Source organism: Tachyglossus aculeatus, unplaced genomic scaffold (genome assembly GCF_015852505.1).
Source record: "Tachyglossus aculeatus isolate mTacAcu1 unplaced genomic scaffold, mTacAcu1.pri scaffold_155_arrow_ctg1, whole genome shotgun sequence".
Lineage (NCBI taxonomy): Eukaryota > Metazoa > Chordata > Mammalia > Monotremata > Tachyglossidae > Tachyglossus > Tachyglossus aculeatus.
In genome coordinates this window covers 276,318-348,406 of record NW_024044878.1, presented here as the reverse complement: position 1 = coordinate 348,406, position 72,089 = coordinate 276,318, and the positions used below count along the sequence as shown (strand labels likewise).

At 48.8% G+C, this 72,089-nt stretch overlaps 1 pseudogene; it reads left to right on the top strand.

The window, feature by feature from the left end:
* The first annotated feature begins 36,707 nt into the window (after positions 1-36,707).
* LOC119923204 lies at positions 36,708-42,352 on the top strand (annotated as a pseudogene).
* The last annotated feature ends 29,737 nt before the right edge of the window (positions 42,353-72,089 follow it).

The window sequence follows — 72,089 nt, the reverse complement described above, 5'->3', positions numbered from 1 at the left end:
TGTGGGACAAGGACCGTGTTCAACCTAATTCACTTGTATCTACCCCAGCACTTAGAAGAGTGTTCGACACCCTGTAAGTGCTTAACAAATACCATTTCTGATCTCTGAGCAGGGAGGGGAGCCCTGGATCACAGAGCTTGTAACAGCCATCCAGACCCGACCTGTTGCCATTCCTCCTGTCAGGATCGTCCTCCTCGTTCAATCCACTCCCTTCTGTGTCACCCTTGAGCTTGGATTTGCTACTTTCATTCACCTCACTATCAGTCCCACAGCACTTATGTCAATAGCCATCATTTATTTATTTATATTAACGTCTGTCTCCCCTGTAGACTGTACGCTCATCATGGTCATAGATTGGGCCTACCAACACTGTCATATTTACTCTCCCAAGTGTGTACCTAGTAAGCACTCAATAAATGCAATTTATTGTTTGATGATCGATAAACCTACCAGACATCTGCTCTCCCCATATTCAAAATCCTTCTGAAATCTCATCCCGTTCCATGCTGAGAAGCAGCATGCCTTAGGGAAAAGAGCACGGGCCTGTGGGTCAAAGGACATGGGTTCTAATCCCGGCTTCACCAGTTGTTTGCCCTGTTACCTTGGGCAAGCCATTTAACCTTTCTGTGCCCCAGTGACCTCATCTGTCAAATGGGGATGAAAACCGTGAGCCCCACGTGGGACAACCTGATGACCTTGTTTCTGCCCCAGTGCTTAGAACAGTGCTTGGTTTATAGCAAACACTTAAATACCGTTATCATCATCATCATCATCACCCAGAATGCTTCCCCATTCATTTCTCTTCTCTCCAGATAACACCCACCAACTCCCTTTGCTTTTGTATAGATTTCTTAGGCTCGTTATTATCAGGGAATGTGTCCGCTAATTCTGTCGTATTGTACTCGCTACCCAAACCCTTGTACATTGCTTTACTCATAGTAAGCACTCAATTAATACCACCCATTGATTTTTTACATGCACTATTACTTAAGCACTTACTTTTCCTTCTTCCTTCTGTCAATAATTCTAATGTCTGTTTCCCCCCTCTAGATTGAAGAGAGGGTTTATGTCTTGATATTCCATTGTAGTCTCTTAAACATCTTAGCATACGACTCTGCATACCTTAGGAGCTCAATAAATACTACAGATTGAATGATTGATTAAATTACCTCTTCATCAGTTTTGGACAAACTCTGCGGTTATTCATGTTTTTGTAGACGCAGCTAGGAGGTGGTTGAATTCTTCCAGAGGCCAGTGAGGACTTTTTCTTAGGTATTGGTTATGTGCTTACTTTGTGTCCATCACTGAGCTATATGCTGAGGTGGATTCAAGTTAATCCCAGACTAAACCCGCCATTTTCTTCTGCTCTCCATCCCTTCCCCATTGACCCAACTCTCTCCCTTTGCTCTATGCCCCTCCCCTCATTACAGCACTTGTGTATATTTGTACATATTTATAATTATCTTTATTTATATTAATGATGTGTATATATCTATACTTCTATTCATTTATATTGGTGCTATTGATGCCTGTTTACCTGTTTTAACGCCCATCTCCCCGCTTCTAGACCGTAGGCCCATTGTGGGCAGACATTTTCTCTATTTGTTGATGAATTGTACTTCCCAAGCACTTAATATAGTGTTCTGCACATAGTAAATGCTCAATGAATATGATTGAATGAATGAAAAAAGGAAGGAATAATGAGGTTGGATAGAGCCCTTGTCCACATGTGGCTCAAAGCCTAAGTAAGGAGGGCATAGGATTTAATCCCCATTTTACAGATAAGGAGACTGACACACAGGAGACGTGAAGTGACTTGTCCAAGGTCACCCAGCTAACATGTGGCTAAACGCTGGGGTAAATACAAGATAATTATGTTGGACACAGTCCCTGTCTGACATGGGACTCTCAGCCTCTCAGAGGAGGTAACTGAGGCACTGGGAAATTAGGTGACCTGCCCAGGGTCACACGGAAGATGAGAGATTAAGTCGGAATTAGAACCCAGTTTCTCTGACTCCCAGGCCTGGGCTCTTTCCACAAGGCCAAGCTGCTTGTAGTCTCCAGACACTAACTGATCTTGCCAATCTGTCACTCCCTACCTCTGTGTTGAGGGCTTTGATTCTCCACTGGTTACTCGGAGTAACCAATCGTACTTCCCCAATGAGGATATGAAGATATATTCTGTTTTTGATATGGTATTTGTTAAGCATTTACTTCGTGTCAAACACTGTTCTAAGCGTTGGGATAGTTATAAATTATTCAGGTTACACATAACCCCTGTCCCACATGAGGTTCACAGTCTACATACGAGGGAGAAATGGTATTGCATCTCCATTTTACAGCTGAGGGAAATGAGACCCAAAGAAGTGAAGTGACTAGCCCAAAGTCACCCAGAAAGCATTCTGGAGAGCTGGGACTCTCATGCCCAGGTTCTTTCCACTAAATCATGCTGCTTCTCCTATTCAGAAGCATATCGCTCTCTCCCTCTCTCTGGATATGTGTACACATATGAAGAAGAAGATGCTGTTGTTGCCATGGGAACATCGCAGGCCAGGACCATTGCTGCAGCTGGGAGTGCCAGTCCTTATCTCCAGAGGGTTCTCGCGTTGCCTGGCTAACGTGGTCCCGCCACAGAGGTCCAGGCCGGTCCTCCAGTTTTCCCCCTAGGAGCAGCGACTGCTTTACCTACGGGGACGGGGCCCACCTGGATAGCAGGTCGGCATCCATGTGAGAGTAGAGAGTTGTTGAGGGCTCCTGGATGCCCATTGGTGGCTCACCGAGGAATCCGAGGTGGAAGAGGAGACCAGCCCATTCCATAGGACGTCAGTACCCCCCGCCAGCCCCAGCTGCCCTGGTGAGAGTGAGCAGGGGTGGAGAGAGGCCGGATGGAACCAGAAGGATGAAGCCAGAGATGGGGCCATTCTGGAGAGATTTTCGCACTCGGGGAACGGGTTAGAGTTCATTCATTCATTCAATTATATTATTGAGCGCTTACTGTGTGCAGAGCCTTGTACTGAGAGCTTGGAAAGTAAATTCAGTACCAAATAGAGACAATCTTTGCAAAAACAGGCTCACAGTCTAGAATGGGGGAGAGAACAGTTCAGACCAAGACCGGACCCCAAACAGGGCAGGATTGTAGGAGGGGAATGTCGTGCTAGCATTAATAAATAATAAACTATTTTGTAAATTTCAAGAGCTTACTGTGTACCAAGAACTGTTCTAAGCTCTGGTAGATGCAGGATAATCGAGTTGGACAAAGTCCCTGTCCATCATGAGGCTCACACTCTTATCCCCATTTTACAGATGAGGTAACCGAGGCACAGGGAAGTGAAGTGACAAAACAGACTTGTGAGAGAGCAGGGATTAGAACCCACATCTTTCTGACTCTCAGGCCCGTGCTCTATCCACCAATGGCCCCATCACTACAGCTCTCCCCCCTCCAGCATCCCCATACTGGCTACTATGGCAATAGCCTGCCAGGCTCTGATGCTACAACTCAGCATCGGCACAATGCTATCGTCACTTCGGCTGTCAGTGGTTCCTGTATGTCAAAAACGTTTTTAGCGGGAACATGATTGTCAGGGATGAGACAGTGTGATTGATTCTGGGTAAAGAAAACGGTGCCATCATCAATTCTTCTGAACGGAAGTTCTCCTACGAATCAATGCCTTTCCATGGCAGAAGAGGTTGCGTACGTCATTGTAGCCTAGAGCTATGCCAACGATCTGGCCACCTACTTCATTAGGAAAATTAACTCCATCAGTTCTGAGTTCCCCAGAGTTACCCCTCTCTCTTCTACACCCCGCCCCCCCAACCCTCTCCTCTACTTTCCCAGCCTTCCCAGCAGTATCTTCAGAGAAAATCGCCTCCCTCCTCTCAAGTGCCACCCAATCCACCTGTGCTTCGGGCTACATTCCCTCCCATCTTATCAAAATTTTCACCCCTTCCCTCCTCTCTTCCTTATCTTCCATCTTCAACCGCTCACTCTCCAATGGCTTCTTCCCCTCAGCCTTCAAACATGATCACGCCTCCCCCATGCTATAAAAACCTTCCCTTGACCCCACTGCCCCTTTCGGTTATCGCTCTTTCTCCTTCCAACCCTTCCTTTCCAAACTCCTAGAACGAGCCATCTACACTCGCTGCCTCAAATTCCTCAGCTCCAACTCTCCCCTGTAACCCCTCCAATATGGCTTCCGTCCTCTACACTGCACCGAGACTGCCCTCTCGAAGGTCGCCAATGACCTCCTTCTGGCCAACGCCAATGGCTCCTACTCTATCCTAATCCTCTTCGAAGTATTAGCTGCCTCTGGCACTGTGGACCATCCCCTTCTCCTCAACACATCCTCCAACCTTGGCTGCACGGACTCCGTTCCTGGGTCCCCTCTTATCTCTCTGGCTGTACATTTTCAGTGTCCTACGCGGGCTCCTCCTCCACCTTCCATTCTCTTATTATAGGGGTTCCTCAAGGGTCAGTTCTTGGTGTCCGTCTGTTCTCCATCTATACTCACTCCCTTGGTGAACTCATTCGCTCCCACGGCTATCATCTCTAAGCAGATGACACTCAAATCGACATCTCCTCTCCTGTTCTGTTTCCCTCCTTCCAGGCTCGTATCTCCTCCTGCCTTCAGGACAGCTCCACCTGGATGTCCGCCCACCACCTAAAATTCAACATGTCCAAGACTGAGCTCCTTATCTTACCTCCCAAACCCTGACCTCTCCCTGATTTTCCTGTCACTGTGGATGGAACTGCCATGCTTCCCATCTCAGAAGCCTGTAACCTTGGTGTCATCCTTGACTCCGCTCTTATTCACCCCACATATCCAATCCATCACCAAAACCTGTCAATCTCACCTCCACAATATCGCCAAGATCCGTCCTTTCCGATCCATCCAAACCACCACCTTGATGGTTCAATATCTCATACTATCCTGACTGGAACACTGCATCAGCCTCCTCTCTGATCTCCCGTCCTCCTGTCTCTCCCCACTTCAGTCTATACTTCACTCTGCTGCCCGGATTATCTTTCTACAGAAGCGCCCTGGGCATGTCACCCCCCTCCTCAAAATTCGCCAGTGGTTGCTTATTAACCTTTACATGAAACGAAAACTCCTCACTATTGGCTTCAAAGCTCTCCATCATCTTGCCTCTTCCTACCTTACCTCCCTTCTCTCCTTCTACAGCCCAGCCCGCACACTCCGCTCCTTTGTGCCTAAATTTCCCACTATGGCTCGTTCTCGCCTGTCCCACTTTCGACCCCTTGCCCACGTCCTACCTCTGGCCTGGAATGCCCTCCTTCCATACCTCCGCTAAACTAGCTCTCTTCCCCTTTTCAAGGCTCTACTGAGAGGTCACCTCCTCCAGGAGACCTTCCCAGAGTGAGTCTCCCCTTTTTCCTCTGTTCCTCTTCCCCTCCCCATCGCCCCCTCGCTCCCTCTGCCCTACTCCCTTCCCCTCCCGACAGCCTCTGTATATATTTGTTCACATTTATTACTATATTTATTTTGTTTGCACATATTTATTGCTCTATGTATTTTATCAATGATGTGTATATAGCTATAATTCTATTTATTCTGATGGTATTGACACCTGTCCACATGTTTTGTTTTGTTTTCGTTCTCCCCATTCTAGACTGTGAGCCTGTTGTTGGGTTGGGACTGTATATGTTGCCGTCTTGTACTTCCCAAGCGCTTAGTACAGTGCTCTGCACACAGTAAGCACTCAATAAATATGATTGTTATGGAAAGGGAACGTGCTGGCTGATTTTGTTATATTGTACTCTCCCAAGATTTTAGTAGAGTGCTCTGCACATAGTAAGCGCTCAATAAATACTTGTGACTGAGGATGGTGATGATTAATAAAAATAATTTAGGAGTCAGTAGATCGTATTTACTGAGTGCTTACGGTCTGCAGTGCACTGTACTAAGTACTTGGGAGAGTATAGTATAACAAAATAACAGACACATTCTCTGTCCACAGTGAGCTTACAGTCTGGAGTGGAAGCAGGCATTAATATAAATAAATATATTACGGATATGAGCATAAATAATGTGGAGCTGGAAGGGGGATGAATAAAGACAGCAAGTCAGGGGGGTGCAGAAGTGAGTGGAAGAAAAGGAAAAGAAGGGTTAGTCAGGGAAGGCCTCTTAGAGGAGATGTCCTTCAGTAAAGCTTTGCAGTGGTGGAGAATAAAGCGCACTTTTAGGGTAGGTACGACCATTGGAAGAAGGGAGCAAAATATGGACACAGATCCCATCCAACTGCTCAGATCCATCTCCTCTCATCTAATCATCTATCCATTCATACATTTATTCATCCATGATGACAATTTATTGAGCACATCTTATGTGCCAAGTGCGGTAGTCAGCTTTTTGGAGACTTCATGACCTGCTCCACCCAGTAGACCAAAGGTCAGGGCCCCTCAGACCCACTCTGCCCCAGTGAAAGTGACTTTGGTGGAGGAGAGTGGAGGAAAAGGGAGAGACAAGGAGGCGAATGGAAGAGTCGGAGCCAGTCTGGGGAAATGCTCACACTCAGAAACTACGTTGGGGTTCAGACCAAGGCCGTGTCCCCTGACTGAGCAGGGGGCTTGCAGAAGAGGGGCATTGTCCATTGCAGTGACCCCAAGCATCACAAGTCCCTCCATCCTGATTGGCTTGTGTCCAGCCCAGTGCTTAGTACAGTTCCGAGCACATAGAAAGAGCTTAACAAATGCCATTATAATTATAATTATTATTATTATTACCCACTGCCCAGCCATAGCTACCAGGCAGCCGCCTGCTGGGTTTTGGCACTGTGGGACAGCCTTGTCAGTTTGGATGAGCTTACAGTCTACCCAGGCACTCTGACAGCACTCTGCACACAGTAAGCGCTCAATAAAACGATTGAATTAATGAATGACTATTAGGCCCATGCTGTTTACACTAGATCGCACTACTTCACTTCCCAAGTCACAGCACTGATAACACGTTCATTTTCAGAAAGGAAAAGGAGCAAGTTGGATAAACCTTATTCAGAAGAAGACGTCGATACTAAGGAATACAACGCAAGGAGGGAACTTTTCCACATCACGTGAGACTGATAGGTTTTGGAGTGCTTCGGTGGTCTGAGAAGGAACAATACTTTTATTAATTATGAAGGTTAAATGACTCACCCAAGAGAAGCAGCATGGACAAGTGGATAGAGCTCAGGCCTGGGAGTCAGAAGGACCTAGGTGATAATCCCGGCTCTGCCACTTGTCTACTATGAGACGTTGGGCAAGTTACTCCACTTCTCTGTGGTTTCAGTTAACTCTTTTGCAAAACGGGGATGAAGATTGAGGCCCTTGTGGGATATAAACAGGGTCCAACCCGTTAGCTTGTATCAACCCCAGTGCCCTCTGAGGCGGGATTATCCATCACACACTGATTTTACCAGACATCCCTCCGGAACCTGAGAAAGCCTCCTTCCAGCCAGATAACTGTTTACATGTGCCCCTCTGTAGGGTGTCCTAGTGAGGTGAGTGATGACAGTATCAACGCAAAGAGACTGTTTCTTTCAGAGAAAAGGGTGGGAAAATCTCCCCTTTATCACTCTCCCGTTGGAGACCTTCATGCCTCGATTCCTCGGGCTGTAGATGAGGTGGTTCAGGGTGGGGGACACCACGGTGTAAAACACGGACTCCAGCAGGTCCAGCGACAAGGGGGAACCTGACGGGGGCTTCACGTAAGTACAGAAGCAAGTCACGACAAAGAGAGTGACGACGACTAGATGAGGCAGGGAGGTGGAGAAGGCTTTGGCCCAACCCTCAGCCCCCGGCATCATCAGCACGGCCCGGAATATGCGTATGTACGAGATGACGATAGAGACAAAGCAGACGATGAGTAACGTTACCCCGACGGTCACTCTCACGTCGATGGCGAAATGATCCTCGGGGCAGGTGATCTTCAGCGGGGGCGGGGACGTCACAGAAGAACTGCTAAATGATGTTGGAACCTCAGAAAGATAGGGAGACGATCGAAGCTGAATATAGGGCCCCTAACGACCCTCCTCTCAGCCAGGATGCGGCGGTCATCTTATCACAGGCCCCTTGGCCCCGATGGCCTCGTAGTACAGTGGGCGGCAAATGACGTCGTAGCGGTCGTAGGACATGGTCATGAGGAAAAAATACTCCTAGACGGCAAACAAGATCACCAGTAAAATCTGAGCCACACAGCCCCGGAAGGAAATGGAGCTGTTATTAGTCAAGGAGATGGTGACAGATTTGGGGACGGTGACGGAGATGAGACAGAGGTCGAGGACAGACAGGTTCCTGAGGAAGAAGTACATGGGGGTGTGGAGGCACCGGTCGAGAGTGGTGTCGGCGACAATGAGGAGATTCCCCGTCAGAGCTGCCAGGTAGACCAGGAGGAACAGCGCGGCATGGACCAGCTGCACCTTCCAGACCTCCAAGAAACACAGCAGGAGGCATTCCGTCACAGTGGAGATTTTTTGGACATTTTTGGGAAGCAGCATTGACTTTCTTCAGTGGATGAGGGAAGAGCCAAAGTTAGAGTTCATTGATGGGATGAGGGAAGAAATTGACAAAACATTTGCTAGTGATTCTCTATGGAGAGGAAACAGTTAGTTAATTCAAAATGATCTTTGAGTTCCTTATCCGGCAGGGATAAGGAAAGATCCAGATTTTCGCATTATTTTGGTCGATTTAAAGGGAATTCCTGAGATTGTCTCCCCTCCGCCACCACAACAGAGTTAGTAGACACATTTCCTGCCCACATCTAGTTTACAGTCTGGAGGGAGATCTTTTTCTATCTTCGTCTTCAACCCTCCTCACTGCCTGAACTAGTTCACTACTTCCACTACACAATAATTTGTGTGTGTGTGTGCGCGCACATACACCCACACACCCACACACATATATATAGAAACATTCACACATATAGAAACAAACACACACAACTTCTAGCACAGGGAACCTGATTGCAGCAGCTCCTGTAAAGTGGAAAATGAATTCCTTCAGTCATAGTTGTTGAGCACTTACTGTGCGCAGAGCACTGTACTAAATAAATAATAATTATATTTGTTATGCTCTTATTATGTGCCAAACACTGTTCTAAACGCTGGATGCTGGGGAGAGTACAATAGAATAATAAACAGACACAGTCCCTGCCCACAACGTGCTTACAGTCTAGAGGAATAACGGATTGTAGCTGGGTTGACTTCAGTGAATACTTGATCATTGGCTTCAGTGCCATCCACCTGTTCTAACTCCCCTTCTCACTATCCGCTTTCTTCAACAAACCCTCCAAAAAGAACCTTCTTACCGTGACTCGCTTTCAACGCTTCCTCCTCCCACCTCTGGCTCCCACCCTTCCTTTAGCCTGGAAATCCACCCTTTTCAATTCCCCAGCCGGAATATACCCCATCCTCAAAGACCCTCTGGAATTCCACCTTCTCAAAGAGGATTTCACTTCTTTCCACCGTCTATCAGTGACCATATCCAGACTTAATGCATCCTGAGACCCTCAGGATATGATGCTGAAGGTAAGGTACATTACTCTAGACTGTACTCTCCTTAAGGAAACATGTCTACGAACTCTTTTATATTCTATTCCTCCAATCATTTAGTACAGTGCTCTGCACACAGCAAGCACTCAATAAATGTCTCTGATTGGATGACTGATTAATGTCTGCTTCCCCCCAGACGGTGAGCTCCTTGTGTTCAGGGAACATGTCTACTAACTCTTTCATATGGTACTGTACTCAGAACTCAGTTTAGTGCTCTGCACACATTATGCACTCACATATGGTTATCAAGCACTAATAATTATAATGATAGCATTTTTAAGTGCTTACTATGTGCCAAGCACTGTTCTATGCACTAGGAAGACAGACATTAATCGGGTTGTCCCACCTGGGGTTCACAGACTTAATCCCCATTTTATAGATGAGATAGTCTTTTAGACTGTGAGCCCACTGTTGGGTAGGGACTGTCCCTATATGTTGCCAATTTGTACTTCCCAAGTGCTTAGTACAGTGCTCTGCACATAGTAAGCGCTCAATAAATACGATTGATGATGATGATGATGATGATAACAGAGGCCCGGAGAAGTTAAATGACTTTCCTGAAGTCACACAGATGACAAGTGGCAAAGCCGGGGTTAGACCCCACAAACTCAGACTCCCACGCCTGTGCTGCTTCCACTAAGCCAGCCTGCTTCTCATCCATATATCTATTGTTCCATTCTTTTCTCCTCCCAGTTGTAAAGGACATTTTGCTTACCTAGCCTAATATATTGGAAGTCTTTGAGGGTAGGGAGCATGCCTTTTACCTCTCTTATTATGGAATTTCTTAAGCTCTCATTCGGTGCCAGGCAGTGTACTAAGCTCGGGGGAGAATCCACGAAAATTGGGTGAGTCACAGTCCCCGTGCCACACAGGGCTCACACTCTCAGTCCCCATCTTACAGATGAAAGAACTGAGGCACAGAGAAGTGCAGTTTCTTGCCCCAAATCACCGAGAAGAGAAGCAGCCTGGCCCAGTGGAAAGATCATGGGCCTGGGCTCTATTTCCAGCTTTGCCAAATTCTTGCTGTGTGACCTTGGGCAAGTCACTTATCTTCTCTGTGCCTCAGTTCTCCTGTTCTCTCTACTGCTCATACTGTGAGCCCCATGAGGTACAGGGATTGTGTCCATCCTAGTTAAATTGCCCAGTGCTTAGAATAATGTTTGATATATAGTAAGCGCATAACAAATACCATTAAAAATTAAAAAGTGGTGGAGCCATTATTAGAACTCAAGGCTTCCGAGTCCCAGCCCATGCTTTCTCCACTAGACACAGTGCTTTTCTCCTGTATCCGCCCAAATTTTGGTAGGGGGAGTTCTGTGAGGAGGAATTGGTGATGAAGCACCTGCCTAGTGCAGTCTCATTCATACCCTCTTGTCCCTACACAGAGAGTTGAGCTGATAGTTGAAATCACCACGGCACGGGGCTGACGCCATACCATAATGTCCTAGATCGGCAGCCATAGTAGCCGGAGTTTGGGAGGTGGATGGAGTGGGCCAGGAGCTACCATAGGGGCAAATGTTTTCTCTCTGTTCGTGTACGGAGCCCTGGTTCCAACTGCACCCTGGACCCCGGGCATGAACGTCTTCCCATAATGACCCTCACACTCATATCGATTAGCCTGATGATCCCTCCCTGCTCCTCCCCTCCCCTGGTCACTCTTACCGGGGCAGCGTGAGCTGGGGAACCCCTAACCCGCTCTGGGCTGCGTTGGTCCCCCCTTTTTCCTCGGATTCCTGGATACAGCAGCCACGGAGGGACAGCGAGGCTGTCTGCCTGTCAGCCCCTCTCTGCTCTCCCGCGGATACTGAGATGTGCTTTCCAGACGGGGCACCCATCCCCTTAGATAAAGTCACCAATGCTCCTAGTGGGGTCCCTGGAGGATCTAATCACGTCGGCTCGTCCCCACAGTCTTTGAGTCCACACAGAGACGAGGATCAGGTAATGGCACATGTCTGCAGGGTTCCAATGGCAACAGCATCCTAACGGTTCCTGCTGTTAGTGACCATCTGGGTCAAAGAGTGGGCACTTCAGCTTCTTTCTTTGTTCTTCAATGGTACCTGTTAAGCACGTACTATGTTTCAGGCACTGTAGTAAGTCCTGGAATTCGATACAAGCTAATCAGGTTGGACATAGTCCCTGCCCAACTTGGGCTCACAGTTGCAATCCCCGTTTTTCAGATGAGGGAATTGAAGCCCAGAGAAGTGAAGAGACTTGCCCAAGTTCACACAACAGAAAGAGAACGAAGCTGAGATTAGAATTCAGGTCATTCCGACTCCCAGGTCCATGCTCTATCGACTAGACCACGCTGCTTCTCTGAGTTTCATCTTGTTCATGACCTCAAACAATCAATAGGTCATTTAATCAGTTGTATTTTCTGACGTCTTCTGATTGCAAATCTAGAGAGAACGAGAAATGACTCTAAATCCATCCTAAGACCCTCCCCCGGGCTGGCTTCGGGGATCAACCCAGAGTAGCAACATGAGAAGCAGCGTCGCTTAATGTCAAAAGCACAGACTTGGGAGTCAGAGGAGGTGGGTTCTAATCCCGACTGTGCCACTTGTCTGCTGTGTGACCTTGGGAAAGCCACTTAACTTCTCTGGGTCTCAGTTACCTCATCTGGAAAATGGGGATTAAGACTGTGAACCCTACGTGGGACAACCTGATTACTTTGTATCTACCCCAACGCTTAGAACAGTAATGAACACGTAGTAAGCGCTTAACAAATGCGATTATTATTATTATTGTTATTATTATTTTTATTAGTTTGGGAGGGGCTGAGGGGTTCTGAGAACGGGGTGATGGGAAAGCATCACTGATACTGGCTTGGTGGATACGACGGGAAAATCCGTGGTTTCAGAAGGCACAGGAATTAGCCTAGGGTTCTTCCTGTTCTATAGCAGAGCTGAGACACTGTACGAAACTGAGGTGAGGAGGTCATTGCATTCTCTCCTCTGAATGGCCCTGTCTCTTTCAAAATATTTCAGTGATGAAAAATGGATAAATAATCTGTCAGCCCACATTTCTTCCTCCCCACTTCCAGTCCATCAGATCACAGCTTTCCCCATTTTCAAAACCCCTCCGTCATCCCACTACTTCCAGGATGCCTCGCACTCTTCACTTTTCTTCTCCCTATGTCATCTTCTCCCAACTACCAATCAGCATCTTAGACCACTTCTCCATTTTGCCACTCACACCCACCATTATAGTTTTGTTCATAGTGGCTATTATAAAATGTACTCTTTAAGCACATAGTCATCGATTTACCATTTTTCCATTCTCTTCTTCGTTCTCTGATAATTTAGTTCTGTGTCTATCTCCTCTGTTAGATTTTAATCCCTTAGAAAGCAGGGATAGTGTTCAATTTATTTTCATCTCTCTGAAGGATTCACTTCAGTACTTTACAACCAGGATGCATTCAAAAAATACCATTGATTGATGGATGGATGGATTGATAGATGTATACATGGATGCGTTGTTCAATGGATGGATGGATGGAAGGATGGATAGATGGATGGGTGGATTAATAGATAGATGTATGGATGCGTTGTTGGATGGATGGAAGGATGGATGGAAGGATGCATGGATGCATGGATGTGTTGGATGGATGGATGGATGGATGGATGGATAGATGTTTGGATGGATGGATGGGTAGATTGTCTGCTGTGTGACCTTGGGCAAGACAATTCACTTCTCTGTGCCTCAGTTATCTGTAAAATGGGGATTAATACTGTGAGCACCTTGTGGGATAGGGACTGTGTAAAAGATGATTAGCTTGTATCTGCCCGAGCACTTAGTACAATGCCTGGAACATAGTAAGCGCTAAACATATGCCACTATTATTATGACTATAGATAGATGGATGGGTGTATGGATGGATGGATGGATAGACAAACGGATGGGTGAACAGACAGACAGATGGACGGATGGATGGACGCATGGATTGGAGGCAAGTATTTGATCAGTCAAATTCATTCATTCGTTCATTCAATCGTATTTCTTGAGTGCTTAATGTGTGCAGAGCAGTGTACTTAGCGCTTGGAAAGTACTATTGAGCAACAAATAGACTTAATCCCTACCCACAACGGGCTCACAGTCTGGAAGCGGGGAGATAGGCATCAAAACAAACAGGCTGTCAAATGTGGGCGACAGTTTCCATGATTGCGTCCCTTCTCCCTTGTCACCCTCTCTTTTTTTGATTTTCATAACCGCCATGAGTGATCTTAAAATTCATAGAATTACTGTTACTATCAACAGTAGTATCAAGATTATAATTATTAAATTTATTAAGGATTTACTTGCAAAAGACTGCCAAGTGCTGGAGTAGAAACAAACTAATCAGATCAGACACGTTTCTTGACCCACAGGGGCTCAGGCTGTAAGAGAAAGAGAGCACATGTTGAATCCCGATTTTACAGAGACCCAAAGAGGGTATGTGGTTGGACCAAGGTCATACACCAAGCCGGTGGCAGAACAAGGCAGACCTTACAAATCTCATGACTCCCAGCCACAAGCTGATTCCACTAAGCCTTTATGCCCCCCAAGCAATCACTTGTCATTCATTCATTCAATCATATTTATTGAGTGCTTACCGTGTGCAGATCACTGTACTAAGCGCTTGGAAAGTACAATTCAGAATTAAAAGAGACAATCCCTGCCCACACCGAGCTTACAGTCACACACAGCTTATCAGCCTCTGTCCCAGCCACTGACAAATCTTCAGACGCTGGACTTCCTCTTTGGACATCTCTTTATATCGCTACCCCCACGGTCAGAACCCTGATGAGGAATTAGATAGCAAAAGGAAACAGACATTTTTGTCTCTTAGAGGAGGAAGGAGGAATCTCCCCTTTAGGACTCTCTGTGGTGTATGAAGGCACAGACTCCGGCTAGGGTAATCACGAAATCGTTTATTGGGTTAAGCAGCAAGACTTTTATATCTTTCAGTCACATTCTGCATTTTTCCATGTTCCTGTGTTTATAGCTAGCACAGCAATTCTGTAACCTTCAAGGCCAGTAACAAGTAACACACGTCTATGCAAGGTCGTAAGGCCGATAACAAGTAACTCCTGACAGTACAAGGCTGTGATAACAGGGACCAGCCTTTTGGCCACAGCTCTCCTCTCGGTTCCTTGTTTATTTGGCCCTGCTGTTCCCCATATCTTCCCCTCCTTTGTTTATGACTATACCATTAATAAGCAACGCAAGGGAAATATAAAGGTAAGATTGTTACGTAGTGAATCTAATGAAGAGAAACAATTCCCATACCATACGTTGGTCAGGTTAATAGAGTAAGTGTGGTTACAGTGGCTTATGCTAGCCACTTGTACCATCAACAGACGTAGGGATGCGAAGTGCAAATCATAATTGGATCAGTTCGTAACTGTGTAGCGTTAGCAGTATGAGTAGGCAGGGTGAGATTCCATAAGGCAGGATTAATAAACGTGAAGCCTAAACGCCAAATTCCCATATGTAATGGGGAGGCGGTGTTGTAGGTGGGCATATAAAACTGTAAAAGGGGCCCATCCAGCCCACCGCCATGCCAGGATACACTGCGGTTAAGGATGCCGAACCCAACAGAGTGGTTGCTCCCCGGGTCCCACAAAACCCCATGAGGGCCCCAGTCCAAAATATTTCCCGTAGTTCCATTGACGCTAACAGGATCAGGACCGAGCCCGAGACATAGCTGCCAGTTTATCCGTGCGTTGTTTGCGAGTGGGTCCTCCGTACAACGGGGCAAGTCGGAGGTATATACCCCACGTCCGTCAAGTTGTGGAGAGACGATGCTCCAGACACATCCGGGATGCTTATTAAAGTGTAATTATTTGTTCCACGTTTGTCCCTCACTATCAGGTGTTGCTGAGGCGACACCGGAATACAGCCGATGTCGCTGTCATTACTAGTTGTCAGACAAAGGGGTGGAAGGTCAGTTACAAACTCAGTATTGCTGAGAACAAAAAAACTTGTATTGTTAGGCCCTCCGTCTATCGCCGGGGGCATCCATACCCCACCTATCCATTCAGTGTCATTATTCCCGATAGGTGGTGTAGGATCCCACCAGGCTATAGGTTTGAAGATAGGTGGATCAAGAATATGTCCCCAGTAAGGACCATTCCCCGTGCCAGGCAGGCAAAGATTCCCCATTAGGCTTCAGATCATAAGCATTCTGACCGTGTTGAGCCCCGCATCAGGGGGCGCCGCCTGGGCTACCGTACGTTGTTGCGCCAGGGCAAAGGCTAACATTTCAGCCTTAAACTGCTCAGAGCCAACATTCTGGCATGCCTTAATTAGGTCCGATAGCGTTTTTGCCTTGTTCCGCAGGGGATCTAAGGCCTTCCTGCAATCGACATTGGCATTTTCAATTGCCAATTGAAACAATAACAACCGCTGAGCCTCCTCCGAGTCAATCTGACGCTGTATGGCAGTTTGGAGCTTATCCGGAGACGTAACATAAGGCTCCTGAGCACCCTGATGGACGGCAGCAAAAGAGGTCTCTCTCGCCGACCCGCATGAGGGACTTATTTCAGCGCCTTCATGGTTAAGGAGGCAGCCTGGGTAAAGGCCACCCGGTTTAATTGAACCTGTGCTTGGGGCGTGGCAAACCGCCCTTGCCCTACTAACTCATCCACTACAAGGTTAATATTGTTAGCAAGATTATCCATAACTTGCAGGGTAACAGCTTCCCGATACTCAGAGCCCCACACAGAGTACTGTGTCGGGCTAAGCAACAAACGCAGCAAAGTGGCCCAGTCATGGGGTGTCATAATATACGATTCAGAGACAACCACTATTAGATTCATTGTGTAGGAGGACTGTAACCCATAATCGCGAACACTTTTCCGCAACTCCTTAATCAACTCATAAGGGAGAGAGTCATACTGAGCCGGCCGCCCGGGATGATACACCACCGGCATCGCTTTCAGTAGCTGTACATACCCTCGGCGCAGTGCCTCCTTCCGGCAGCCCGAAAGGGCCCCGGCATAGGCGGGCTGCGCCGTAGCAGGCGCAGCATATACATACGGCGGCGCAGCAGACAAAGGGCGAGCAAGGGGGGAGGGTGAACGATCGACGAACGGGATACTGCCTGCAGGCGCTGGGTCTGCAAAAGGTCCTTTGCTGTGGGTGCGGCAGCAGCCTTCGTTGTAAGAGGGGGCAAAGGCGGGTATAGATCAGATCCCTTCTTCGAGTCTGCAGTCCCAGAGTCAGAAGGATCGCCAGAGTCATTATGATCCTGGTCCCGATACAGGTCCTCGGGATCCGGAACAGTAGCGTACACCGGCTCCAATTCTTTTGTTGGTGACAAAACTTCAAAGGACAGGGGGTCCTCCTGATCACTCCCTGCCCCCAAGTCGTGTGCCGCCAGCGCCCCTTGCAACACCCGTTCAGCGGGATGCAGCACCCGCAGCGCCGTAAAAACAGTTCTCCATGTAATCAGTACCCCTTTGGGTAGGGGCTGGGACAAGCTTTCACGAGTCTGTAGCTCCTGGCCCACCTTTTGCCATAAGGTTAGATCATAAGAACCACCTTCAAGGAACCATGTACAATGATCCCGAATCCATACTAATAACTGGACCAGTGGTATGGGTTGCACCTTAAACCCTTGCTCCTTTAAAATACGTGGCAAAATCTCAAGCTGCAACTTCTGCTCTCTCGTGGCTGATTACCCCATGCTGTCATTTCTTCCGCGGCTGCTCACCTGTCCGTCCTGCGAACGGTGATGTCCTAACGTCTCCGGCCGGAGCTTTTACGAACTCATATCCTCCGTCCAGTCACGGGCACACCACCGGATCGTAAATTCAGACTTCGAGTCCCGATTCGGGCGCCATTTGTGGTGTATGAAGGCACGGACTCCGGCTAGGGTAAGCACGAAATCGTTTATTGGGTTAAGCAGCAAGACTTTTTTATCTTTCAGTCACATTCTGTATTTTTCCATGTTCCTGTGTTAATAGCTAACACAGCAATTCTGTAACCTTCAAGGCCAGTAACAAGTAACACCCGTCTATGCAAGGTCGTAGGGCCGATAACAAGTAACTCTTGACTGTACAAGGCTGTGATAACAGAGACCAGGCTTTTGGCCACAGCTCTCCCCTCGGTTCCTTGTTTACTTGGCCCTGCTGTTCCCCACAACTCTCCCCAGGGCGGCCTTCATTACCCAGTTCCTCAGGCTGTACATGACCCCGGGGGCTCAGGGCCAGGGACACCATGGTGTAGAACACAGACAGCAGCAGGCCCAGGGTCGAGGTGGAGTCTGACACGGGCTTGAGGTAGCCAACGGCTCCAGTAGAGAGGAAGACAATGATTAAGGCGAGGTGAGGAAGAGAGGTGGAGAAGGTTTTGGCCCGGCTTTCGGAGGCCGGCCTCAGCACGAACTGGAAGATCTGCACATAGGAGATGATGATGAAGATGAAGCAGACGACACCTAAAGCTACCCCACCGGTGACGGTCACATCGGTGGCACCGTGGTCTTTGGAGCAGGAGGTATTCAGGAGGGAGGTGAGGTCACAGAAGAACTTCTGGACAATGTTGGACCCACAGAAACTCAGGGAGAATGTCGAAGCTGAATAGAAGATCCCAAACAGCATCCCGCTGAGCCAGGAGGCAGCTGCCATCTTTTCACAGGCCGTGTTGGTCATGATGAGCTCATAGCGCAGGGGGTGGCAGATGGCTTTGTACAGCGCTCTGCACATAGTAAGCGTTCAATAACTACGATTGAATGAATGGCAGCGTAGCGGTCATAGGACAAGGCCATGAGGATGACCACCTCTGAAAAAGCAAACAAAACTACCAAAAAGACCTGGGCCACATAGCCCAGGAGGGAGATGTTTCTACGATTGGTCAGGGACATGACGATAGAGTTGGGGTTGGTGACAGAGATGTAGCAGAGGTCGATGACGAACAGGTTCCTGAGGAACAAGTACATGGGTGTGTGGAGACGCTGGTCGAGGATGGTAATGGCGAGGATGAGGAGATTCCCCGACAGGGCCGCCAGGTAGACCAGGAGGAACAGCGTGGCGTGGACCAGCAGCAGCTCCCGGATCTCCGAGAAACTCAAAAGGAGGAATTCCCTCATCGTGGAGACATTGGGCATTTTTGGAAGGCAGCAGTAACTTTCTGCATGTGATGAGGGAAGAGTCAAAGTTGGAGTCAATTGGTGGAATGAGTAAAGGAACTGACAAGACACTTGCTAATGATTCTCTATGGAGAGAAGACAATTATTGAATTCAAAATGATTTTTGAGTTCACCGTGGAGACATTGAACATTTCTGGGGAATGATGTCGACTCCGGCACAGGACGAGGAAGGGAAGATTGAATTTAGAGACATTGATGTTGGGGGTGAAGGAATAAGACTAAGTCAATCAATTCTTTTTATTGAATACCTACAGAGGGCACAGCATTAGTACATATGATCACTGCCCCCAAGAAGATTCCATTCTATTGGAAGCACCAAGCTACAAACCGTGTAGAAGCAGGGTGCACTACTGGGATGAACACAGTCCTGGGAGTCAGAGGACCTGGGTTCTAATCCCAACTCTACTAGTTTTCTGCTGCATAGCCATGAGAAGTTCTCTTTGCCTCCGTTTTCTGAATAGTAAAATTCATTCATTCAATCGTATTTATTGAGCGCTTACTGTATGCAGAACACTGTACTAAGTGCTTGGGAAGTACAAGTTGGCAACATATAGAGACGGTCCCTACCCAACAGCGGGCTCACAGTCGAAAATGTGGATTCGATACCTGTTTTCCCTCCTACTTAGACTGTGAGCCCACCTTTTAGACTGTGAGCCCACTGTTGGGTAGGGACTGTCTCTATATGTTGCCAACTTGTACTTCCCAAGCGCTTAGTACAGTGCTCTGCACACAGTAAGCGCTCAATAAATACGATTGATTGATTGATTGATTGATTACTTAGTCTGTGAATCCCCTATGAGACATAGACTGTGTTCTTCTAGATTGTCCTGAATCTCCCCCAGCATTTAATACTTTTCTTGGAATATAGTAAGCACTTAATACATATCAAGAGTATAATTTTTGGTTGGAAGACTGAAACTAAAATGAATAGTGGGTAGGAGAGGTCAGAGAACATAAAGATATGAACATGAATGTAATGAAATTTTTCAGTGGTTTTAGAGTCAAACAGGAAGTGCATTTATACATAGATTCATCCATTTAATGGAAAGAGGATGAGCCTGGTAGACAGAAAGACCTGGATTCTAATCCTCTCTCCACCCTTTGTCTGTTGTATAACCCGGAGAAAGTCACTAACCTTTTCTGTGCCTCAGTTACCTCACCTGTAAATTGGGGATTATGACTGAAAGCACCATGTGGGGCATGGACTGTGTCCAACCTGATGAGCTTGCATCCACCCTAGTGCTTAGTACAGTATCTGGCATATAGTAAATACTTAACGATACCATAAAACAAACAACAAAAATAAAACCCACATATACACCAAGCTGATTCCATTTGCCGACATATCTGCATTCACACTTGTCCACACACAAACACAAGCATAACTCGTCATTCCTTCCCTAAAGCATCGCTCAGCCTACAGCTCTCCTCTTCTCAAACTCCTCTCATGACAAGTTCATGAGACAAGTTCATCATTCATCACGTCTTCTAATGTCTCAAAGCAACTTTCCAGTTGTTACTTGCGATCGACTCTTCCGTTTCCATCCTAGCCTGGAACTCCCTCTCTTATCGACTCAAAATTGGAGAGAGCACAGTTCTTTCCGAATTCTGAGCACTACTAAAATCCCCTCCTCCTCCAACCATCTTCCACGATTCATTTCCCACTTCACCTAATTCAAGAGCGAATCAACTCATTTCCATCCTTACTTCCTGGAGAAATCATGAACTCAGGAGTTCTCTTCTTGAGTGTGAGCTCCTTGAGGGAATCATACACATCTACTGGCTCTGTTCTATTGTACTCTCCCAAGCATATCTTAGTGGGGGTCAGAAGACTTTTGTTCTAATCCTGCCTCTGTTCCTTTGCTGCTGTGGGACCTTGGACAAGTCGCTTCACTTCTCTGGACCTCAGTTTCCTCATCAGTAAAATGGAAAGCAATAATTGCATATCATCTTACATTCTTTTTTTCCTTCTAGACGGGGAAAGGAATGTGTCTGTTTCCGTGTTCGCAAGTGGATAGAGCAATCAATCAATCAATCAATCAATCATATTTATTGAGCGCTTACTGTGTGCAGAGCAGTGTACTAAGCGCTTGGGAAGTACAAGTTGGCAACATATAGAGACAGCCCCTACCCAACAGTGGGCTCATAGTCTAAAAAGGGGGAGACAGAGAACAAAACGAAAACATACTAACAAAATAAAATAAATAGAATAAATATGTCCAAGTAAAATAAATAAATAAATAAATAAATAGAGTTATAAATATGTACAAACATATATGCATATATACAGGTGTTGTGGGGAAGGGAATGAGGTAAGATGGGGGGATGGAGAGGAGGACAAGGGGGAGAGGAAGGAAGGGGCTCAGTCTGGGAAGGCCTCCTGGAGGAGGTGAGCTCTCAGTAGGGCCTTGAAGGGAGGAAGAGAGCTAGCTTGGCGGATGGGCAGAGGGAGGGCATTCCAGGCCCGGGGGATGACGTGGGCCGGGGGTCGATGGCGGGACAGGCGAGAACGAGGTACGGTGAGGCGATTAGCGGCAGAGGAGTGGAGGGTGCGGGGTGGGTTGTAGAAGGAGAGAAGGGAGGTGACGTAGTAGGGGGCGAGGTGATGGAGAGCCTTGTAGCCCAAGGTGAGGAGTTTCTGCCTGATGCGCAGATTGATTGGTAGCCACTGGAGAATTTTGAGGAGGGGAGTAACATGCCCAGAGCGTTTAGGAGCACGAGTTTAGAGCACGGGTTTAGGAGTCAGAAGGAGTCAGAAGGAGTCAGAAGGACCTCTGCCTCATGTCTGCTGTTGTGACCATGGGCAAGTCATTTAACTTTTCTGAAGCCTCAGTTACCTCATTTGTAAAATTGGGTAAGGGCTGTGAGCCCCATGTGGAACAAGGACTGTATCCAATTTGTTTAACTTGAATCTACCCCTGTGTTTTAATAGTGATTGGGACATAGTAAGACCTTAAGTAGTACTACTATGATTATTATTACTCTCCCAAGGGCTTAGTGCACATAGTAAGCGCTCAATAAATATTATTCATGATTGATTGCCTGATAGTAAATTATATTGTGTCAACATAGCTCTGTAGACGGGAAAATTCTTGAGGGCAGGGATTCCAACCTTTCCCACTATTTTTCTTCTCCCAACATTTGGGAAGAACTCTTACAGGGAGGAATTGCTGATAGTGCCAGTGGCTGTCCAAACCTGGTCACGCATTCTCAGCCCTGCCTGTCATTTACCCTCTGCAAGGGATTCTGGGAGGCACTGAATGCCAAAGTGACTGTTCACGTTGCTGACACTGTGCCGGAGCACCGTAGCCTAGCGGCTAGTTGGCATGATAGTGAGATCTGAGGAGAAAGGAGGAGAGGTTTGTGATGTTTGGGGATTACTGAACTGGAACACAACCCCCCTATTGCTAGCACCCCTTCCCTGATGGGGGCCGCCACCGTGGTCTGAACCCCTACTTAGACCCCAGACTGATTCCATCTCTTCCATCCTCATCCTCTTCTCCCCGCTCCTCCCCAGTTACCTGGTCACTCTCACCGGGGCATCGTGAGGCTGGGGATCCCTTACCTCTGCAGGGCTGGGCTGGTCCCCTCTTTTCCCTCAGACTCATGGGTTCAGTCAGCCAGGAAGGAACACAGAGGAGCCCACAGTGCCTCTCCTCTCTCCCTCAGACCTTGAGAAGCTCTCCAGACGGGGTCCCGTCCCTGTTGATAAAGCAGGAGCAATTCTGAGGGAGATCCCTGGAGGATGGCTCGGGCCCTGCCGAGGGACCTCGTGGCCTAGACAAGCCAAGCACCCTCTGGTCACGTGGTTCCTGAGAATCCTAGGTGACAAGGGGGCGTCCCTGCAGCATCAGCGATGGTGCTGGCCCTCGGGGCTCCCATGAAAACAGTGGCATCTGCATCTCAGTGTCCCAACGGTTTCTGTTTTCAACGACAGTCTTGAGCCACTGTGAATGGTTTCACATTTGCCTAATTCAGAACCTGAGGCACTCAATCTGTCAGTCAATCAGCCATCTGTAACTTTTTCTTATGGCCTTTGTGAAGTGCTTACTTTATATCAGGAATGATACTAAGTGCTGGAGGTGTTACAAGCTAATCAGATTGGACAGAATCCATATCCCCCGTGGGGTTCACATATCAATCCCCATTTTACAGATGAGGGAACTGAGCACGGGGAAGTTAAGCGACCCCTACGAAGGTCACACAGCAGACGAGTGGTGGAACCGAGATCAGAACCCATGTTTATTTGAATCCCAGGCCCTTGCCTTACCCACTAGGCAACACTGATTCTTCTGACTTGTCCTGACTGCGAATCCGTTGAAGCTCTGTTCATACTGACTATATAAACTGTACACTTGAATCAAGTGTTCATCCACTTTCTCTTCTTTTGCTTCTCTCCTTCCTCCTCTATATAATTTATTCTATGTCTATCTCCTCATTAGATCATAATCTCCTGGAGAGAAGGAACAATGAAATTTTATCTCTTGTCAACTCTCCTGAGAGCTTACTACAGTGCTTTGCATCCAGGCTGTCATCACTAAATACCATTTAATAACAACAATAATAATAGTAATAATTATGGTCTTTGTTAAACGCTTACTATGTGCCAAACATTCATTCATTCAATCGTATTTATTGAGCGCTTACTGTGTGCAGAGCACTGTACTAAGCGCTTAGGAAGTACAAATCGGCAATATATAGAGACGGTCCCTACCCAACAACGGGCTCACAGTCTAGAAGACGGACTCACAGTCGAGAAGAGTACAGAGCCCTTCATCAGATGTTGGGGACAGCTAGGAGAAGAAGAACTCATGGCCCCTGTACAAGAGGAGTAAACAATCTAAAGAAATGAGGTTTTCAACTTTATGCAACATTTTCTGAGCCCTGGGCTCTTGTCAATCAAGAGCTTTTACTGAAGGAATATTGTGCACAGAACACTGTACTAATCAATCAATCCGTGGTATTTATTGAGCATTCACTGTACTCAAAGAGCCCTGTCCTAAGCTCTTACAGCTGGTAGACATATTCCCTGCCCACATAGAGCTCACAGCCCATACGGGGAATCTCTGCCCTCAAAGGATGCACAGGCAGGTATGTGCCTGTCTCAATCAATGAACTGGAGCGAGACATAAAAGACACCCTCCCCCATCCACTTTTCCAAGGCACCGAAGCCGGCAAGGGGAGTCAAAGACATTATCTCTTCACAGTAAAAATTCTACATGTGATTCTCTATGGTTTAACTCTGGAAACCTCTCTTCATAATCACAATTAATAATATTAATGATGATGGTAATAATATTCACGATGATGGTAATAATAATAGTGTTTGTTAAGCGCTTATTATGTGTTATTCATTCATTCAATCATATTTATTGAGAGCTTTACTACCAGGCACTGTACTAAGCGCTGGGGGGGATACACGTAAATCGGGTTGGACACAATCCCTGTCCAAAATTGGTTTCACAGACCCAATCCCCATTTTAGAGATGATGCAACTGAGGCTCAGAGAACTGAAGTGACTTGCCCAAGGTCACACAGAAGACAAGTGGTGGAGCCAGGATTAGAACCCATGACCTTCTGACTCACAGGTCAATGCTCTGTCCACTACACCATGCTGCTTCCCTGGTACTTATTAAATGCTGATCATGTACTGAACACTATGCTAAACACCAAAACAGATATAAGATAGTCAGAAACGATTCTATCCCTAGCCCACACAGGACTCACCACCTAAGAGAGAGTGAGAGAGACTAGGCATTTTATAACCATTTTACAAATGAGAAAGCTGAGAGACAGAGAAAGAAAATGACATGCCTATAATCAAGTTGTTGTGGGCAGGGAATCTGTCTTTTCACTATTATATTGTACTTTCCCAAGGGTTTAGTAGAGTGCCCCGGACCCAATAAAAGCTCAATAAATATGACTGAATGAAGTAGCATTGTCAGGACTAGAATTGAGCTCTCCTGACTGCTGGTTCCGTGCACACCACCACTGGCTGGTCTCAGACTGGTTGCTCGGATGTTAGGAGAGGGAAATACGTACCCTTAAGACCATGTCCTCTTTCGAGCAGGAATCTTTAAAAAATATCACCTTTGTAATCTTCTTGATATCCGGATCCTCATCTGGGTCCTCATCCTCATCCTGATACGGGCACATTCGTTCCTTCGTTTTATTGAGAGCAATAATCTAAAGAACATACAGTCAAATACTGTTCTGAGTGCTGGAGTAGGCACAAGGTAATCAGGTTGGGCACAGTCTCTGTCCCATACGGGGCTCACAGTCTCAACCCCATTTTACAGATGACAGGAACTGAGACACAGAAAATGAAGTGCCTTGCCCAAGGTCACATGGCAGACAAGTAGCAGAACCTGGATTAGAACATACTACCTCTGATTTACAATCCCGTGCTCTGAAAGGAAGGAAGGAAGGAAGGAAGGAAGGAAGGAAGGAAGGAAGGAAGGAAGGAAGGAAGGAAGGAAGGAAAAATGGATTGATGAGAGAGGATGGATTTGACAAAACAAATGAATGTGCAGTCATCCATTCTTCACTTCTCCCATACCACCTCCTATTATCCAACTTTCATTCCCACCCCCAGATTCTTGCTAAAAAGCATATCATTATATTTTCATAGTCATTACTAATAAGGAGATAATTATTGTGTTTATTAAGAGGTTTTGTGCCTAAATTGTTTCACTTGCTGGAGTAGGAACAAACGAATCAGTTCAGACACAATTCCAGTTGCACTGGGGCTCAAAGTATAAGAAGAGAGATCCTAGGGATGTTAAGTCACTGCCCCTAGGTCAAACAGCAGTCCAGTAGCAGAGCTGGCATCAGAGCTCGTCTCAATCAATCAGTCAATTATATTTATTGAGCACTTACTTTAGGCCATGATAAAATCAAAACAAATTATAGTATTTGTTAAACACTTGCTAAGTGCCAAGCACTTCTCTAAGTACTGGGGTAGATACAATGTCATCTGGTTGTCCCATGTGGGGTTCAGAGTCTTAATCCCCATTTTACAGATGAGAAAACTGAAGGCGAAGGTAAGTGACTCGCCCAAGGTCACACAGAGACAAGTGGCAGAGCAGGGATTAGAACAGCCCCCGAACTGGATTTACTATACTAAGCAAGTGGGAGATTCCTGTTTAACAGAGTTGTTAAGCACATTCCCTGTCCACAATGAGTTTACAGTCTATAGGGTCTCCCCTTCCTTTAGGCCATGATACCTCTCCAAAAATGGATTGTCAGTCATACTTCAGTGTTAGCAGCCTCCCTCCCAGACTTTGACAATTCATCAACATCCAGCGTTTTCTGTAACCCTGTAGAGTAGCTAGGTATCTGGCTAGGTTCAAGGGCAATTCCAAGTTTAAGTGGTGGGGTGAGATTATTTGCACAAGGAAGGAGACATTTTGTCCCAGAGCGGAGGTTGTGTAAGTCACTTTGGACTTTAGGATTCTGCCCATGGCGGCCTTCATGTCTCGGTTCCTCAGGCTGTAGATGAGGGGGTTCAGGGCAGGGGGCACTACCGTATACAACACGGACACCAGCAGGTCCACGATCTGAAGGCGGCTTGATGTAGACAAATGCACCTGCAGAGAGGAAAACAGTGACGACGACGAGGTTAAGCAGACAGGTGGGGAAAGCTTTGGCCCGGCTCTCGGCAGCCGACATTCTCAGCACGGCTCGGAAGTTGGGCACATACGAGACGGAGGTGGGAATGAAGCAGACGGCAGCTAAGGCTGTCCCAAAAGTTACAGTCGTGTCGACGGCTCAGGTGATCTTCCGCAGAAGGGGAACGTCCAGGCAGAAGTGGGGGACGGTGTTGGACGCGCAGACGGACAGGAAAAACGTCCCGGTTGAACACATTGCTGCCAACAGGCCCCCGTGGAGCCAGGAGGCGGCTGCCGTCTTCCCATAGGTCCCTCCAGCCTTGATGACCTCGTAGCTCAGGGGGAAGCAGATGGCGGCGTAGGGGTCGTAGGAGATCACCGTGAGGACCGACAGCTCTGAGCCGCCAATCCAGACCATGGAGAACAACTGGACAGCACAGCCCTCTAGGGAGATGCATATCTTGTTGATCAGGGAGTTGTGGATGGAGTTGAGGACGGTGACAGAGATGTAGCAGAGGTTGATGAGGGACAGGCTGCCGAGGAAGAAGTAGAGAAGCAGCGTAGCTCAGTGGAAAGAGCAAGGGCTATGGAGTCAGAGATCATGGGTTCAAATCCCGACTCCGCCAATTGTCAGCTGTGAGCAAGTCACTTCACTTCCCTGTGCCTCAGTTACCTCATCTGAAAAATGGGGATTAAGACTGTAAGCCCACCGTGGGACAACCTGATCATCTTGTAACCTCCCCAGCTCTTGGAAGAGTGCCTTGCACATAGTAAGCAATTAATAAATACCATCATTATTATTACATGATGGGGTGGAGGCATCACCTAGGTAGGTGATGCCGACGATGACATTCCCCGTCAGGGCCGACAGGTAGACCAGGAGGAACAGCGCGGCGTGGACCAGCTGCAGCTCCCCGATCTCTGTTAATCCCAGGAGCAGGAATTCTGTCTTCACGGTGACATTGGTCATTTTCTGGGAATTGAAGTTGACTGCCTAAGGACGTTTAGAAAAGATAGGGATGGGAATAATATTCCAGGGAAAAGTGCACAGGAGAGGAGAAAATCTCTGGGTTGGAGGGAATCCCGGGGGGTTTTATGGTAATTTTACGCGGTCACTATATTCCAGACAGCGTACTAAGGACTGGAGTAGATAGAAACTAATCAGCTTGTTCATCACCTCCAATCAACCTGCCTTGGTTCAGGACGGCACTGAAACCATTGCTGCTTCTAGAGGTCTATTCCATTTGTAAACATCTGCAAGGATTGTGGTCACACAATTCTACATAATTGGAGAAGCAGCACAGCCTAGTGGAAAGAGGATGGTCCTGGGAGTCTAGGGGACCTTGGTATAATCCCGGCTTTGCCACTTTCCTGCTGGGCGACCTCAGGCAAGTCACGTAACTTTTCTGTTCCTTGGCTTCCTCATCTGAAAAATGGGGTTTAAGACAATGGGCCCCAGCGAGCCCAATACAATCTGATTATATCATATCTACTCCATCACTGAGTTTGGTGTTTGGTGCATGGTAATCACTTAACAAATACCATTATTATTATTATTATTAAGAAAGAAGAGAAAAAATTTTGTTATATCCTGGGCTTATATTGAAATTTCCCTTCCCTGCCCCTCACCTTTCCTCTGTTCCTCTGCGGAGTCACCGGGCCTGTCCGAGGCTGGGGAGCATCGACCTCTGCTGAGAGAAAGTCTCACTCCATCTTGTCGGTCCTGGACGCTGGTGGGGGTGACACGAAGGTCTAGGTGAGGGTTGAGAACTGTCAGGATCCTACCTCCCCCTCTCGGCTCTCCGGATGGCTGCGCCATTCCCTCAGAAGATGGCCGGGTTATTTCCTGGAGATTCCCCGTGGGAGGAGGGGCCCGGGGCTCTGCTAAAACACCTGACCGCCTGGGAATCTCGGAAGACCGGGGTCGTGGGCTTTCTGTGGTCCCGGCCCCCAAAACCTAAATAACTGTTCATTCCCGTGTGGCTCGCACTCTACGACTTCTTCCTAGAACATCCTCAACGGGCTCATCATTCTCTTTCCATTTTTCCTCTCCTCCTCCCCATCCCCCCCCCCGCCCTACCTCCTTCCCCTCCCCACAGTACTTGTATATATTTGTACAGATTTATTACTCTATTTATTTTACTTGTACATATTTACTACTCTATTTGTTAATGATGTGCATATAGCTGTAATTCTATTTATTCTGACGGTTTTGACACCTGTCTACATGTTTTGTTTTGTTGACTGTCTCCCTCTTCTAGACTGTGAGTCCATTGTTGGCTAGGGACCGTCTCTATACGTTGCCGACTTGTACTTCCCAAGCGCTTAGGACAGTGCTCTGCACACAGTGAGCGCTCAGTAAATACGATTGAATGAATGAATGAATAATAGCTTTCTGTTTCAACTCTGTGCATTGGAGATATATCGTGGTAAGGAGAATAGGCTCACTAGCCCATTTGGTTAGTCGTGGTTGTATCCAATATTCAGATTGACATGGCAAAGGAAAAAAAGACAGAAAAGGTCCCCAAGATTTCATTCCAGTTTTGACACTGAATTGCTGTGTGTCACAGGCACCTGTAACGTTGTTGAAAAGTGTAACGTCCTGGTGTGCAAAGAATGGACCTTGGACTTCTGTTGTACTTCAATTTGATTGATTGATTGATTGAATTAATACTTAAATATTGAAGTATATTATACAATGAATAATAATAATAGCAACAGTAAGAGTAGGAGAAGAAATCATAATGGTGTTTGTTGAGTGACAACTGAGAATAATAGGTGTTACAAAAAATTCAACCTGTACCCCTGCTCCTAGCTTCGGGGGCAGATTTGAGGATCAAAAGTAAGTCTAAAATACCCTTATGCAGCTACCTCTTCAATTTTATTTAATGGAATTTGTTAAAGCACTTACTATGTACCAGGCACTGTATTAACCACTGGGGTAGATACAAGGTAATCAAGTTGGACACAGTCCATGTCCCACATGGGGCCCACAGTATTCATCCCCATTTTACAGATGAGGGAGCCCAGAGGAGTGAAGTGAGTTCCCCAAGGTCACACAGCAGACACGTGGCAGAGCCAATATTAGAACCCAGGTCATTCTGACTCTCAGACCCGTCCTCTACCCTCTGCTGGTTATAAATAAAGAGGGTGAATCCAAGTGCAGAGATCCATCTCCAGACATGGGAACTAGATTTATGTACCAGGCAAGAGCAGCTGGATAAAAACTCTTCTACCAAACTAGTCAAAGCCATTGGATATAGGTAGTGCGCAGGCAGGAAAAGTCTCCAAGGACAAATATCTCTAAGGACAAATATCTCAGATCTTTGCTGGAGGCCCAGTCTGTATAGAGTCAATCCACGGGGAGAGAAATAACAGGGTCAGAGTATTAAGTGAAACTTTCTATCCCTGGAGAAAAGACTCATTATTTAATCTTTCAATCGTATTTATTGAGCGCTTACTGTGTGCAGAGCACTTTACAGAACCCTCCTCATCACCATCTTCACGTCCCTGCCCATGTGGGCTCACAGTCTTAATCCCCATTTTGCAGATGAGGTAACTGAGGCACAGAGAAGTTAAGTGATTTGCCCAAGGTCACAGAGCAGACAGGTGTCACACATGGGGCTCACAGTCTAAGTAGGAGGGAAAACAAGAGAAAGGAGGCCCAGAGAAATGAAGCAACTTGCCCAAGGTCATCCACTCCGAAATTCGTCCTATACCCACGTCCTTTTGACCCCCAGATTCCAGCCATGCTGCTCAGTGACCACTAGCTCACGCCATTCCACCGGTCTGGAATGCCTCCACACTCCAAATCAATCAAGTCGATCAATCAATCATATTTATTGAGCTCTTACTATGTGCAAAAACTGAATTAAGCCCTTGGGAGACTGCAGTGCCAAACTATGATAGACACATTCCCTTCCCACAACGAGCTAACAATCTAGAGTGGGAGACAGACATTAATATAAATAAATGAATTAGGGGTATATACATAAGCACTGCAGGACTGAGGGTGGGGCGAGTAAAAGGAACAAATCAGGGTGACGCAGAAGAGGTGGGAGAAGAAGAAAAGAGGGCTTATTCAGGGAAGGCCTCTTGGAGGAGACGGACCTTCAGTAAGGCTTCGATTGGGCTGGGGTGGTTGTGTAAGATTACAACTCTCTTAATATCTTCAGTGCCCTCCTAATATTATCATTTGTTTCCCCTGAATTTCCCACGGTGAACACCTTCTTCTCCCCACAACCTCTTCTCACTCACTCAATGATATTTACTGAGCGCTTACTATGCACAGAACACTGCACTAAGCGATTGGGAGAGTAGAATACAACAGAATTAGCAGACACATTCCCTGCCCATAACGAGCTCCCGGCTCAGACTCACCAGGTTAGGCCCGAGGTGGGATTTGCTGGTCTCCCCTGGATTCGGGTCGTGTCGTCATTCCTCCGCCCCCAGATTGTCGGCGAAACTTCTAAAAGGGGAGCGGGCACAACCCCCCCCCCCCCCACGCCCCGTTCACTCTGTTGCAAGTAGCCGGGAGGCTCTCCAGATAGTCACGTCTTCTTTCTTTCCCAAAGCCCCGCCACAGAAGCCCGGGATTCCGTTCCCGAGGGGCCGGCCCGTAATCACACTGCGTGGCCTTGCTGCTCCCGGAAGGATCCACTCCCCAGAGCGCCGCCATAGAAGCCCGGGACTCCGTTCCCGAGAGACCCGCCCGCCATCACACAGCGTGGCCCTGCTCCCGGAAAGATCCACTCCCCAGAGCGCCGCCATAGAAACCCGGGATTCCGTTCCCGAAAGTCCCGCCCGCCATCACACCGCGTGGCCCTGCTACTCCCGGTAGGATCCTCTCCGCAGAGATCCGCCATAGAAGCCCGGGACTCCTTTCCCGAGAGGCCCTCCGCCCGCCCGCCATCAAACCGCATGGCCCCGCTGCTCCCGGAAAGATCCTGTCCTCCGGATGCCGCTGGGAGGGCCGGTGTTCCCCCACCCTCCCTCCCTCCGTCTGTCCGCCCCAGCAGCCTGCTACTGGGAGCTTATGGCCCGCGGCCGGGTTCCTGGCGGCCCCCCACTCGGGCATCTGCATCCATGACCGACTACTCCGAGGCCTTTGGACTGGGCTCCCACCCCGCTATCATCGCTAAACTCACCCCGTAGAAGCCACCTCCACTCTATCCAAGTAGCCAACTGGGATCACGGGACATTGTGTCCCCCTACTTGTTCACGGTTCACTGTATCCCGTTGCTTGTCCACGAATCATTGTATCCCCTTGCTCGTCCGTGAGTCATTGTGTCCCCCTGATTCCACCCCTCACACACCGCTTAAGTGACCATCCTTGAGGAGCCCCCCACTCCCCGCTTCCCGATCCGGACCTGACTGATTCCCCGCCGCCCCACCGCATCCTGTACCCCGGTAAAAAAGACCCTTGTTATCAACAAGTTACTTTAACGACAACCTCATTCGCACGTAGTCAGCCCTCCCATGCTATTTGGCTGTTCGCTCCTCTCCCCAGGCATTTCCGCTCCCTGATCCCACCTTAACAGTTCCACCCTACTCCAGAGCTGCCATCCATAGGACTACATCCTCTTCCACCTCGGGACAAGTTTGCCAAAAGCCGCGGGATTCTGCTTGCCATTAGCCTCTTTGACCTGTTTTGACTGACCTATGGATAAATCATGGTCGCTTCTGCATGTTAATTGTTAACTGCTCTATGCGATGTCATCGTCTGCTTATTTTATTATTCCCACCGAATGTTAACTGCTAACGTCTCTCGATGATGTCACCACCTGCTTATTTTACTGCCATCGTATATTAATTGTTAACTGCTGTCTACGATGCCATCATTTTCTTATTTTTTGCCATCACATAGTATCATCAATCGTATTTATTGAGCTCTTACTGTGTGCAGAGCACTGTACTAAGCGCTTAAGCTAAGCATAGTAGTTGTTATCTGCTCTCTATGACATTATCATCTGCCTATTTTATTATTGCCATAGTATGTTAATTGTTAACTACCCTCTGTGATGCCATCGCCTACTTCTATCATTGCTACTATGTTTTTGCTTCTGCATTTCAATTGTTAACCTCCCGCTGTGCTGTCATTAACCCTGCTGACCTCACCATGAACTATCAATTCCTTTGCTCCCAACTGCCATTTCCATTCCTCACCTTCCTCTTCCCCTCTCCTACCCAGCTTTTCCCCTCCCTTTTCCCCACCCCGCCCCTTCCCCTTTCCCCCTCCCCAGGATCCCTCTGTACCAGCGCCAACCCTCAACTCCTCCCTCCCAGCCCCCTTCCTCCCCTCCTTCCGCCCCCACCCCATCCCAGTTCTCCTTTCTCATCACCACCCCTCTTCCCACTCTCCCCGCCTAGGCCCCCGCCCACTCATCCCAAACCAAACACTCCCTACCCCTCGCACCCTTCCCCCTCCCTCCCCTCCCTCTGCAGCTGCTGCTAAGTGTGGCCTCTGGAACCCCCGCTCCGTTATAGGTAAGCTCCCTTTCATCCTGGATCTATACCTTTCCAGCTCTCTACTCCTCCTAGCCCTATCTGAAACATGGCTGTCTCCGGACGACACGGTCTCTTCTGCTCTCTCTACAGTGTAGGCTTCTTCTCCCACTCCCCCAGACTCACAGGAAAAGGTGGTAGTGTCGGTTTCCTTCTCGCCTCCCATGTCGCCTTCGTACTATCCCTCCTCCCCCTTCCCTTCCCTTCCCTTCCTTTGAAGCCCACATTATTCACCTCTACCACCCCCTCCAGATTCTTGTAGCCGTCATCTACCGCCCCCCCCGGCCCCACCTCCAACTTCTTTAACGACCTTGACCCCTTCCTCACCTTCCTTCTCTCCTTTTCCATGCCCATTCTGATCCTAGGAGACTTCAACATCCACATGGATAACCCTGGTGACTCCTCTGCCGCCCGCCTTCTATCTCTCCTTGACGCTGCCAACCTCTTGCTCCACCCCACCTCGTCTACTCACCAACTTAGTCACACCCTCGACCTCATCATCTCCTACCGCTGCACTATCTCCACCCTCACCAACTCTGAAATCCCTCTCTCTGATCATAATCTTCTCACCTGCCTCCGCACTCACACTCCTCTCCCCTGTAAATCTATATTACTACCTCACAGAAACCTCCGCTCTCTCGACCCCATCCATCTTTCTGAGCTCCTCACACCCCACCTCGCCTCCCTTTCCTCTCTACCCAATCTTGATGATCAGATTACGGCTCTCAACTCTACCCTCTCTACTCATCTCGACTCCCTCGCTCCCCTTTCCCATCGCCACTCTCGTACCACTAACCCACAGCCCTATCCGCCTCCTTTGCTCTTATGCTCGAGCCTATGAACGCTGATGGCGAAAGTCTAAACACCATGCCAAACTCGTTCAATTCAAGTTTATCCTATCCTGCCTTAACTCTGCCCTCTCCTCTGCCAGACAAAATTATTTCTCCTCCCTTATAGACACCCATGTCCATCACCCCCGTCAGCTCTTCCGTACATTGAGCTGCCTTCTCAGGCACCCTGTTCCTCCCCCTCCTCCTTTCCTCACCCCCAACGATCTGGCCTCCCAATTCATTAGTACTCTATTTATTACTCTATTTATTTACTCATTTATTACTCTATTTATTTATTTATTTATTTTATCTGTACATATTTATTCTATTTATTTTATTTTGTTAGTATGTTTTGTTTGTTGTCTGTCTCCCCATTCTAGACTGTGAGCCTGCTGTTGTGTAGGGACCGTCTCTACATGTTGCCAACTTGTACTTCCCAAGCGCTTAGTACAGTACTCTGCGCACAGTAAGCGCTCAATAAATACGATTGAATGATTGAATGAATGGAGAGGAAAGGGCAGATCTTGGCTATGTTGCGGAGGTGAGACCGGCAGTTTTTGGTGATGGATTGGATGTGAGGAGTGAACGAAAGAGCAGAGTTGAGGATAACACCAAGGTTGTGGGCTTGTTAATTGTTAACTGCTCTCTGTGATGTCATCACCTACTTATTTTATTATTGCTACTGCATTATTGCTACTGCATGTTAATTGTTAACTTCCCGCTGTGTTGTCATTTACCTTGCTGAACTCACCATGAACTATCAGTTCCCCTGCTCCCAACTGCCATTCCTATTCCTAATCTTCCCTTTCCCCTCTCCCACACAGCTCTCTCCCTCCCTTTCCTCCACCCCACCCCTCCCCCTCCCCACAATCCCTCTGTCCCAGCGCCAACCCTCAACTCCTCCCCGCCAACCCCCTCCCTCCCCACCTTCCCGGCCCCACCTCATCCCAGTTCTCCTTTCTCATCGCCAGCCCTCTTCCCTCTCTCCCCGCCCAGGCCCCCGCCAACTCATCCTAATCCAAACCCTCCCCACCCCTCGCACCATTCCCCCTCCCTCCCCTCCCTCCACAGCTGCTTCCAAGTGTGGCCTTTGGAACCCCCGTTCCCTTATAGGTAAGTTCCCTTTCATCCTGGACCTATTCCTTTTCAGATCTCTACTCCTCGCCCTAACTGAAATATGGCTCTCTCCGGATGACACGGTCTCTTCTGCTGCTCTGTCCAGTGAAGGCTTCTTTTTCTCATACGCCCCCAGACTCACAGGAAAAGGAGGAGGTGTCGGTTTCCTTCTCGCTCCCCAATGTCGCTTTCGCACTATCCCTCCTCCACACTTCCCTTTCCTTCCCCTGCTTTGAAGCCCACATTATTCGCCTCTACCCCCCCTCCAGACCTCGACTCCGCTCTCTCGTTCTCCCTTCACATCCAAGCCCTCACCAAAACCTGCCGGTCTCACCTCCGCAACATTGCCACCATCCTCCCTTTCCTTTCCATCCAAACCGCTACCCTGCTCGTTCAAGCTCTCATCCTGTCCCGTCTGGATTACTGTATCAGCCTCCTCTACGATCTCCCATCCTCCTGTCTCTCCCCACTTCAATCCATACTACACGCCGCTGCCCGGATTGTCTTTGTGCAGAAACGCTCTGGGCATGTTACTCCCCTCCTCAAAAATCTCCAGTGGCTACCAATCAACCTACATATCAGGCAGAAACTCCTCACCCTCGGCTTCAAGGCTCTCCATCACCTCGCCCGCTCCTACCTCACCTCCCTTCTCTCCTTCTACAGCCCAGCCCGCACCCTCTGCTCCTCTGCCGCTAATCTCCTCACCGTTCCTCATTCTCGCCTGTCCCGCCGTCGAACCCCGGCCCACGTCATCCCCCTGGCCTGGAATGCCCTCCCTCCGCACATCCGCCAATCTAGCTCTCTTCCTCCCTTCAAGGCCCTACTGAGAGATCGCCTCCTCCTTTATCTCCCCCTCCCACTCTCCATCCCCCCCGCCTTACCTCTTTCCCTTCCCCACAGCACCTTTTATATATGTATATATGTTTGCACGTATTTATTACTCTATTTATTTTTTTATTTTACTTGTACATATTTATTCTACTTATTCTATTTTGTTAATATGTTTTGTTTTGTTCTCTGTCTCCCGCTTCTAGACTGCGAGCCCACTGCTGGGTAGGGACAGTCGCTATATGTTGCCAACTTGTACTTCCCAAGCGCTTATTACAGTACTCTGCACACAGTAAACGCTCAATAAATACGATTGAATGAATGAATGAATGAATGAATTCTTGTAGCCATTATCTACCGCCCCCCCCCGTCCCCACCTCCAACGTTTTTAAAGATTATGACCCCTTTCTCACCTTCCTCCTCTCCTTTCCCGTGCCCACTCTGATCCTCGGAGACTTCAACATCCACATGGATGTCCCCGGTGACTTCTCTGCCACCCGCCTTCTATCTCTCTTTGACGCTGCCAACCTCCTGGTCCACCCCACCTCTCCCACTTACCAACTTGGTGACACTCTCTACCTCATCATCTTTTACCGCTGACCTATCTCCACCCTCACCAACTCTGAAATCCCACTCTCTGATCATAACCTTCTCACCTGCCTCCTCACTCACACTCCTTTCCCCTGTAAATCTATATAACTACCTCACAGAGACCTCCGCTCTCTCCACCCCATCCATCTTTCTCAGCGCATCACACCCCACCTCGCCTCTCTTTCCTCTATACCAAATCTTTATGACCAGATTACTGTTCTCAACTCTACCCTCTCTACTCAGCTCAACTCGCTCGCTCCCCTTTTCATTAGCCGCTCTCGTACCACTAAGCCACTGCCCTGGATCACTGTCACTGTTCGCCTCCTTCACTCTTATGCTTGCATCACACCCCGCGGCCTTGCTGTTCCCGGAAGGACCCTCTCCTCAGAGCGCCGCCATAGACGCCCGGGACTCCGTTCCCGAGAGGCCCGTCCGCCCGCCCGCCATCACACCGCGCGGCCTTGCTGCTCCCGGAAGGATCCTCACCTCAGAGCGCCGCCATTGACGCCCGGGACTCCGTTCCCGAGAGGCCTTCCCGCCCGCCATCACAGCGCCCCCATGGACGCCCTCACTACTTCCACCCCCCCCGACTTAGGCGATCTTCCTTAAAGTGCCCCTCATCCCCCCCTTCCCGGTCCTGTCCTGACTGACTCTCCCCCCGCCCCCAGGTAAAAAGCCCTTCTTAGCACTATGTTACATCAACGACAACCTCATTCGCACCTCCTCAGCCCTCCCATGCTAGTTGACTGTTCGCTCCTCTCCCCAGGTATCTCTGCTCCCTGACCCCCCTTAACAGGCCCACCCTACTCCAGCACTTAATATTTTGTATCTGCTCTCTGTGACATCATTATCTGCTAATTTTATTATTGCCATAGCATATTGATTGTTTAATTACACCCTGTGATGCCATTGCCTACTTATATCATTGCTACTATTTTATTGCTTCTGCATCTCAATTGTTAACCTCCCACCGTACTGTCACTCGCCATGCTGACCTCACCATGAACTTTCAATTCCCTTGCTCCCAACTGCCATTCCCATTCCTCACCTTCCCCTTCCCCTTCCCCTCTCCCACCCAGCTTTTTCCCTCCCTCTCCCCCACCAAGACCACTCCCTCTCACGCCCTACCAAGGATTCCTCTGTACCAGCACAGGTCCTCCGCTTCTCCCTCCCGGCCCCTCCCTCCCCTTCTCCCCGCCCCCAGCCCATCCCAGTTCTCCTTTCCCATCGCCACCCCCCTTCCCACTCTCCCTGCCCAGGCCCCCGCAAACTCATCCCAACCCAAACCCTCCCCACCCCTCGCACCCTTCCCCCTCCCTCCCCTCCCTCGACAGCTGCTGCCAAGTGTGGCCTCTGGAACCCCCGCTCCGTTTTAAGTAAGATCCCTTTCATCCTGAACCTATTCCTTTCCAGCTCTCTACTCCTCCTCGCCCTAACTGAAACTTGGCTGTCTCCAGACGACACGGTCTCTTCTGCTGCCCTCTGCAGTGCAGGCTTCTTCTTCTCCCACTCCCCCAGACTCACCGGAAAAGGAGGAGGTGTCGTTTCCTTCTCGACTCCAATGTCGCTTTCGCTCTATCCCTCCTCCCCCTTCCCTTTCCTTCCCGTCCTTTGAAGCCCACATTATTCGCCCCTACCACCCCCTCCAGATTCTTGTAGCGGTCATCCACCGCCCTCCCGGCCCCACTTCCAACTTCTCTAACGACTCTGACCCCTTCCTCACCTTCCTTCTCTCCTTCGCCATGCCCACTCTGATCCTCGGAGACTTCAATATCCACATAGATATCCCTAACGACTCCTCTGCCGCCCGCCTTCTATCTCTCCTTGACGCTGCCAACCTCTTCCTCCACCACACCTCACCCACTCACCAACTTGGTCATACCCTCGACCTCATCATCTCCTACCGCTGCACTGTGTCCACCATCACCAACTCTGAAATCCCTCTCTCTGACCATAATCTTCTCACCTGCATCCTCACTCACACTCCTTTCCCCTGTAGATCTGTAGTACTCCCTCACAGAGATCTCCGCTCTCTGGACCCCACCCATCTTTCGGAGCGCCTCACACCCCACCTCGCCGCCCTCTCCTCTCTACCCAGTCTTGATGATCAGATTACTGCTCTCAACTCTACCCTTTCTACTCAGCTAGACTCACTCGCTCCCCTTTCCCTTCGCCGCTCTAGCACAACTAACCCACAGCCCTGGATCACTGCCACTGTCCGCCTCCTTCGCTCTTATGATCGAGCTGCCGAACGCTGCTGGTGAAAGTCTAAACACCATGCCAACCTCGTTCACTTCAAGTTTATCCTTTCCTGCCTTAACTCAGCCCTCTCTTCTGTCAGACAAAACTATTTCTCCTCCCTTATTGACACCCATGCCCATCACCCCCGCCAACTCTTCCGTACATTCAACTCCCTTCTCAGGCCCCCGGTTCCTCCCCCTCCTCCTTCCCTCACCCCCAAAGATCTGGCCTCCTACTTCATTAACAAAATTAAATCCATCAGGTCCGACCTCCCCAAAGTCACTTCCCCCCATTCTCCAATCCCCCGGCTCTCAACACTCTCTGCTACTCTCCCATCCTTCCTAGCAGTATCCTCAGAGGAGCTCTCCTCCCTCCTCTCAAGTTCTACTCCGGCCACCTGTGCTTCTGACCCCATTCCATCTCATCTCATGAAATCTCTCGCTCCATCCCTTCTCCCCTCCTTAACTTCCATCTTCAACCGCTCACTCTCCACTGGTTCCTTCCCCTCTGCCTTCAAACATGCCCATGTCTCTCCCATCCTAAAAAAACCCTCTCTTGACCCCACCTCACCTTCTAGTTATCGCCCCATATCCCTCCTACCATTCCTTTCCAAACTCCTTGAACGAGTTGTCTACACTCGCTGCCTCGAATTCCTCAACAACAACTCTCTCCTCGACCCCCTCCAGTCTGGCTTCCGTCCCCTACATTCCACGGAAACAGCCCTCTCAAAGGTCACCAATGACCTCCTGCTTGCAAAATCCAACGGCTCCTACTCTGTCCTAATCCTCCTCGACCTCTCAGCTGCCTTTGACACTGTGGACCACCCCCTTCTCCTCAACACGCTATCTGACCTTGGCTTCACAGACTCCATCCTCTCCTGGTTCTCTTCTTACCTCTCCGGTCGTTCTTTCTCAGTCTCTTTTGCAGGCTCCTCCTCCTCCTCCCATCCTCTTACTGTGGGGGTCCCCAAGGTTCAGTGCTTGGTCCCCTTCTGTTCTCGATCTACACGCACTCCCTTGGTGACCTCATTCGCTCCCACGGCTTCAACTATCATCTCTACGCTGATGACACCCAGATCTACATCTCTGCCCCTGCTCTCTCCCCCTCTCTCCAGGCTCGCATCTCCTCCTGCCTTCAGGACATCTCCATTTGGATGTCTGCCCGCCACCTAAAGCTCAACATGTCGAAGACTGAACTCCTTGTCTTCCCTCCCAAACCCTGCCCTCTCCCTGACTTTCCCATCTCTGTTGACGGCACTGCCATCCTTCCCGTCTCACAAGCCCGCAACCTTGGTGTCATCCTCGACTCTGCTCTCTCATTCACCCCTCACATCCAAGCCGTCACCAAAACCTGCCGGTCTCAGCTCCGCAACATTGCCAAGATCCGTCCTTTCCTCTCCATCCCAACCGCTACTCTGCTCATTCAAGCTCTCATCCTATCCCGTCTGGACTACTGCATCAGCCTTCTCTCTAATCTCCCATCCTCATGTCTCTCTCCACTTCAATCAATACTTCATGCTGCTGCCCGGATTATTTTTGTCCAGAAACGCTCTGGGCTTATTACTCCCCTCCTCAAAAATCTCCAGTGGCTACCAATCAATCTGCGCATCAGGCAGAAACTCCTCACCCTGGGCTTCAAGGCTCTCCATCACCTCGCCCCCTCCTACTTCACCTCCCTTCTCTCCTTCTACAGCCCAGCCCGCGCCCTCCGCTCCTCCGCCTCTAATCTCCTCACCGTACCTCGCTCTCGCCTGTCCCGCCATCGACTCCCGGCTCACTTCATCCCCCGGGCCTGGAATGCCCTCCCTCTGCCCCTCCGCCAAGCTAGCTCTCTTCCTCCCTTCAAGGCCCTGCTGAGAGCTCACGTCTTCCAGGAGGCCTTCCCAGACTGAGCCCCTTTCTTCCTCTCCCCCTCGTCCCCCTCTCCATCCCCCCCATCTTACCTCCTTCCCTTCCCCACAGCACCTGTATATATGTATATATGTTTGTACATATTTATTACTCTATTTATTTATTTATTTTATTTGTACATATCTATTCTATTTATTTTGTTTTGTTAGTATGTTTGGTTTTGTTCTCTGTCTCCCCCTTTTAGACTGTGACCTACAGAAGGCCAGAAAAGGCAGTGCGGCTGCTGCTCTGCTTCAGCTCCACGAGAAAGAGAAGCTCCTCTCCGCCGTCCGGGAAGACGCCGCTCTGGTGAAGGAGCAGTGCAAGAAGCTCACTCAGGAGCTGATGACAGAGAAGGAAAGGGGGAGCCTGTTTTTGGCCAAGATGAGGGAAAGGATCGGGACTCTGGAAAAAGAGCACGGAGTTTTCCAGAACAAAATCCATGCCGGATACCAAGAGGCTCAGGAGATGCAGATGAAGTTTCAGCAAGTCCGGGAGCAGATGGAGGCCGAGATTACCCACCTGAAGCAGGAAAACGGCATCCTGCGGGATGCGGTCAGCAATACCACCAACCAGCTGGAGAGCAAGCAGGCGTCGGAGCTGAACAAGCTGCGGCGGGACTATAGCCGGCTGCTGACCGAGCTGAGAGACAAGACGGGGACGCTGCGGCAGGAGGAGATCCAGAAGAAGAACGCCGCGCAGGCCCTCGCCCAGCTTAAGGTCAAGCAACAGGAGACGGAAAGAAGGTGGGAGGAAATTCAGAGTTATCTCAGGAAAAGAACAGCCGAGCATGAAGAGGCACAGAAAGACCTGCAGACGAAGCTGGTATCCAAGGATAACGAAGTCCAGAGTCTGCGAGGGCAACTGACGGAGGCCATGCTGTCCCAGCAGCAGCTGGAGCAGAGGCTGATCCAGCTCATGGAGGCCGAGCAGAAGAGGGCAAAGAAAGAGGATTCGTTCCATCTGCAGACCCAGGAACTTCTGGAGCAGAATGAAACTCTGAAAGCTCAGCTCCAGCAGTGTCACACCCAGATGGTGTCCAGGTAACTTCCGCTTCGGCCCTGGCAGAGGAGCTACATAAAGTGATCGCGGAAAAAGATAAGAAGATGAAACAAGCCGAGGACTCGCTGGCTATTGAGCGCAGTCACCTGGCGAGCAAATAGGAGGAGTTCAAGGTAGCCCAGAATATGAATTACTTGCTAAAAGCATAAGTGCAGAAGTTGAAGGCTCTGACGAACGAGCAGGCTTCCGCTGCCCACGAATTGGAGAAGATGCAAAAGAGTATTTACCTGAAGGACGATAAGATCCAAGCCCTCTAAGAGCAACTCCAAGGAGAACTCCTCCAGGTTGCCAACAAAATGGAAGAATTTAAGATTCTGAAAGATCAAAACAAGGCTTTGCAGGTCGAAGTTCAGAAACTCCGAGCTCTGGTGTCTGAGCAGGTGACAAAAGAGTGCGTGGAGCAAATGGAAAGAAGCATTCAAGAGAAAGACGAGAAATTAAAAACCGTTGAAGAACTCCTGGAAACCGGGTTGATACAGGTGGCTAATAAAGAAGAGGAATTGAAGGCCTTAAGGACAGAAAACGCGACACTGAAAAAAGACGTCGAACGCCTTCGAGCCCAGCAAACCGATCAGGTGGCTCTCACTTCCCTCAACGAAGAACTCCAAAGAGCGACCCGCGAGAAGTACGGGAAGCTCAAATCCGCGGAAGAGCTCCTGCAAGCCGAACCGCAGAAGGCCGCGAGCAAAGAGAAGACCATTCAGGCTCTGAAGCGGGAAGTGGAGGCCCTGAAAGAAGAAGTGGGAAAAATCCAGCTTGAGAAGGTCCAGCAGGTATACTTCACGGCCCAAATCCGGGAGCTTGAGAGTCTATTGAAAGGGAAGGAGGAACAAGTGAAACGCGGAGAACGTGCTGGAAGAGAGGGAGAAAGAGCTGGCCGACCACGGAAAACGGTTACAGGCCCTTCGAGACGAAAACGCCTCCCTAAAAACCCACGTCCAGGAGCTCGCACAGAACAGCTCGCAACAGGCGGCAGCAGCACTACAAATTCAGGAGCTCAAACGCCTGTAAATACTCCTCTGGGTGAGGCCAACGTGCAAGGCTGATGCGTCCTGAAAGTTTCGGGCTGCTTTGGAGACTTTCTGAAAAATTTTACTGTTTACTGTTACTCTATTTATTCATTTATTTTACGTGTACATATCTATTCTATTTATTTTATTTTGTTAATATGTTTGGTTATGTTGTCTGTCTCCCCCTTCTAAACTCCTCACCCTGGGCTTCAAGGCTCTCCATCACCTCGCCCCCTCCTACCTCACCTCCCTTCTTTCCTTCTACAGCCCAGCCTGCACCCTCTGCTCCTCTGCCGCTAACCTCCTCACTGTGCCTCGTTCTCGCCTGTCCTGCCTTCGACCCCCGACCCACGTCCTCCCCTGGCCTGGAATGTCCTCCCTCCGCACATCTGCCAAGCTAGCTCTCTTCCTCCCTTCAAATCCCTACTGAGAGCTCACCTCCTCCAGTAGGCCTTCCCAGACTGAGCTCCCTCCCTCATCTTCCCCCTCCCCCCTCCATCCCCCCCCCCCTTTCCTCCTTCCCCTCCCCACAGCACCTGTATATATGTTTGTTCATATTTATTACTCTATTTTACTTGTACATATTTACCATTCTATTTATTTTAGTTTGTTAATATGTTTTGTTTTGTTGTCTGTCTCCCCCTTCCAGACTGTGAGCCCGCTGTTGGGTAGGGACCGTTTCTATATGTTGCCAACGTGTACTTCCCAAGGGCTTAATGCAGTGCTCTGCACACAGTAAGCGCTCAGTAAATACGATTGAATAAATGAATGAATCTGTAGGCGATTCTCATGAGGAGACGAGAGCAAAGCTCTTTAAAGGGGTCTGTTTACATCATGGGAAGGGCTCTCAGGGGTCTTTCAAAGCCCTTGGTGGTTTCTATCTCACAGGAAGGCTTCGAGGTGGCCAAACCAACCTGTAAACGCACTGGTTCCTCCTGATTTCCTGGGTCGGTAGCTTTCGCATTCATCCTGCCCTACTGCAGCCCAGCCCACACGCTTCACTTCTCTAATGCCAGCTTACTCACCGTGCTCCATTCTCATCTATCTCACCGCCGACCCCTTTTCCACATCCTGCCCCTGGCCTGGAACTCCTCCGCCATGTACACCAGAAAACCAGTCTCTCCATCTTTGAAGTCTTATTAAGGCAACATCTCTAAGAGGCCTTTGCTGAATAAGCTTTCTTTTCCCTGGCTCTCTCTCTCTTCTGCATCATCTATGTACGTAGATCTGGGAAATTTGGGCGTCTGGTCTTTGCCCTACCCTTAGCCCCAGAGCATTTATATACATATATTTAAGTTATAGACTACTAATTATGTATTTATGTTAATGTCTGCCTCCCCCTCTAGACAGTAGGCTTGTTGTGGGCGGGGAATGTATCTACCAACCCTGTTGTATTGGATTCTCCCAAACACTTAGTGCAGTGCTCCTTCCCCAACATCCTGACCATTGGTTTAAAAAATCTCACCTGCTTTCCCCATCTCACCCACGATGTCTTTCCACCTCACCCACCAGATCGCCCCTTCTCACCCACCATCTCTCTATCTCACCCACTCGCTCTCCCCATTCCATCCACACTTTGTCCTGCATCAAACATTTCACTCCTCTTCCCAAGATCACCCTCCAGCTCTTGCCTCCCAAATCTGACCCTCAACCCTTCTCTAGATCATGCTACTACTGTTTCCCTAACCCGGAGCTCCCTCCTTTCCAAATCCTTTACTTTCAAAGCCTTCCTAAAATCCCACCTCCTCTGAAATGTTTTCCTGATTAATTCGCCTCACCCTACAATATAATCAATTTAACACCTCTCTTACCCGTTATGCACCCAATTCATATTCTGAGCTCATATGTATTGACTTTCTATCTATGTATCTGTTTGCGTATTTACTTGCACTGCAATAATTTATTGATTTCCTCCTGATGCATTTTACAACTTCCAGCTATATGCTTCTTCTTTATCCTGCTCCCTCTGTTTTTTATGGTATTTGTTAAGCACTTACTATGTCGAACACTGTTCTAAGTGATGGGGTGCATACAAGTTTGTCAGGTCAGACAGAGTCTCTGTTCAATACAGGACTCACGGTCTAAGTATTGACTTCCCATTTTATAGTTGAGGAAACGGAGGCACAGAGAAGTGAAATGACTTGCCCAAAGTCCCACAGCAGGCAAGGGGCAGAGCTGGGATTAGAACCCAGGTCCTTAGACTCTCAAGACTTTGATCTTTCCACTAGGCCACACTGTTTCTCTTCCAGTAAACTATTAGTCCCTTAGAGACAGGGGTTATATTTCTTCCCTTTTGTTATGGTATTTGCTAAATGCTTACTATGTGCCAGGCACTGTTCTATGTGCTAGGATAGATGCAAGCTAATCAGTTTGGACACAGTCCTTGTCCCACATGGGACGCACTGTCTGAATCCCCATTTCACAGAAGAAGTAACTGAGGCACGGAGATGTTAAGTGACTTGCCGAAGGTCACACAGCAGAGAAGTGGCAGAGCCACATCTTCTGACTCCCAAGTCATGTTACCATTAAGCCATGCTGCTTCTTAGTATAGGATATAATATAGTATAGATAGATATCTATATTTATCTCTATCTGTACCTATCTCTATATCTATATTTATATCTATCTATCCTTGTATCTACCTACTATCTCTAGAATGCCAGCTCCTTATGGACAGGGAATGAATCTGCTAATTCCGTTGCATTGTGCTCTTCCAACTGCTTAATATAGTGGAGTACGCAGTACGTACGCCATAAATGCTCACCGTGTTAAGGTCTACGGTAGATCCAGAATACTGAGATCACAGGCACTCCCTCCTCCACGGGGCTCATTGTCTAGGAGTGAGGAAAATCAGGTATTTTGTACCCAATTTCCAGAGAAGGAAATCAAGGCTTTGTTCAGTGAAAGGGCTGGAATTAGAACCTCAGTCTTCTAATTAATCAGTCAATCAGTCAATGGTATATATTAAGTGATTAGTCTGCGCAGAGCACAATACCAAGGGCTTGGGAGAGTAATAATAAAAATTGTGGCATTTGTTAAGTGCTTACTATGGTGATTACTATGTGCTTACACGCTGGGATGGAGACAAGCAAATCGGGTTGGGAGCTGTCTCTGCCCCACCTGGGGCTCACATCCTCAAATACCATTTTACAGATAAGGTACCTGAGCCACAGAGAAGTCAAGTGACTTGTCCAAGGTCACACAGCTGATGCGTGGTAGAGCCGTAATTAGAACTCATGACCTTCTGACTCCTAGTCCCGTGCACTATCCACTATGCCAGTTGGTAGACATGTTCCCTGTTCGCAAGATGCTTATGGTCTCAAAAGGTAGACAGGAATTAAAATAAATTACAGAGCAGCCCACACACCCCGCTCCTCTGTTGCCTGGGGAAGCAGCGTGGCTCAGTCGAAAGAGCCCGGGCTTTGGAGTCAGAGGTCATGGGTTCAAATACCGGATGCAAAGCTTGTCAGCTGTGTGACTTTGGGCAAGTCACTTCACTTCTCTGTACCGCATTTACCTCATCTGTAAAACGGGAATTAAGATATTGAGCCCCACATGGGACAACCTGATCACCTTGTATCGTCCCCAGCGCTTAGAACAGCGTTTTGCACATAGTAAGCGCTTAACAAATACCAAAATTATTATTATCATTATTATTAACCTCCTCACTGTGCCTCGTTCTCGACTGTCCCACCGTCGACCCCTGGACCACGTCCTACCTCTGGCCTGGAATGCCCTCCCGCCTCCTCACATCCGCCAAACTAGCTCTTTCCCCCTTCAAAGCCCTGCTGAGAGCTCACTTCCTCCAGGACGCCTTCCCAGACTGAGCCTCCCCCTTTCCTATGCTTCTCCTCCCATCTCTATCGCCACTACTCTCTCCCTCTGCTTTACCCCACTCCCTGCCCCACAACACTTGTGTATATGTGTACGTATTTATTATTCTATTTATTTTATTAATGATGTGTACATATCTATAATTCTATTTATTTTGATGCTATTGATGCCTGTCTACTTGTTTTGATTTGTTGTCTGTCTCCCCCATTCTAGACTGTGAGCCCGTTGTTGGGTAGGGATTGTCTCTACTTGTTGCCAAGTTGTACTTTCCAAGCACTTAGTCCAGTGCTCTGCACACAGTAAGTGCTTAATAAATACGATTGAATGAATAAATGAGTAAATTACGGAGGTGGACATAAGTTCTGTGCGACGAGGGTGGGGTAAAAACAATCAAGTGCTCAAAGGGGGCAGATTCAAGTTCACAGGTGATGCAGAGGGAGAAATAGTAAGGGAAATAAAGATTTATTCTGGGAAGGTCTCTTGGAGGAGATGGGATTTTATACCTGGAGAATGTTGGTGAGAAGGCGAGGGGAAGGAGGTGGTGTCGTAGGGGGAGAGAATTTGGGAGCTGGAGACTGGACATATCCCGGAGTAAGTCATGGAGTACGGGGATGAGGAGGGAGAGGAAGCAAATGGCTGAGACCAAGAGTGAACCCCACAGATCAGACTAGAAAGAAGGTTTGGAGCCAGAAAGTAGTGACCGCAGTGAGGCTGACTGGAGTTTCTCCGTGTGTGACACACGTCAGTGTGAAGAGTCACATATTCCTCATGGGGCGATCGCGTGGGGCAAGGCCGCTACAATGCCCTTGGGGTCAGGCCCCAGAGATTTTTGCCCATAGGTAAGCCAGCCCAGAACAGAACATAATAGGCTGCTCAGCCCAACGTGTGGCCCGTTCCCCAGGGGGAATCCCCTAAGAGCGTCAGGAAGTTTTTCCAGAAAGGCCCGGCCTTTATTAGCGTTCTGAGTGGGAGGTAAGAGGAGCCCGGACCCTTGACATCTCCCGAAGACCCTCCTGTGGCGGACGTCCGGGAGCTGAGGGTACAGGGGTGGTTGAAGGATAGCGGAGACCGGCACCCTCTCGTCCCAGACTGACCGATGAGTCTGGGCCGGGGAGAAGACGGATGGGAAAGGGATTACCGGGGTGGGCGGCCACGACAGAGAACGAGAGGAAGTTCCTTATCTCCCGACATCTCCATGCGCAACTCATTTCTCTCCCCCGCGCGTCTACATCTCTTTCCATCCGCCGGATCTCCTGGGTGGGTGGTGGGGATGGACGGGGTCGGATCAGTAAAAAATGTTCCAAGAAGAACATTCTCCAAATCCCCTGACAGGGGATTTACGTGGCTGGTTATTTCGGCCACACAATGGCGTTTATTGAGCCACTACGATGTGCAGAGCATTGTACAAAAAGCTCTGAAAGAAAAGATTGTGTAAATTCCCGTCCCAAACAGGGGCTCAAAATCCAAAAACAAGGGGTGAAGGGGAATCGGACACGTATCTCATTCTCTTTGTTCCTGCTTGGGTGATGGAAGGCAGAGTGGATCTAGGTGGGTTTAGGGCAATTTTGTCAGTGGATGTGGCCTCTTGGACTATAATAAAATAATAATAATAGTAATAATAATAATAATAATAATAATGGCATTTGTTAAGTACTTACCATATGCCAAGTACTGTACTTAGCGCTTGGACTGATAAGAGAAAATTGGGTTGCACACAGTCCCTGTCCCTCGTGAGGCTCACAGTCTCAATCCCCATTTGACAGATGAGAGATGAGGCACAGAGAAGTGAAGTGACTTGCCCAAGATCACATAGCAGACCTGAGGCAGAGCTGAGATTAGAACCCAGGTTGATTTGGCTCCCAGCTCCATGCTCTATCCACTAGGGAAGCTGCTTCTCTAATCCAGAAAATATCTCTAACATAGGAAATTAAGACAAGAGCCTGGAGTTACCTCTTTACCCGTGATCATTCTCAGCTGGTCTGTTCCCTCCTGGACTGATTCCTTCAGGTTGGGCTTATTTTTATTTTCAGATCTCAGCCTTCCTCTGCCCCTGCCTCTATCGCCAATTCTCAAGGCTCCGAAGCAACCCAGAGTTCAGAGAGGCCTGAGAGAGGAACAATGACTCTTTCATTCATTCGATCGTATTTATTGAGCCCTTACTGTGTGCAAAACACTGTACTAAGGCTCTAGACCTCACTGGGTTTGTGGGGAGGGAGGCTTTTTTAAATGGTATTTGCTAAGCATGTGCCAGGCACTATATTAAGTGCTGGCGTAGATAATCGGGTCAGACACAGTCTCCCTTCCACTTAGGGCTCGTAGCCTTAAACCCTGTTTTAAAGATGAGGTACCTGAGGCACAGAAAAGGGTAGTGACTTCCTGAGGGCACACAGCAGAAAAGTGGTGGAGCTGGGAATAACGCCCAGGTCCTCCAATTCCCAGGACCATGGTCTTTCCACAAGGCCATGCTGCTTTTCCATGAGGGGAGGAAATGTTATCTTGTACTCTCCTAAGCGCTTAGTACAATGCTCTGCATGCAGTAAACACTCAATAAATACCGCTGATTCCTTAAATTCACTCAGTCGTCTTTATTGAGCACTTACTGTGTGCAAAGCACTTTTCCTTCATCTGAGTATCTGTTATTATTTTATTTCCTGTCACCCCAGCCAGATTCTAAACTGTTTCTTGTCCCTGTAGATAGGCTCGGAAATGTCCAGGAAATATTCAATGTCACGATGGTGATGGAATTCCTATTTCTGGGATTCTCGGTGGTCCGGCAGCCACAGCTTGTCCTCGCCAGTTCCTCCTGGTCTACCTGGCGGTCCTGACAGGGAATCTCCTCATCGTCACTGTCACTGCCCTCGACCGGCACCTCCACATTCCTAGGTACTTCTTCCTCAGGAATTTGTCCCTCGTCGACCTCTGCCTCATCTCCGTCACAGTCCCCCGAATCCATCCACAATTCCCTGATGAACTGTAGATCCATTTCATTCCTAGGCTGTGCCGTCCAGATAATCTCGGTGGTCCTGTTTGCTGGTTCATCATCATCATCAATCGTATTTATTGAGCGCTTACTATGTGCAGAGCACTGTACTAAGCGCTTGGGAAGTACAAATTTGCAACATATAGAGACAGTCCCTACCCAACAGTGGGCTCACAGTCTAAAAGGGGAAGAGTCTAAAAGGGGGAAAGAAGTTTTCATCCTCACGGTGATGTCCTATGACCGCTTCGTATCCATCTGCCATCCCCCGCGCTATGAGGTCACCAAGAACCGAATGACCTATGGGAAGATGATGACAGCTTCCTGGTTCAGTGGGGGTCTCATAGCAGTGATGCCCTTAGTTGAGGCCTTCTCCATGCCCTTCTGTGGTTCCTATTAGATCCCCCAAGTCTTCTGTGACTTCTCCCCCATAATCAAGTTCTCCTGCTCTAAACGTCACATCACTTTCTATGTGACGATAGCCATCACCGCCTGTTTTGGTATCTTCAGCCTGTTTTGCATCCTCATCTTGTACGTGCACATCTTCCGGGCCGTGCTGAGGATTCTGGCCACTAAGGGCCAGGCTAAAGCCCTCTCTACCTGCCTGCCCAACCTCGCCATCACGACTATGTTTTTACCACGGCTGCCTTCGCTAATTTAAAACCACAATCAGGCTCCTCAGCTATGGATATGGTACTTTCTGTGTTCTACATCCTGGTGCCCCCCCCCCCCGAACCCCCTCATCTGCAGCCTGAGAAACAGGGATGTGAAGGTGGCGTTGGGGAGGGTCCTAGGTGGGAGTTCTTTCACCCAGGGTAGAAAGTTTCTCCTTCTTCCTTGACATTTTTAACCCCCTGGATTGTTGGTTGCTTCAGCATACTGCCTCGGTAGCAGAATTCAGTGGCACCCCTGACATCTAAGTGGCCTATGCAATTTTGGTTGTTTGTGGGATTTCCTGGGACAGTTTGTTACATGGCCTCTATTTTCTTCAGGCTTATTGTCTGTCCACTCCCTTGCAACACCTCCCCACAGTCACCATTATCAATGGTATTTATCAATCCTTTACTCTGTGCAAAGCGCTATACTAAGCACTTTGGGAAATTACAATACAACAGAACTGATAGACATGTTCCCTGCCCACAACAAGTTTATAGTCTACAGGAGAAGTAACATGGCCTAGTGGATAGAGCACAAGCCCGGGAGTCAGAAGGACCCGGGTTTTAATCCCGCTCCTCCACTTGTCTGCTGTGTGACCTTGGGCAAATCACTTCACTTCTCTGTGCCTCATTTCCCTCATCTGTAAAATGGAGATTAAGACTGTGAGCTCCATGGGGAACAGGGACTGTTTCCAACCTGATAAGCTTGTGTCTACCCCAATGCTTAGAACAGGGCTTGACACATAGTAAGCGCATAACAAATACCATTATTATTATTCAAGGTTAGCCAGTGGTGGATTATTTATTCATTAATATTAATTATATAAAATTAATTCCTCTACCTTAATGTCGTTATATCAATCTATTTTAATATTTAGAGAAGCAGTGTAGCTTAGTGGAAAGAACACAGACTAGTGAGTCAGAGGTCGTGGGTTCTAATCCTGTCTCCACCACTTCTCAGCTGTGTGACTTTGGGCAAGTCACTTAACGTCTCTGTGCCTCAGTTCTCTCATCTGTAAAATGGGGATTAAGACTGTGAGCCCCGCTTGGGACAACCTGATTACCTTGCATCTACCCCAGCATTTAAAGCAGTGCTCGGCATGTAATAAACACTTAACAAATATTATTATTATTATTATTATTATTATTATTATTATTATTATGCCTGTGTCCCCTTCTAGACTGTAAGCTCGTTGTGAGCAGGGAATGTGTCTACCAACTCTGTCATATTGGACTCTCCCAATCACTTCATACAGTGCTGTGCACATGGAAAGCACTCAATAAATGCTATTGACTGACTGACAGGGTAGGTGAGTAGTGCTCATTAAATGCCAGTGATTGCTGGATTGTTTGACTGATTAACGTGGATTGGAAGTGAAGACAGGGGAGGGGAAAATTTGGAAGTGGTCCACCTCTCTGGGAATGCTATCGGGTGTTAGCCAGGCCCAGTCTCTGCCCAGAGCAGGGTTCACAGAGGAGGCCCTGTGCTCGTGGAAACCAAGATGGCCTCTTTGTTCGGAACGAGGGGTTGTCGTTGGAACTTGGCGGGAGCTGGAGAGATGGCGCGAGAGGCCGGAGGTGGGGAGACTGGAGTGGGAGAGACCTCCTGGAAGCTGGGAAATGGATGAGTGAGAGTAGGAGAGGGAGGAGTTATGAGGGAGAGATAATTAATCAATCAATCATATTTATTGAGCACTCACTATGTGCAGAGCACTGCACCGAGCACTTGGGAGAGTACAAAACAACAATTTCGCAGACTCATTCCCTGCCCACAACGACCTTCCATAATAATAATAATAATAATAATAATAATGATAATAGTATTTGCCAGGAACTGACCATGTTCCAAGCACTGTACTAAGCACTGGAATATTATTGAAGGTACAAGATCGTTAGGTACCACATGGGGCTCACAGTCTAAGTAGACAGGAAGACAGGGATCGAGTCTCTATTTTGCAGGTGAAGAAACTAAGGTATAGAGAAGTGACGTGACTTGCCCAAGATCATACAGCAGATAAATGGCAGAGCCAGGATTACAACCCAAGTCCTTTGACCCCGAGGCCAGTGCTTTTATCCATCAGGACACACTGCTTCATGGTTTTGGGACCTGGAATAGGAATATTAAAGAGGATATTTCCCCTATTATTTTATTATTCTACAATTACTACTCCACAATTTTCGCCAAAAATCTACTATTTCCCCTATCTTTAATCTATATTAATGCCTGTCTCCCCTTGAAGACTGTAAACTCCATGTGGGTAGGGCACAAATCTATCAACTTTCCAATTTACCAACTACCAACTATTGTACTTTCCCAAGCATTTAGTTCAGTGCTCTGTACACAATAAGCAGAAGCAGCATGGTCTAGTGGACAGAGCCTGGGCCTAAGAGTTGAAAGGATCTGGGTTCTAATCCCAGCTTTTCCACTTACTGGCTGTGTGACCTAAGGGAAGTCACTTCACCTCTCTGGGCCTCGGTTCCCTCATCTGTGAAATGGGGATTAAGACTGTGAGCCCCATGTGGGACTCGAACTGTGTCCAGCAGGATTAGTGTGTATAATAATAATGATGATGACATTTGTTATGCGCTTCCTATGTGCCAAGCACTGTTCTAAGCGCTGAGGAGGTAAAAGATAATCGGGTTGTTCCACACGGGGCTCACTATTTTAATCTCTATTTTACAGATGAGGTAACTGAGGCAAAGAGAAATGAAGTAACTTGCCCAAAATCACACAGCTGACAAGTGGCTGAGCTCGGATTTAAACCCAGGACCTCTGACTCCCAGACCCGGGCTTTTTCCACTAAGCCAGTGCTTGGTACAGTGCCTGGCACTTAGTAGGTGCTTAAAAATACCATAAAACCCCCAGAAATAAGCCCCAATAAATTCAATCGATTGGTTTTGAAGGCTGAGAAGCTGGTAAGGGGGAGGGAGAGAGGCTAGTGAAGGAGAAGAGATGGAGGTGTCTATGGAGGACAGGGAGGATATACCACTTGTCTTCTGTGTGACCTTGTTTAGTTCTGTTCAGTTCTGTTCTTGTTTAGTTCACAGGGTTTAGTTCTGTGTCTGGCACATAATAAGCACTTAACAAAGATCATTATTATTATTATTATTATTATTATCATCATCATCGTCATTATTACTATTATCATTATTAATATTATGGGTATAGGGGTAGCCAATGGCAGAGGGATCATTGTAAGAACAGTTGCGGAATGGTCAGGATGTGGTCAGTGGAGCTAGAAAGGCAATGTTAGAGGTGTTGGACCAATAATGGAGAGGCCTAGTTTATCTTTCTAAGATGCCTGCCTTCACTCGGGGGAAGACTTAATGAGGTAGGGAGCCCAGAACCTGGATTCTAGTTCTGGACCAGCCAGTAGTCTGCTAAAGAACTCACACAACGTTTCTGGGCCTCAGAGACCTCAGCTGTAAAATGGGAAGGACGAAATGTGTCCTTCCCTACGTAGCAGCCACGTTGGATGCTTCACAGTACTCACGGTTAGACTGGAACTCGTCGCTGTGAGACACAGCCGGCTGGGGGGGGGGGGTGTCACGTAGTCCGCATGGGACCGTTATCTGCGGCAGGGCCGCTAACCTGCTCTTAGAGCCAGGGCCTGAGCGATGCCGGCCCCCCAGGAAGCCAGCCCGGAACAGGACGTAATGAGGCCCCTCAACTCAATGTGTAGCCCATTTCTCGGGAGAAATCCCACACGGAGCGGCAGAGAGCTTGTCCGGAAAGGCCCGGCGTCGCCGAGAATCCATAACGCTCCGAGCACGAGGGAAGAGGAACCTGGACCCTACACGCCTCCAGGAGACCTTCCTATGGCCGATGTCTGGGAGCTGAAGGGACGGGGTTGGTTGTAGGACAGCAGAGACCAGCTCCTGCCTGGTCCAGTCTGACTGTTGAGTCTGGGTTGGGGAGTACACGGATGGGAAAGGGTTCACAGGGCGTCGGCGGTGACAGGGAACAAGAGAAAGTTCCCCTGTCTCTTAACATCTCCACATATAAAACAGATCTCTCCGTCCAGTGTCTCAAATTCTCTCCATCCTCCAGATCTCCTGGTGGGTGGTAGGAATGGACAGGGATTTATTAAGCACTTATAGTGTGCCATGTGCTAGTACTATGTACTAAGCACTGGGCTAGATGCAAGCATCAGGATGGACACAGTCTCTGTCCTACATGGGGCTCACAGTACTCATCCCCATTTTTCAGATGAGGAAACTGAGGCACAGAGAAGTGAGGTGACTTGCCTAAGGTCGCACAGCAGACAAGTGGCAGAGCTGGAATTAGAAGCCAGGTCCTTCTGACTCCCAGGTCGGGGCTCTATCCACTAGGCTATGTTTCTTCTCATTGTCTGTGGACAGACACAGAGTTCTCTGGACCTCCACTATGCTATGTTTCTTCTCATTGTCTGTGGGCAGACACGGCGTCCTCTGCACCTCCTCTGACTTCACGGAGCTGACTATCTAGTGCAGGGGACTGGGCCTTAAGTGAATTACAGAGACGGGATGGCAGAGTGTAAGAATAACGTACGCAAGTGCTACAGGGCTGGGAGGTGATGCGTATCGAGATCCTGAAGGGTTACAGACCCAACTGCGTAGGCGACATGGAAGAGTGGGCCAATCTTGTAGGGAAATGAGGTGGTAGTCGGGAAGGCTTCCTGGAATAAGTGTGAATTGGGTGGGGATTTGAAGTTGGGGAGAGTGGTAGCGGTCTGAAGGATGTGAAGTGGAAGGAAGGCCCAGGCCAAAGGGAGGAGGGGGGTTAGGGGTCAGCCGTGAGGCAGACAAGATCGAGGTACAGAGAGTAGGTTGACGTCTGAGGAGTGAAGTATGTGGGAAATCAAGGAGGTGAGGAAATAATAATAATAATAATAATAATAATAATAATAATAATAATGGCATTTAGTAAGCGCTTACTATGTGCAAAGCACTGTTCTAAACTCTGGGGAGGTTACAAGGTGATCAGGTTGTCCCACAGGGACAACCCACAGTCTTAATCCCCATTTTACAGATGAGGTAACAGAGGCCCAGAGAAGTTAAGTGACTTGCCCAAAGTCACAAAGCTGACAAACGGCGGAGCCGGGATTTGAACTCATGAACTCTGACTCCAAAGCCAGCCGATGCTCTTTCCACTGAGCCACGCTGCTTCCCCTAGAAATGGGCGAGATGATCGAGTGCCTTAAAGCTGATAGCGAGGAGTTTCCGTTTGATATGGAGGACGATGGGCAATTATAGAAGGCTTTTGAGGAGTGGGGAGATGTGGGTGGGACATTTTTAGTAACGTAATCTGGGCAGCAGAGTGAAGTTGGGACTAGAGAGGATGGAGACTGGAGGCAGGGAGGTCAGTGAGGAGGCTGTTGCAGTAATAAAGGTGGCATAGGATAAGTGTTTGGATTAACGTGGTAGCAGTTTAAAAGGAGAGCAATGGGGGGAATTCTAGGGATTTCGTCACTGTAGAACCTACGAGATTTGGTGACAGACTGAAGAAATATAAGTGGAGGATAATGCCAAGGTTACCAGCTTGGGGGACAAGGAAGATGCTGGTGTTGTCTACAATGATTGAAAAGTCTGATGGAGAACGGGGATTGGGTGGAAGACAATAAGATCTGTTTTAAACATATTAAGTTTGAGGTGTGAGTGGGATATCCAGATCAGATGTCCTGAAGGTGACAGGGATTGAAAGGTCTGAGGGAAGACAGGGTTTGGAGTCGCCCAACAGCTTCCCAGTGGGGCTCTGCGGCGACGCTCTGCTCTGGCCACCGTCGCTCCTCTCCTCGGCTGAAAGGGTACGCGGGGTCTTGGACCCCGGATAGCGACCGTCCACCGTCCCCGGCCCTTGCAACATCATCATCATAAAGAGAAGAACTGTGACATTTGTTAAGCGCCGACTGTGCCAAGCACTGCACTAAGCGCTGTACAAGCCCCGCCCCCCGGCTCCTCCCGGGCGCTCCCTCCTCTCTCCTGCTCCGTGGGCTTCAGTCCCCTGCCCTCCATCTCTCTCTCTTCCGCCCCTCCCACCCTCCTCGTGCTCCCCGCCTTGCTCACCGTTCTCCCCGCCTGGCTCACCGTGCTCCCCGCCAGACTCTCCGTGGTCCCCTCGGAGCTCGCCTGCTGCTCGGTCCCTTCCAGGAGGCTGGCCGCCCGGCCCACCTTCCCAATCCCCAAGGAAGAGAAAGAGTTGCTCTCTCTCGATTAACCGGCGGCGGAGCCCATGAAGGTGTCACAGAAGGGGAAGAAACTGACCGAGTGACCGAGGCGACCGAGCCACCGTCCCCCGCGTCCCCGGGAATCCAGCAGAATTGCCTCCACACAACCTCATCTTCCGATCCAGCGTACGGAGAGGCTTCGGCTGCGTTCTCAGGGTCTCCCCACATCCGGGAGCCTCCTTCGGCCGGGGTCTCCCGCCCCCACGAAGGGATTTCCTAGTGGGCTGGCGACCGGACAAGTGGCATCAGTCCTGAACCCAGCGCTCCCGGTTTGGAGTCCATGGTCTTTTCTGGAAAGATTGGAGGCACCTTGGGCAGGGAAAGTGTCCGATAATTCTGTCATATGGTCCGCTCCCGAGGGCTCGGTGTGGTGCTCAGCACAGGCCCAGCCCGCACCCTCCGCTCCTCTGCCGCTAATCTCCTCGCCGTGCCCCGTTCTCGCCTGTCCCGCCGTCGACCCCCGGCCCACGTCCTCACCCTGGCCTGGAATGCCCTCCCTCCACACATCCACCAAGCTAGCTCTCTTCCTCCCTTCAAAACCCTACTGAGAGCTCACCTCCTCCAGGATGCCTTCCCAGACTGAGCCCCCTCCTTCCCCTCCCCCTCCTCACCCTTCCTATCCCCCTCACCCTACCTCCTTCACCACCCCACACCACCTGTATATATGCATATATATACACTCCCACTCCCCCAGACTCACCGGAAAAGGGGGAGGTGTCGGTTTCCTTCTCGCCCCCCAATGTCGCTTTTGCACTATCCCTCCTCCCCCTTCACTTTCCTTCCCTTCCTTTGACGCCCACATTATTCGCCTCTACCACCCCCTCCAGATTCTTGTAGCCGTCATCTACCGCCCTCCCGGCCCCACTTCCAACTTCTTTAACGTCTTTGACCCCTTCTTCACCTTCCTTCTCTCCTTCTCCATGCCCACTCTGATCCTCGGAGACTTCAACATCCACGTGGATATCCCTGATGACTCCTCTGCCCCCCGCCTTCTATCTCTCCTCGACGCTGCCAACCTCTTCCTCCACCACACCTCACCCACTCACCAACTTGGTCATACCCTCGACCTCATCATCTCCTATCGCTGCACTGTGTCCACCATCACCAACTCTGAAATCCCTCTCTCTGATCATAATTTTCTCACTCGCATCCTCACTCACACTCCTTTCCCCTGTAAATCCATATTACTCCCTTACAGAGATCTCCGCTCTCTTGGACCCATCCATCTTTCGGAGCGCCTCACACCCCACCTCGCCGCCCTCTCCTCTCTACCCAGTCTTGATGATCAGATTACTGCTCTCAACTCTACCCTTTCTACTCAGCTAGACTCACTCGCTCCCCTTTCCCTTCGACGCTCTCGTACCACTAACCCACAGCCCTGGATCACAGCCACTGTCCGCCTCCTTCGCTCTTATGCTCGAGCTGCCGAACGCTGCTGGCGAAAGTCTAAATACAGTGCCAACCTCGTTCAATTCAAGTTTATCCTTTCCTGCCTTAACTCAGCCCTCTCCTCTGCCAGACAAAACTATTTCTCCTCCCTTATTGACACCCATGCCCAACGCCCCCGCCAGCTCTTCTGTACACTCAACTCCCTTCTCAGGCCCCCGGTTCCTCCCCCTCCTCCTTCCCTCACCCCCAAAGATCTGGCCTCCTACTTCATTAACAAAATTACATCCATCAGGTCCGACCTCCCCAAAGTCACTTCCCCCCATTCTCCAATCCCCCGGCTCTCAACACTCTCTGCTACTCTCCCATCCTTCCCAGCAGTATCCTCAGAGGAGCTCTCCTCCCTCCTCTCAAGTGCTACTACGGCCACCTGTGCTTCTGACCCCATTCCCTCTCATCTCATGAAATCTCTCGCTCCATCCCTTCTCCCCTCCTTAACTTCCATCTTCAACCGCTCACTCTCCACTGGTTCCTTCCCCTCTGCCTTCAATCATGCCCATGTCTCTCCCATCCTAAAAAAACTCCTCTCTTGACCCCACCTCACCTTCTAGTTATCGCCCCATATCCCTCCTACCATTCCTTTCCAAACTCCTTGAACGAGTTGTCTACACTCGCTGCCTCGAATTCCTCAAGAACAACACTCTCCTCGACCCCCTCGAGTCTGGCTTCCGTCCCCTACATTCCACGGAAACTGCCCTCTCAAAGGTCACCAATGACCTCCTGCTTGCCAAATCCAACGGCTCTTACTCCGTCCTAATCCTCCTCGACCTCTCAGCTGCCTTCGACACTGTGGACCACCCCCTTCTCCTCAACACGCTATCTGACCTTGGCTTCACAGACTCCGTCCTCTCCTGGTTCTCCTCTTATCTCTCCGGTCGTTCATTCTCAGTCTCTTTTGCAGGCTCTTCCTCCCCCTCCCATCCCCTCACTGTGGGGGTTCCCCAAGGTTCAATGCTTGGTCCCCTTCTGTTCTCGATCTACACGCACTCCCTTGGTGACCTCATTCGCTCCCACGGCTTCAACTATCATCTCTATGCCGATGACACCCAGATCTATATCTCTGCCCCTGCTCTCTCCCCCTCTCTCCAGGCTCGCATCTCCTCCTGCCTTCAGGACATCTCCATCTGGATGTCTGCCCGCCACCTAAAGCTCAACATGTCGAAGACTGAACTCCTAGTCTTCCCTCCCAAACCCTGCCCTCTCCCTGACTTTCCCATCTCTGTTGACGGCATTACCATCCTTCCCGTCTCACAAGCCCGCAACCTTGATGTCATCCTCGACTCCGCTCTCTCGTTCACCCCTCACATCCAAGCCGTCACCAAAACCTGCCGGTCTCAGCTCCGCAACATTGCCAGGATCCGCCCTTTCCTCTCCATCCACACCGCTACCCTTCTCGTTCAAGCTCTCATCCTATCCCGTCTGGACTACTGCATCAGCCTTCTCTCTGAACTCCCATCCTCGTGTCTCTCCCCACTTCAATCCATACTTCATGCTGCTGCCCGGATTGTCTTTGTCCAGAAACGCTCTGGGCATGTTATTCCCCTCCTCAAAAATCTCCAATGGCTACCAATCAATCTGCACATCAGGCAGAAACTCCTCACCTTGGGCTTCAAGGCTCTCCATCACCTCTCCCCCTCTTACCTCACCTCCCTTCTCTCCTTCTACAGCCCACCCCGCACCCTCCGCTCCTCTGCCGCTAATCTCCTCACCGTATCTCGTTCTCGCCTGTCCCGCCATCGACCCCCGGCCCACGTCATCCCCAGGGCCTGGAATGCCCTCCCTCTGCCCATCCGCCAAGCTAGCTCTCTTCCTCCCTTCAAGGCCCTGCTGAGAGCTCACCTCCTCCAGGAGGCCTTCCCAGACTGAGCCCCTTCTTTCCTCTCCCCCTCGTCCCCCTGTTCACCCTCATCTTACCTCCTTCCCTTCCCCACAGCACCTGTATACATGTATATATGTTTGTACATATTTGTTACTCTATTTATTTATTTTCTTATTTTACTTGTACCTATCTATTCTATTCATTTTATTTTGTTAGTGTGTTTGGTTTTGTTCTCTGTCTCCCCCTTTTAGACTCTGAGCCCACTGTTGGGTAGGGACTGTCTCTAAATGTTGCCAACTTGTACTTCCCAAGCGCTTAGTACAGTGCTCTGCACACAGTAAGCACTCAATAAATGCGATTGATGATGATGATGCATATATGTTTGTACGTATCTATTACTCTATTTATTGATTTCATTTGTACATGTTTATTCTATTCATTTTATTTTGTTAATATGTTTTGTCTTGCTGTCTGTCTCCCCCTTCTAGACTGTTAGCGCACTGTTGGGTTGGGACTGTCTTTATATGTTGCCAACTTGTACTTCCCAAGCGCTTAGTACAGTGCTCTGCACACAGTAAGCGCTCAATAAATAAGATTGATTGAATGAATGAATGAATGAGACGCTCTGTTTAAGACATGTTAAATTTGAGGTGGGAGTGGGACATCCAAATAAAGATGCCCTGAAGGAGTACAACCTGAAGAGAAGGAGAAAGATCGGGAGTGGGATATAGATTTGAGGGTGGAGATGGGAGGGAGGGTGAATATGAAGGAGTAAGTAAGTGGCTTAGAAGGGAGTGAAAGATTTGGGAATCATCTGCATAAATGCGGGAGTTGAAGCCACGAAGGCTAGCAGAAGTGGCTAAAACTGAAGCGTGAGAGGCACGGGGGAACTTTCCCAGACAGAAGGAAATTTAGAGATGGGATTGGGATAGCTGTTTATATGGGGCAGCCCGGTTTAAAGTTTGCCCCGTGTCAGGCACGGACATGATAGAAAGCAGTCTTCTGTCCCTAGTGTCTAATTCAGCTTCAGCCTCGCTCCGCCTCTGATCCCGCTACTGATTTCTGCAGTTCGGACACGATGCCGGGATGGAGAACTACTGACTTGGAAGCAAGTGACAAGAGATGATCACTTGTTCCCCGGTGACACGTTCTAGTGGTGATTGTTACAAAATGGTGTGTTGGACGACCACATACTACCCTAAGGGTCCACCATCAGATATGTACTACCTCTCTGATCCACTCTCCTGTCCCAGTAGCCCTAGATCGCAGTCTTAGACTCTTTCAAATCCACCTACTCACTGGGTTTAGCTCTCCTATCTCCCAGCGCCAACCCCTGTACCCCTGTTTAAAATCACATCTCCTCCAGGAAGAACTCCCTAGTTAATTTTTACTTTCCCCTGGCATTAATCCCGAAACTACCACCTCACACGTTATGCCAATCACACACTTATTTACTCTAAATATCCTGTAGCATACATCCTATTTCTTTTTAAACCCACTCTTACATAGTCACTTTCCTTCTTCTGCAAATAATAATAATTATAATAATTGTTGTATTTGTTGAGTGCCTACTGTGTGCCAGGAAGTGTACTAAGTATTGTACTATATGTTGCCGACTTGTACTTTCATAGCGCCTAGTACAGTGTTCTGCACACAGTAAGTGCTCAATAAATGCGATTGAATGATTGAATGCTGGAGGTGAATACAAGCAAATGAGGTTGGACATAGCCCCTGTCCCACATGGGGTTCACAGTCTTCATCCCCATTTTACCAATGAGGGAACAGAGGCACGGAGAAGTAAAGTGACTTTCCCAAGGCCACACAGCAGACAAGTGACAGAGGCAGGATTAGAACCCATGACCTTCTGACTCCCAAGTGCGTGCTCTATCCACTTTGCCATGCTGCCTCTCCAATATATTTTATCTGTAATATGTTTTAGGGTCTGCCTTCCCCACTCGACTGTCATCTCCTTGAGAGTAATAATCATGTCTACTAAATCTATTTTACTCTCCCAAGCACTTACTATAGAGGTTTGTGCATAGGAAGTAGCATTACTGATGGGTTCCTGGTTCTGAATCCTTTGGGCATTTCAAAGCCACTCCATCCTCAGTTCCACGAGACTTATGTCCATATTGTAATTTATTTATTTATATTAACGCTTGTCTCCCCCTCTAGACTGTAAGCTCATTGTTGGCAGGAATTGTATCTGTCAACTTCGTTGCATTGTACTCTCCCAAGTGTTTAACACAGTGCCTCTCGCACAGTAAGTACTCAATAAATACCACTGATTGACAGACTAATTCCTCTAGACTGTAGGTTCGCTGTGGGCAGGGAATGTGTCTTCCAACTCTGTTGTATTGTTCTCTACCAAGCTCTCAATACAATACTCTGCATATAGTGATCACAGTCTAATGTGGGAGACGGACATTAATATGAATAAATAAACTATGGCTATGGAAATAAATGTTGAGGGGCTGTGATTCCACCTCCTGTTCTCCATAGGTGATTTTGCCAATCCCCCAGAAATGGTCAATGTCACCAAGGTGAAAGAATTCCTACTGGTTGGATTCTCGGAGGTCCGGGAGCTGCAGCTGGTCCACGCTGCTCTGTTCCTCCTGGTCCACCTGGCGGCCCTGATGGAGAACCTACTCATTGTCGCCATCACCGTCCTCGACCGGCGCCTCCACACCCCCATGCACCTATTTCTCAGGAACCTGTCCGTCCTAGACCTCTGCCTTATGACCGTCACTGTCCCCAACTCTGTCTTCAACTTCCTGACGGACCATAGATCCATTTCTTTCCTGGGCTGTGCCACCCAAGTCTTCTCGGTAGTTCTGCTTGGTGGTTCATAGCTGTTAGTCCCCACGGCGATATACTATGACCGCAACGCAGCCATCTGCCTGCCCCTGCGCTACGAGGTCCTCATGTGGGAAGATGGCCACCGCCTAATTGCTCTGTGGGGGGCTGTTTGCAGTGATGTCATCCTCTGGGATGTTCGCCCTGTCCTTCTGTGGGTCCTTACTGATCCGACAGTTCTTCTGTGATATCGCCTCTGTGGTCCGACTCTCCTGCTCCGAAACGTACCTCATCATCGATGTGATTGTAGTCACCGGGACCCTCTTGGGCGACAGCTGCGTCATTCCCATCATCGTCTCGTACATGCACATCTTCTGGGCCGTGCTGAGGATGCCGGCCGCCGAGGGCCGGGCCAAAGCCTTCTCCACCTGCCTGCCTCACCTTGCCGTCACGACCGTGTTTTTCACCACGGCTGCCTTCAGTACCTTACATTTACCTTCAGACTCGTCCTCAGCTCTGGACCTGCTAGTTTCCGTGTTCTACACGGTGGTGCCCCCAGTTCTGAACCCCCTCATCTGAACCCCCTCATCTACAGCCTGAGGAACCAGGACGTGAAGGCCACCCTGGGTAGGGTCCTAGGTGGGAGTTCTTTCACCCAGGTTAGAAAGTTCCTAATGCATTGATCCTTTAGTTTCTCTCTCCTTGGATTGACTCTGAGCAAGGCTCTTCTATCTGGAGAGACAGTGTTTCCTAGTAGAAAGAGCAAGGGCCTGGAAGCCAGAGGACCTGTATTATAATCCCGGTTCCGCCACGTGTCCACTGTGTAACCTTGGTCAAGGCACTTAACTTTTCTGGGCTTCAGTTACTCCATCTGTAAAATGGGGATTAAATCCTACTCCTTCTTACTTAGACTGTAACTGGGACAGGAATTGTGTCCAACTCCACTATTTTGTTTCTACCCCAGCAATTAGTACAGTCCATGGAACATAGTAAGCTCTTAACAAATGCTATTATTATTATTATTACCCCCATCTTTCAGGGTACCCTTTTGTGCTTGATCATTTTTCTCCTCTCACCCCTCCAGGCAGGATCAATTGTACTAAGAGCTTAGTGGTACTCTGCGCACAGTAAGAGTTAAATAAATACGATTGAATAAAATGATCAATCAATGAACTGTACTTATCGAAGACTTAATGTGTTCTGAGTACTGTACTAAGCACTTGGGAGAGTATAATAGACACGTTCCCTCCCAAAGCAAAATTACAGTCTAGACAGGGAGACAGACATTAGTATCAATAAATATAATGCAGATATGCACATATGTGCTCTGGGACTGAGCGGATGAAAAAGGGAGCAACTCAGGGTGATGCAGAAAGGGGCGGGAGAAAAGGAAATGAAGGATTAGCCGGAGAAGGCCTCTTGGAGGACATTTACCTTATATGTAGCAATGCATCATATGTGGAGTTGAAGATTTACAGTGATGGTGAGAATTGAATACCTCAGTGATAAGGCAGCCTGCTAGGTTGTCATAACTATGAGGTTGTGAGTCAGGGAAGGATTCTATGGAACAAGATCATAACAATAATACTAATTGTATTTATTAAGCACTTACTATGTGCCAAGCACTGTTCTAAGTTTTGGGGTAGATACAAGGGAATCAGGTTTTCTCATGCGGGGCTCACAGTATTTATCCCCATTTTACAGAAGAGGTACCTGAAGCACAGAGAAGCTAAGTGGCTTTCCCAAGGCCATACAGCATACCAGTGGCAGAGCCAGTATTAGAACCCACGTCCTGTGACTTCCAAGCCCGTGCTCTTGCCACTAATCCACGGTCTCCTGATAGCTGATTGGATGTGCATGCCTGACTCCAGCCTTGACCTTGAAAGTCAGGTGTCAATAACCCCGAGAGAGAGCTGAAAGTCGATACCTACCTGCACTTGGATGTCCTTTAACCAACCAAAATTCTCACGGCAACGAAGAAGTTAATACTGTGTGACCTTGTACAAGTCACTTCACTTCTCAATTAATTCATCTCTAAATTTGGGATGAAGAGTATGAACCCTTAGTGGGATAGTGATGGTATCCAACAAGATCCCAGAAAAGTGCTTAGAACAGTGCTTGACACATAATAAGTGCTTAACAAGAACAAGAACAATGATAATAATAATAACAAATGGAGGCAGAGGGTCTCGTGAAGGACAGTGAATGAAGCTGTGGTAGGAGGGTGGGAAGAAGTGATGGGGGTGGCAGTTGACGGAAGGACCGTAGTCTTAGAGAGGGCGGGGGGAAGGGAAAGGGATCAGGAGTGGGAGGGTTAAAGCGAGGTCTAGAGGAGAAAGGACTGGTACATAAAAACCATTTTAAAATGGCTGTCCCACAGCCGTGAACTGGATGAACCCAGTGGGTTACTGACAAAAAACCAAGATGGACACCTCATTGTCATCTCCGAAGTTACTCTGGTGGTTCTCCCCAGGAAACGCACGCCCGTGTGATGGGTCACATGGTCTCTAGTGGGATAATCACATGAAGAGGGCCTCTACCCCACCCAAGGTCCCCAAGGTTTCCAGCAGTGCCGGATCCCCGGGGAGCCAGGCCCGAGCAGGACATAATGAGGCCCTCAGCCCAACGTGTGACCCATCCCCCGCGGGGAGTCCCGCAGGAACAGCAGGGAGCTTTTCAGGAAAGGCTCGGCTTCACCGAAATCCCGACGTGCTCCAAGCAGGAAGCCAGAAGAGCCAGGACCCTCCAGATCCTCCTGTGGCCAAAGTCCGGAACCTGAGGGGATGGGGGACGGCTGAAGGACAAGAGAGACCAGAGCCCACTCGCTCCAGTCTGACCAGTGAGTCTGGGCAGGGGAGAATATGGATGGGTTGGGGTCTTACAGAAGAGGCGGCTGTGACAGAGAACTAGAATATCCTCATGTCTCCATGCTTAAAACTGATCTCTCCCCACGGCGCCTCCATGGCTTTGCATCCGCTGGATCTACAGGGTGCGTGGCGGGGATGGACGGCGATGGATCAGTGACAAACGTTCTGGGTGGCCAATCGATCATATTTATCGAGGACTTACTGTGAGGAGAGCACCGTACTAAGTGCTGGGGAGAGTAACGTACAAGATTGGCAGACATATTCCCTGCTTATAGGGAGCTTACAGTCTAGAAGGGGAGACAAACATTAATAGAAATGCATAAATTATGGATCGATACATAAGTGCTGTGGGATCGAGAGCGGTGAAGAAAGGGGGCAATTTCAAGTGAAAGACGACACGAAAGGGAGTGGGAGAAGAGGAAATCGGGAGAAAGCCTCTAGGAGGAGATGTGGTTTTAATAAGGCTTTGAAGATAGGGAGAGTGAATGTCTGTCGGATATGAAGAGGGAGGACATTCCTGGCAAGAGACAGGACGTGGACAGGAGGTAGTTGATGGGAGAGACGAGATGGAGGTACCGTGAATAGGTTGGCATTAAAGGAGCAAAGTGTGCAGGCTGGCTTGTAGTAGCAGAGTAGCGAGGTGAGATAGGAGGGGGCGAGGTGATTGAGAGCTTTAAAGATGATGGGGAGGAGTTTCTGTTGGAGGCAGAGGTGGATGGACAACCACGGGAGGTTCTTGAGGAATGGGAAAACATGGTCAGAGCTGGTAATGTCTGCCACTCAGTGAAGTTTACTAAGCACCTTCCATCTGAAGAGCACAGTGCTCAGTTCTGAGGAAGAGAAAAATGGTGGCTATATTATCATCATCAATCGTATTTATTGAGAGCTTACTGTGTGCAGAGCACTGTACTAAGCGCTTGGGAAGTACAAGTTGGCAACCTATAGAGACAGTCCCTACCCAACAGTGGGCTCACAGTCTAAAAGGGGATACAGAGAACAAAACCAAACATACTAACAAAATAAAATAAATAGAACAGATATAAATAAATAAATAAATAAATAAATAAATAAATAAATAAATAAATAAATAAATACATAAATAGAGGAACAAATATGTACAAACGTATATACATATATACAGGTGCTGTGGGGAAGGGAAGGAGGTAAGATGGGGGTGGAGAGGGGGACGAGGGGGAGAGGAAGGAGGGGGCTCAGTCTGGGAAGGCCTCCTGGAGTAGGTGAGCTCTCAGTAGGGCCTTGAAGGGAGGAAGAGAGCTAGCTTGGAGGATGGGCAGAGGGAGGGCATTCCAGGCCCTGGGGATGACGTAGGCCGGGGGTCGATGGCGGGACAGGCGAGAACGAGGTACGGTGAGGAGATTAGCGGCAGAGGAGCGGAGGGTGCGGGGTGGGCTGTAGAAGGAGAGAAGGGAGGTGAGGTAGGAGGGGACGAGTTGATGGAAAGCCTTGAAGCCCAGAGTGAGGAGTTTCTGCCTAATGCGCAGATTGATTGGTAGCCACTGGAGATTTTTGAGGAGGGGAGTAACATGCCCAGAGCGTTTCTGGACAAAGACAACGGTCCTATAAGAGGGCAGTCACTAACAATTAGATGAGGGTTAAGCTCATATGGGAGGTAAAAGGCTCTCCTACCCCAGATTTGCTATGAAACAGGAGGCTACATCTGGTAAGAGAAAATTTATTTGGTTGGGCTCAGCACAGCACTCTGCACGTAGTTAGTACTCAAGATATTTGATGGACTGATTGATTTTGGTTTCCTTCTGCCTGAAGATTGAAGGTTAAGAGGGGCAGCTTCTCATGGTCACCTAGTCCACACATTTGGCCATCTAAAACCAACCTAATCACTGTATCTTGGTTTTCTCTATCCCACTACTGACCCCTAGCCCATGCCTTTCCTTTGGCCTGAAACTCCCTCCCTCTTCGTATAATAATAATAATAATAATAATGATAATAATAATAATAATAATAATAATAATAATAGTAATCATATTTGACAGCACTGTCCTAAGAGCTGGGGCAGATACAAGGTTATCAGGTTGGACACAGTCTCTGCTTCACATGGGGCTCATGGCCTTAATCTTTACAGATGAGGGAATTTAGGCACAGAGAAGTGAAGTGACTTTCACAAAGTCACACAGCAGGCAAGCGGCAGAGCCAGGACTGGAACCCAGGTCCTTCTGACTTTCAGGCCCTTCCTCTATCCAGTAGGCCTCGCTGTTTGACAAACCATCGCTATCCCCACTTTCAGAGACTTATTTATATCACATCTCCTCCAAGAGGCCTTCCCCAACTAGGCCCTCATTTTCCCTACTTTCTCTTCCTTTTGCCTTCCTATGGCACTTGGATTTGCACCCTTTATTCTTCCCACCCTCACCCCTACAGCATTTATGCAATTCATTTCAATGTATGTCTCCCCCTCTAGCCTGTAAGCTCCTCGTGGGCAGGAAATATATCTGCCAACTCTGCTTTATTAAACTCTCCCAATAGCTTAGTATAGTGCTCTGCACAGCATAACTGCTCAATAAATACAATTGATGGATTGATTGGACTGTCATTGTCTGCTGAGATTCTGAAATAGCTTTCTCCTCATTGTTTCTGTTGGTGGTCTCAGCAATCCTTGGGTAATGGCCAACCTCACCGTGGTGGCGGAATTCCTTCTGCTGGGTTTCTTGTAGATACTGGAGCTGAAGCTGGTCCATGCCACGCTGTTCCTCCTGGTCTACCTGAAGGGGAGTCCCCTCATCGTCGCCGTCACTACCCTCGACCGGCGCCTCCACACTCCCATGTCTTTCTTCCTTAAAAACCTGTCCATCCTTTACCTCTGCTACATCTCCATCACCATCCCCAAATCAATCCTCAACTCCCTGAACGACCGTAGAGAAATCTCCTTCCTGGGATGTTTTTTCCAGGTCTTCTTCGTGGTTCTGTTTGCCGGCACAGAGTTCTCCATGCTCATGGTGATGTCCCATGACCAATACCTGGCCATACTCCTGCTACTACCAACAATGATAATGGCATTTGTTAAGCGCTTACTATGTGCCAAGCACTGTTCTAAGCGCTGGGGTGGATACAAGATAATCGAGCTGTCCCACGTGGGGCTCATAATCTTCATCCCCATTTTCCAGATGAGGTAACTGAAGCAAAGAGAAGTTAAGTGACTTGCCCAAAGTCACACAGCTGACAAGCGGCAGAGTCAGGATTTGAACCCATGACCTCCGACTCCCTAGCTCGTGCTCTTTCAATTGAGCCACGCTTCTTCTCTGCAGAGCCATCTGCAGTGCTCTATACTACGAGGTCATCATGAAGCACAAGACCTGTCTTGAGATGGCAGTTGGGTCCTGTCATATCCGGGGAATGTTAGGAGTCTTCGGTTCTTCAGCTGAGACATTCTCCCTACCTTTCTGCAGGTCCCATGTGATCCCACAGTTTTTCTGCAGCGTCCCCTCTATCATAAAACTCTCCTGCTCTAAAACCTATGCAGCCTTCAAGGTGGCTGTAGCCATTGGTGCCTGTTTCAGTGTCTTCTGCTTCGTCTCCAGCGTAGTTTCATATATGCCCATCTTCTAGGCCGTGCTGAAGATGCCGGCTGCCGAGGGTCGGGCCAAAGCCTTCTCCACCTGCCTGCCTCACTTTGTCGTCGCCAACGCTTTTTTTGTTTCCCCACGGCCGCCTTGGCCCACTTAAAACCGATTTCCAGCTCCTCCTTCTGTCTAGACGTGCTGGTGTCCGTGTTCTACATCGTTATGCCCCCAACCCTGAACCCCCTTATCAACAACCTGTGGTTGATTACCTTGTATCTACCCCAGTGCTTGGAACAGTACGTGGCTCCTAGTATGTGCTTAACGAAGACCTTATTATTATCATTATTATTAGGTAACTGAGGCACAGAGCAGTGATGGGATAGGAAAGAATCGGAGGGTGTGGTGGTGGTGAAGTCAAGATCTAGTTATGATTCTTACTTCCTGTATTCATTCAGACCTTACAATGGGCTATAACACTATTGAAAACGCTAAGGTTGATATGGGAGACTGTAAGCTTGTCGACTGACTGTGATCCTATTGTGGGCAGGAAATGTGTCGGTTATATTGTCATAAAAGTGATTCAAGCAGCTCAGCCCTGCTAAGAGACAAGTGCTCAGCTAGGTCTAGTTCCCAGTGCTTCGTTCAGTGCTTTGGCACACGCTCCCTTCTCTCATTCATTCCTTCCTTCATTCAATCGTATTTATTGAGCGCTTACTGTGTGCAGAGCACTTTACTCCTTCTACAGCCCAGCCTGCACACTCCTATCTTCTGTCGCTAACCTTCTCATCGTGCCTCTATATCGCCTGTCCCGCTGTCAACCCCTGGCCCACGTCCTACCTCTGGCCCGGAATACCCTCCCTCCTCAAATCTGCCAAAAGATCACACTTCCCCCCTTCAAAGCCCTACGGAAGGCACAACTCCTCCAAGAGGCCGTCCCATGCTAGCCCCCCCTTTCCTCAGCTGCCCCTCCTGTCCATATCACCTCAACCCACTCCCTTTGCTCTTTCCCACCTCCCCACCCCACAGCACTTATTTATTTATGTACATATGTACAATTCTTTTTATTTATATTGACACCTGTTTACTTGTTTTGTTGTCTGTCTTGCCCCTTCTAGACTGTAAGCCCTGTGTGGTCAGGGATTGGCTCTATTGCTGAATTGTACTTTCCAAGCGCTTAGTACAGTGCTCTGCACACAGTAAGTGCTCGATAAATTCGATTGAATGAATGAATATTTTACTCTCCCTAGCAATTAGTCCAGTGCTCTGCATACAGTAAGCACTGAATAAGTACAATTCATTCATTCATTCATTCATTCAATCATATTTATTGAGCTCTTACTGTGTGCAGAGCATTGTACTAATGGCTTCCCGAAGTACAATTCAGCAATAGAGACAATCCAACAGAATAAGCGTGGCTCATTGGAAAGAGCACGAGTTTGGGAGTCAGAGGTCATGGGTTCTAATCCCAGCTCCACCACTTGTCAGCTGTGTGACTTTGGGCAAGTCGCTTAACTTCTCTGAGCCTCAGTTACCACATCTGTAAAATGGGATTAAGACTGTGAGCCCCACGTGGGACAGCCTGATCACCTTGTATGCCCCCAGAGCGTAGATCAGTGCTTCACTTATAGTAAGCATTTACCAAATGCCATCATTTTTTAAATCCTTGCCCACAACTGGCTCAGAGTCTAGAATGGGCGAGACAGACCTCAATACAAGTAAACAGGCATCAATTAGCTTCATCATAAATAAATAGAATTATACATATAAACACAATATTAATAAAAATAAATAGAATTAGTATAAATACATACATATATACACAGGTGTTGTGGGGCGGGAGCAAAGGGAATGAGTCAGGGCAATGAGGAGGGGAGAGGGAGCAGAGGAACATGGGAGCTTAATCCGAGAAGGCCTCCTGGAGAAGCTGAGCTTTCAATACGGTTTTAAAGGGGGGAAGTATGCTAGTTTGGCGGATTTGAGGAGGGAGGGCGTTCCAGGTCAAAGGAATTGATTGACTCACTGACGGAGAATAAACAGATAGGACACAGTCCCTGACCTACATGGGGCTTCCAGGCCAACAGGTGGGGAGAGCAGATTAAACCTCCCCGTGTAACATAACAGAAATCCTAAGCACCAAGGGAATAAGTGACTTGCCCAAGGTCTCAGGCCACTAGCAGGACAGAGATCATATCCCATATCTACTGACTAACAAGTCCGTGCCCTTTCCACTAGGACACCCTTCTGCGAACCGGACTAGCAGACAATGTACCCCAGCACTTATCACAGTGCCCTGACATAATCAACATTTAATAAATCCCAAAGTAATTGTTAGGATAGCAGTAAAATGAAGACCCACCCCCCGGCCATGTCACTGGGCACCACTGGTCTGCAGCAAATTCCTTCTTGCCATCCCCAAAGGAATTCTTCTCCAAGAGATGGTCAGCTTGACGGAATTCTTACTGTTGGGATTCTCGGAGGTCCGGGAGCTGCAGCTGTTCCACTCGGCACTATTCCTCTTGGTCTACCTGGTGGCCCCGGTCTACCTGGTCTACCTGGTGATGGGGAATCTCTTCATCATCGCCATCACCGCCCTCGACCGGCATTTTCACACCACAGTGAACTTCTTTCAAAGGCATCTGTCCATCCTCGACCTCTGACCCATCACCGTCACCGACCCCAAATCCATCCACAACTCCCTGACCGACCGGAGAGAAATCTCCCTCCTGGGCTGTGCCGTCCAGGTCGTCTCCGTGGTCGGTTTGCCGACTCAGAGCTTTTCGTCCTCACGGCCATGTCCTACGACCGCTACGCCACCATCTGCTACGAGGTCCCCCTGAGCTCCGAGGTCGTCATGGCCCCAGGGGCCTATGGGAAGATGCCGCCGCCTCCTGGCTCAGCGGGGGAGTGTTTGGATGTACCTTCTCCCTGTTTTTCTGCAGATCCATCACGCTTCACCAATTATTTTGAAATATCCCCTCCTTAGTAAAGATCTCTTGATCTGTCAAACACGCGGCCCTTGATGCAATCATGACCACCGGTATCTCCTTAGGGTTGGGACTCTTGACCTCCATCGTAGTCTCGTACGTGCGCATCTTCTGGGCTGTGCGGAGGATGCTGGCCGCAGAGGTCCGGGCCAAGACCTTTTCCACCTGCCTTTCCCATCTCGCTGTCACCCCTGTTTTCATCACTACGGCCCACTCCTCCCACTTGAAGCCGCTGTCCCTCTTCCCCTTGACGCTGGCCCTGCTGGTGTCCGTGTTCTATGCCGTGGTGCCCCCCGCCCTCAACCCCTTCATCTACAGCCTGAGGAACCGTGACGTGAAGGCCGCCCTGGGGAGGATCCTGAGGGGGCGATATCTTTCTCGAAAATAAAGCCGGATCCCTCCATAACTGAACTATTGAAGAGGCTGTGGGCCTGTTTAGGCAACTGGGCATCGGGAAGGTCATTGACAATTGAGACTGTCAAGTTTAGTTAGCATCTCCAGTTGACACCATGGGCCTTATCATCTCACCTGCCCCGAGATTAGATTCATTCCATTGTATTTATTGAGCACTTACTGTGTCCAGAGCACTGTACTAAGCGCTTATGAGACCATTCAT